Source organism: Chiloscyllium punctatum, chromosome 23, assembly GCF_047496795.1.
Source record: "Chiloscyllium punctatum isolate Juve2018m chromosome 23, sChiPun1.3, whole genome shotgun sequence".
In the NCBI taxonomy this organism is placed as follows: domain Eukaryota; kingdom Metazoa; phylum Chordata; class Chondrichthyes; order Orectolobiformes; family Hemiscylliidae; genus Chiloscyllium; species Chiloscyllium punctatum.
The window spans coordinates 47,146,167-47,218,255 of record NC_092761.1 but is presented as its reverse complement, the minus strand read 5'-3'; positions in this window follow the sequence as shown (position 1 = coordinate 47,218,255).

Sequence of the window (72,089 nt, the reverse complement as noted above, 5' to 3'; positions counted from 1 at the left end):
CACAGCAGAAACTGGCAGGTACAGGTCAATAATTAAACTCATTCACACAGCATACACTGGCAGGTATGGCTCAATAATTAAATTCCTTCACACAGCAGACATTGGCAGGTACAGATCAAAAACTAAACTCATTCACTCAGCAGACGCTGGCAGGTACAGATCAACAATAAAACTCATTCACACAGCAGAAACTGGCAGGTACAGGTCAATAATTAAACTCAGTCACACAGCAGACACTGGCAGGTACAGATCAATAATTAAACTCATTCACACAGCTGACACTGGCAGGTATAGGTCAATAATTAAACTCATTCACACAGCAGAAACTGGCAGGTACAGATCAATAATTAAACTCATTCACACAGCAGAAACTGCCAGGTACGGATCAATAATTAAACTCATTCACAGCAGAAACTGGCAGGTACAGGTCAATAATTAAACTCATTCACACAGTTGACAGTGGCAGGTACAGATCAATAATTAAACTCATTCACACAGCAGAAACTGCCAGGTACGGATCAATAACTAAACTCATTCACACAGCAGACACTGGCAGTTACAGATCAATAATTAAAGTCATTCACACAGCAGACACTGGCAGGAAGAGGTCAATAATTAAACTCATTCACACGGCAGACACTGGCAGGTACAATCAATAATTAAACTCATTCACACAGCAGAAACTGCCGGTACGGATCAAGAATTAAACTCATTCACAGCAGAAACTGGCAGGTACAGGTCAATAATTAAACACATTCACACAGCAGACACTGGCAGGTATGGATCAATAATTAAACCCATTCACACAGCAGACACTGCCAGTTACGGATCAATAATTAAACTCATTCACACAGGAGAAACTGGCAGGTACAGGTCAATAATTAAACTCATTCACACAGCAGACACTGGCAGGTATGGCTCAATAATTAAACTCATTCACACAGCAGAAACTGGCAGGTACTGATCAAAAATTAAACTCATTCACACAGCTGACACTGGCAGGTATAGGTCAATAATTAAACTCATTCACACAGCAGAAACTGGCAGGTACTGATCAACAATTAAACTCATTCACACAGCAGAAACTAGCACGTACAGGTCAAAAATTAAACTCATTCACACAGCAGAAACTGCCAGGTACGGATCAAGAATTAAACTCATTCACATAGCAGACACTGGCAGGTACAGTTCAATAATTAAACTCATTCAAACAGCAGACACTGGCAGGTACAGACCAATAATTAAACTCATTCACACAGGAGAAACTGGCAGATACAGATCAATAATTAAACTCATTCAGACAGCAGAAACTGGCAGGTATGGATCAATAATTAAACTCATTCACACAGCAGAAACTGGCAGGTACAGGTCAATAATTAAACTCATTCACACAGCAGACGCTGGCAGGTACAGATCAACAAGTAAACTCATTCACACAGCAGGATCTGGCAGGTACAGATCAATAATTAAACTCATTCACACAGCTGACACTGGCAGGTATAGGTCAATAATTAAACTCATTCACACAGCAGAAACTGGCAGGTACAGATCAATAATTAAACTCATTCACACAGCAGAAACTGCCAGGTACGGATCAATAATTAAACTCATTCACAGCAGAAACTGGCAGGTACAGGTCAATAATTAAACTCATTCACACAGCAGAAACGGGCAGGTATGGATCAATAATTAAACACATTCACACAGCAGAAACTGGCAGGTACAGGTCAATAATTAAACTCATTCGCACAGCAGAAACTGGCAGGTACGTATCAATAATTAAACTCATTCACACTGCAGACACTGGCAGGTACAGATCAATAATTAAACTCATTCACACAGCAGAAACTGCTGGTACTGATCAAGAATTAAACTCATTCACAGCAGAAACTGGCAGGTACAGGTCAATAATTAAACTCATTCACACAGCAGGCACTGGCAGGTACAGATCAATAATTAAACTCATTCACACAGCAGACACTGGCAGGTAGAGGTCAATAATTAAACTCATTCACACAGCAGAAACTGGCAGGTATGGATCAAGAATTAAACACATTCACACAGCAGAAACTGGCAGGTACGGATCAATAACTAAACTCATTCACACAGCAGAAACTGGCAGGTACAGGTCTAAAATTTAACTCATTCACACAGAAGAAACTGGCAGGTACGGATCAATAATTAAACTCATTCACACGGCAGAAACTGGCAGGTATGGATAAATAATTAAACTCATTCACACAGCAGGCACCGGCAGGTACAGGTCAATAATTAAACTCATTCACACAGCAGACATTGGCAGGTACAGGTCAATAATTAAACTCATTCACACAGCAGAAACTGGCAGGTATGGATCAATAATTAAACTCATTCACACAGCAGAAACTGGCAGGTACAGATCAATAATTAAACTCATTCACACAGCAGAAACTGGCAGGTACTGATCAACAATTAAACTCATTCACACAGCAGAAACTGGCACGTACAGGTCAAAAATTAAACTCATTCACACAGCAGAAACTGCCAGGTACTGATCAAGAATTAAACTCATTCACATAGCAGACACTGGCAGGTACAGTTCAATAATTAAACTCATTCAAACAGCAGACACTGGCAGGTACAGACCAATAATTAAACTCATTCACACAGGAGAAACTGGCAGATACAGATCAATAATTAAACTCATTCAGACAGCAGAAACTGGCAGGTATGGATCAATAATTAAACTCATTCACACAGCAGAAACTGGCAGGTACAGATCGATAATTAAATTCATTCACACAGCTGAAACTGGCAGGTTACAGGTCAATAATTAAACTCATTCACACAGCAGACGCTGGCAGGTACAGATCAACAATTAAACTCATTCACACAGCAGAAACTGGCAGGTACAGATCAATAATTAAACTCATTCACAAAGCAGAAACTGGCAGGTACAGATCAATAATTAAACTCATTCACACAGCAGAGACAGGCAGGTAGAGGTCAATAACTAAAATCATTCACAGGAGAAACTGGTAGGTGTGGATCAATAATAAAACTCATTCACACAGCAGAAACTGGCAGGTACAGGTCAATAATTAAACTCATTCACACAGCAGACACTGGCAGGTACAGATCAATAATTAAACTCATTCACACAGCTGACACTGGCAGGTATAGGTCAATAATTAAACTCATTCACACAGCAGAAACTGGCAGGTACAGATCAATAATTAAACTCATTCACACAGCAGAAACTGCCAGGTACGGATCAATAATTAAACTCATTCACAGCAGAAACTGGCAGGTACAGGTCAATAATTAAACTCATTCACACAGCAGACACTGGCAGGTACAGATCAATAATTAAACTCATTCACACAGCAGAAACTGCCAGGTACGGATCAATAATTAAACTCATTCACACGGCAGACACTGGCAGGTACAGATCAATAATTAAACTCATTCACACAGCAGAAACTGCCAGGTACGGATCAATAATTAAACTCATTCACACAGCAGAAACTGGCAGGGACAGATCAATAACTAAACTCATTCACACAGCAGACACTGGCAGTTACAGATCAATAATTAAACTCATTCACACAGCAGACACTGGCAGGTACAGATCAATAATTAAACTCATTCACACAGCAGAAACTGCCAGGTACGGATCAATAATTAAACTCATTCACAGCAGAAACTGGCAGGTACAGGTCAATAATTAAACTCATTCACACAGCAGACACTGGCAGGTACAGATCAATAATTAAACTCATTCACACAGCAGAAACTGCCGGTACGGATCAAGAATTAAACTCATTCACAGCAGAAACTGGCAGGTACAGGTCTATAATTAAACTCATTCACACAGCAGACACTGGCAGGTATGGATCAATAATTAAACCCATTCACACAGCAGACACTGGCAGGTACGGATCAATAATTAAACTCATTCACACTGCAGAAACTGGCAGGTACAGGTCAATAATTAAACTCATTCACACAGCAGACACTGGCAGGTATGGCTCAATAATTAAACTCATTCACACAGCAGAGACTGGCAGGTGCAGATCAATAAATAAACTCATTCACACAGCAGAAACTGGCACGTACAGGTCAATAATTAAACACATTCACACAGCAGACACTGGCAGGTACGGATCAATAATTAAACTCATTCACACAGCAGAAACTGGCAGGTAAAGGTCAATAATTAAACTCATTCATACAGAAGTCACTGGCAGGTACAGATCAATAATTAAATTCCTTCACACAGCAGACATTGGCAGGTACAGGTCAATAATTAAACTCATTCACACAGCAGAAACTGGCAGGTACAGGTCAATAATTAAACTCATTCACACAGCAGAAACTGGCAGGTACGGATCAATAATTAAACTCATTCACAGCAGAAACTGGCATGTACAGGTCAATAATTAAACTCAATCACACAGCAGACACTGGCATGTATGGCACAATAATTAAATTCATTCACACAGAAGACATTGGCAGGTACAGGTCAATAATTAAACTCATTCACACTACAGAAACTGGCAGGTATGGATCAATAATTAAACTCATTCACACAGCAGACACTGGCAGGTACGGATCAATAATTAAACTCATTCACACTGCAGAAACTGGCAGGTACAGGTCAATAATTAAACTCATTCACACAGCAGACACTGGCAGGTATGGATCAATAATTAAACACATTCACACAGCAGAAACTGGCAGGTACAGGTCAATAATTAAACTCATTCGCACAGCAGAAACTGGCAGGTACGTATCAATAATTAAACTCATTCACACTGCAGACACTGGCAGGTACAGATCAATAATTAAACTCATTCACACAGCAGAAACTGCTGGTACTGATCAAGAATTAAACTCATTCACAGCAGAAACTGGCAGGTACAGGTCAATAATTAAACTCATTCACACAGCAGGCACTGGCAGGTACAGATCAATAATTAAACTCATTCACACAGCAGACACTGGCAGGTAGAGGTCAATAATTAAACTCATTCACACAGCAGAAACTGGCAGGTATGGATCAAGAATTAAACACATTCACACAGCAGAAACTGGCAGGTACGGATCAATAACTAAACTCATTCACACAGCAGAAACTGGCAGGTACAGGTCTAAAATTTAACTCATTCACACAGAAGAAACTGGCAGGTACGGATCAATAATTAAACTCATTCACACGGCAGAAACTGGCAGGTATGGATAAATAATTAAACTCATTCACACAGCAGGCACCGGCAGGTACAGGTCAATAATTAAACTCATTCACACAGCAGACATTGGCAGGTACAGGTCAATAATTAAACTCATTCACACAGCAGAAACTGGCAGGTATGGATCAATAATTAAACTCATTCACACAGCAGAAACTGGCAGGTACAGATCAATAATTAAACTCATTCACACAGCAGAAACTGGCAGGTACTGATCAACAATTAAACTCATTCACACAGCAGAAACTGGCACGTACAGGTCAAAAATTAAACTCATTCACACAGCAGAAACTGCCAGGTACTGATCAAGAATTAAACTCATTCACATAGCAGACACTGGCAGGTACAGTTCAATAATTAAACTCATTCAAACAGCAGACACTGGCAGGTACAGACCAATAATTAAACTCATTCACACAGGAGAAACTGGCAGATACAGATCAATAATTAAACTCATTCAGACAGCAGAAACTGGCAGGTATGGATCAATAATTAAACTCATTCACACAGCAGAAACTGGCAGGTACAGATCGATAATTAAATTCATTCACACAGCTGAAACTGGCAGGTTACAGGTCAATAATTAAACTCATTCACACAGCAGACGCTGGCAGGTACAGATCAACAATTAAACTCATTCACACAGCAGAAACTGGCAGGTACAGATCAATAATTAAACTCATTCACAAAGCAGAAACTGGCAGGTACAGATCAATAATTAAACTCATTCACACAGCAGAGACAGGCAGGTAGAGGTCAATAACTAAAATCATTCACAGGAGAAACTGGTAGGTGTGGATCAATAATAAAACTCATTCACACAGCAGAAACTGGCAGGTACAGGTCAATAATTAAACTCATTCACACAGCAGACACTGGCAGGTACAGATCAATAATTAAACTCATTCACACAGCTGACACTGGCAGGTATAGGTCAATAATTAAACTCATTCACACAGCAGAAACTGGCAGGTACAGATCAATAATTAAACTCATTCACACAGCAGAAACTGCCAGGTACGGATCAATAATTAAACTCATTCACAGCAGAAACTGGCAGGTACAGGTCAATAATTAAACTCATTCACACAGCAGACACTGGCAGGTACAGATCAATAATTAAACTCATTCACACAGCAGAAACTGCCAGGTACGGATCAATAATTAAACTCATTCACACGGCAGACACTGGCAGGTACAGATCAATAATTAAACTCATTCACACAGCAGAAACTGCCAGGTACGGATCAATAATTAAACTCATTCACACAGCAGAAACTGGCAGGGACAGATCAATAACTAAACTCATTCACACAGCAGACACTGGCAGTTACAGATCAATAATTAAACTCATTCACACAGCAGACACTGGCAGGTACAGATCAATAATTAAACTCATTCACACAGCAGAAACTGCCAGGTACGGATCAATAATTAAACTCATTCACAGCAGAAACTGGCAGGTACAGGTCAATAATTAAACTCATTCACACAGCAGACACTGGCAGGTACAGATCAATAATTAAACTCATTCACACAGCAGAAACTGCCGGTACGGATCAAGAATTAAACTCATTCACAGCAGAAACTGGCAGGTACAGGTCTATAATTAAACTCATTCACACAGCAGACACTGGCAGGTATGGATCAATAATTAAACCCATTCACACAGCAGACACTGGCAGGTACGGATCAATAATTAAACTCATTCACACTGCAGAAACTGGCAGGTACAGGTCAATAATTAAACTCATTCACACAGCAGACACTGGCAGGTATGGCTCAATAATTAAACTCATTCACACAGCAGAGACTGGCAGGTGCAGATCAATAAATAAACTCATTCACACAGCAGAAACTGGCACGTACAGGTCAATAATTAAACACATTCACACAGCAGACACTGGCAGGTACGGATCAATAATTAAACTCATTCACACAGCAGAAACTGGCAGGTAAAGGTCAATAATTAAACTCATTCATACAGAAGTCACTGGCAGGTACAGATCAATAATTAAATTCCTTCACACAGCAGACATTGGCAGGTACAGGTCAATAATTAAACTCATTCACACAGCAGAAACTGGCAGGTACAGGTCAATAATTAAACTCATTCACACAGCAGAAACTGGCAGGTACGGATCAATAATTAAACTCATTCACAGCAGAAACTGGCATGTACAGGTCAATAATTAAACTCAATCACACAGCAGACACTGGCATGTATGGCACAATAATTAAATTCATTCACACAGAAGACATTGGCAGGTACAGGTCAATAATTAAACTCATTCACACTACAGAAACTGGCAGGTATGGATCAATAATTAAACTCATTCACACAGCAGACACTGGCAGGTACGGATCAATAATTAAACTGATTCACACAGCAGACACTGGCAGGTATGGATCAATAATTAAACTCATTCACACAGCAGAAACTGGCAGGTACAGAACAATAATTAAACTCATTTACACAGCAGACACTGGCAGGTACAGATCAATAATTAAACTCATTCACACAGCAGGCACTGGCAGGTACAGATCAATAATTAAACTAATTCACACAGCAGACACTGGCAGGTAGAGGTCAATAATTAAACTCATTCACACAGCAGAAATTGGCAGGTATGGATCAATAATTAAACTCATTCACACAGCAGACACTGGCAGGTACAGATCAATAATTAAACTCATTCACACAGCAGACACTGGCAGGTAGAGGTCAATAATTAAACTCATTCACACGGCAGACACTGACAGGTACAGATCAACAATTAAACTCATTCACACAGCAGAAACTGCTGGTACAGATCAAGAATTAAACTCATTCACAGCAGAAACTGGCAGGTACAGGTCAATAATTAAACTCATTCACACAGCAGACACTGGCAGGTACAGGTCAATCATTAAACTCATTCACACAGCAGGCACTGGCAGGTACAGATCAATAATTAAACTCATTCACACAGCAGACACTGGCAGGTAGAGGTCAATAATTAAACTCATTCGCACAGCAGAAACTGGCAGGTACGGATCAATAATTAAACTCATTCAAAGCAGAAACTGGCATGTACAGGTCAATAATTAAACTCAATCACACAGCAGACACTGGCATGTATGGCTCAATAATTAAATTCATTCACACAGCAGACATTGGCAGGTACAGGTCAATAATTAAACTCATTCACACTACAGAAACTGGCAGGTACAGGTCAATAATTAAACCCATTCACACAGCAGAAACTGGCAGGTACAGATCAATAATTAACCTCATTCACACAGCAGACACTGGCAGGTACGGATCAATAATTAAACTGATTCGCACAGCAGACACTGGCAGGTATGGATCAATAATTAAACTCATTCACACAGCAGAAACTGGCTGGTACGGATCAATAATTAAACTGATTCACACAGCAGACACTGGCAGGTATGGATCAATAATTAAACTCATTCACAAAGCAGAAACTGGCTGGTACAGATCAATAATTAAATTCCTTCACACAGCAGACATTGGCAGGTACAGATCAAAAACTAAACTCATTCACTCAGCAAACGCTGGCAGGTACAGATCAACAATAAAACTCATTCACACAGCAGAAACTGGCAGGTACAGATCAATAATTAAACTCATTCACACAGCAGACACTGGCAGGTACAGATCAATAATTAAACTCATTCACACAGCTGACACTGGCAGGTATAGGTCAATAATTAAACTCATTCACACAGCAGAAACTGGCAGGTACAGATCAATAATTAAACTCATTCACACAGCAGAAACTGCCAGGTACGGATCAATAATTAAACTCATTCACAGCAGAAACTGGCAGGTACAGGTCAATAATTAAACTCATTCACACAGCAGACACTGGCAGGAATGGCTCAATAATTAACCTCATTCACACAGTTGACACTGGCAGGTACAGATCAATAATTAAACTCATTCACACAGCAGAAACTGCCAGGTACGGATCAATAACTAAACTCATTCACACAGCAGACACTGGCAGTTACAGATCAATAATTAAAGTCATTCACACAGCAGACACTGGCAGGAAGAGGTCAATAATTAAACTCATTCACACGGCAGAAACTGGCAGGTACGTATCAATAATTAAACTCATTCACACAGGAGACACTGGCAGGTACAGATCAATAATTAAACTCATTCACACAGCAGAAACTGGCAGGTACAGATCAATAATTAAACTCATTCACACAGCAGAAACTGGCAGGTACAGGTCAATAATTAAACTCATTCACACAGCTGACACTGGCAGGTACAGGTCAATAATTAAACTCATTCACACAGCAGACACTGGCAGGTATGGCTTAATAATTAAACTCATTCACACAGTAGAGACTGGCAGGTACAGATCAATAATTAAACTCATTCACACAGCTGACACTGGCAGGTATAGGTCAATAATTAAACTCATTCACACAGCAGAAACTGGCAGGTACAGGTCAATAATTAAACTCATTCACACAGCAGACACTGGCAGGTATGGCTCAATAATTAAACTCATTCACACAGTAGAGACTGGCAGGTACAGATCAATAATTAAACTCATTCACACAGCTGACACTGGCAGGTATAGGTCAATAATTAAACTCATTCACACAGCAGAAACTGGCAGGTACTGATCAACAATTAAACTCATTCACACAGCAGAAACTGGCACGTACAGGTCAAAAATTAAACTCATTCACACAGCAGAAACTGCCAGGTACGGACCAAGAATTAAACTCATTCACATAGCAGACACTGGCAGGTACAGTTCAATAATTAAACTCATTCAAACAGCAGACACTGGCAGGTATGGATCAATAATTAAACTCATTCACACAGCAGAAACTGGCAGGGACAGATCAATAATTAAACTCATTCACACAGCAGACACTGGCAGTTACAGATCAATAATTAAACTCATTCACACAGCAGAAACTGCCAGGTACGGATCAATAATTAAACTCATTCACAGCAGAAACTGGCAGGTACAGGTCAATAATTAAACTCATTCACACAGCAGACACTGGCAGTTACAGATCAATAATTAAACTCATTCACACAGCAGAAACTGGCAGGTACGGATCAAGAATTAAACTCATTCACAGCAGAAACTGGCAGGTACAGGTCAATAATTAAACTCATTCACACAGCAGACACTGGCAGGTACAGATCAATAATTAAACTCATTCACACAGCAGAAACTGCCGGTACGGATCAAGAATTAAACTCATTCACAGCAGAAACTGGCAGGTACAGGTCAATAATTAAACTCATTCACACAGCAGACACTGGCAGGTATGGATCAATAATTAAACCCATTCACACAGCAGACACTGGCAGGTACGGATCAATAATTAAACTCATTCACACTGCAGAAACTGGCAGGTACAGGTCAATAATTAAACTCATTCACACAGCAGACACTGGCAGGTATGGCTCAATAATTAAACTCATTCACACAGCAGAGACTGGCAGGTGCAGATCAATAAATAAACTCATTCACACAGCAGAAACTGGCACGTACAGGTCAATAATTAAACACATTCACACAGCAGACACTGGCAGGTACGGATCAATAATTAAACTCATTCACACAGCAGAAACTGGCAGGTACAGGTCAATAATTAAACTCATTCATACAGAAGACACTGGCAGATACAGATCAATAATTAAATTCCTTCACACAGCAGACATTGGCAGGTACAGGTCAATAATTAAACTCATTCACACAGCAGAAACTGGCAGGTACAGGTCAATAATTAAACTCATTCACACAGCAGAAACTGGCAGGTACGGATCAATAATTAAACTGATTTACACAGCAGACACTGGCAGGTACAGATCAATAATTAAACTCATTCACACAGCAGGCACTGGCAGGTACAGATCAATAATTAAACTAATTCACACAGCAGACACTGGCAGGTAGAGGTCAATAATTAAACTCATTCACACAGCAGACACTGGCAGGTAGAGGTCAATAATTAAACTCATTCACACGGCAGACACTGACAGGTACAGATCAACAATTAAACTCATTCACACAGCAGAAACTGCTGGTACAGATCAAGAATTAAACTCATTCACAGCAGAAACTGGCAGGTACAGGTCAATAATTAAACTCATTCACACAGCAGACACTGGCAGGTACAGGTCAATCATTAAACTCATTCACACAGCAGGCACTGGCAGGTACAGATCAATAATTAAACTCATTCACACAGCAGACACTGGCAGGTAGAGGTCAATAATTAAACTCATTCGCACAGCAGAAACTGGCAGGTACGGATCAATAATTAAACTCATTCACAGCAGAAACTGGCATGTACAGGTCAATAATTAAACTCAATCACACAGCAGACACTGGCATGTATGGCTCAATAATTAAATTCATTCACACAGCAGACATTGGCAGGTACAGGTCAATAATTAAACTCATTCACACTACAGAAACTGGCAGGTACAGGTCAATAATTAAACTTATTCACACAGCAGACACTGGCAGGTACGGATCAATAATTAAACTGATTCACACAGCAGACACTGGCAGGTATGGATCAATAATTAAACTCATTCACACAGCAGAAACTGGCTGGTACGGATCAATAATTAAACTGATTCACACAGCAGACACTGGCAGGTATGGATCAATAATTAAACTCATTCACACAGCAGAAACTGGCTGGTACAGATCAATAATTAAATTCCTTCACACAGCAGACATTGGCAGGTACAGATCAAAAACTAAACTCATTCACTCAGCAGACGCTGGCAGGTACAGATCAACAATAAAACTCATTCACACAGCAGAAACTGGCAGGTACAGATCAATAATTAAACTCATTCACACAGCAGACACTGGCAGGTACAGATCAATAATTAAACTCATTCACACAGCTGACACTGGCAGGTATAGGTCAATAATTAAACTCATTCACACAGCAGAAACTGGCAGGTACAGATCAATAATTAAACTCATTCACACAGCAGAAACTGCCAGGTACGGATCAATAATTAAACTCATTCACAGCAGAAACTGGCAGGTACAGGTCAATAATTAAACTCATTCACACAGCAGACACTGGCAGGAATGGCTCAATAATTAACCTCATTCACACAGTTGACACTGGCAGGTACAGATCAATAATTAAACTCATTCACACAGCAGAAACTGCCAGGTACGGATCAATAACTAAACTCATTCACACAGCAGACACTGGCAGTTACAGATCAATAATTAAAGTCATTCACACAGCAGACACTGGCAGGAAGAGGTCAATAATTAAACTCATTCACACGGCAGAAACTGGCAGGTACAGGTCAATAATTAAACTCATTCGCACAGCAGAAACTGGCAGGTACGTATCAATAATTAAACTCATTCACACAGGAGACACTGGCAGGTACAGATCAATAATTAAACTCATTCACACAGCAGAAACTGGCAGGTACAGATCAATAATTAAACTCATTCACACAGCAGAAACTGGCAGGTACAGGTCAATAATTAAACTCATTCACACAGCAGACACTGGCAGGTATGGATCAATAATTAAACCCATTCACACAGCAGACACTGGCAGGTACGGATCAATAATTAAACTCATTCACACAGCAGAAACTGGCAGGTACAGGTCAATAATTAAACTCATTCACACAGCAGACACTGGCAGGTATGGCTCAATAATTAAACTCATTCACACAGTAGAGACTGGCAGGTACAGATCAATAATTAAACTCATTCACACAGCAGAAACTGGCACGTACAGGTCAATAATTAAACTCATTCACACAGCAGAAACTGGCACGTACAGGTCAAAAATTAAACTCATTCACACAGCAGAAACTGCCAGGTACGGATCAAGAATTAAACTCATTCACATAGCAGACACTGGCAGGTACAGTTCAATAATTAAACTCATTCAAACAGCAGACACTGGCAGGTACAGACCAATAATTAAACTCATTCACATAGCAGACACTGGCAGGTACAGTTCAATAATTAAACTCATTCAAACAGCAGACACTGGCAGGTACAGACCAATAATTAAACTCATTCACACAGGAGAAACTGGCAGATACAGATCAATAATTAAACTAATTCAGACAGCAGAAACTGGCAGGTATGGATCAATAATTAAACTCATTCACACAGCAGAAACTGGCAGGTACAGGTCAATAATTAAACTCATTCACACAGCTGACACTGGCAGGTATAGGTCAATAATTAAACTCATTCACACAGCAGAAACTGGCAGGTACAGATCAATAATTAAACTCATTCACACAGCAGAAACTGCCAGGTACGGATCAATAATTAAACTCATTCACAGCAGAAACTGGCAGGTACAGGTCAATAATTAAACTCATTCACACAGCAGACACTGGCAGGTATGGCTCAATAATTAAACTCATTCACACAGCAGAAACTGCCAGGTACGGATCAATAATTAAACTCATTCACAGCAGAAACTGGCAGGTACAGGTCAATAATTAAACTCATTCACACAGCAGAAACGGGCAGGTATGGATCAATAATTAAACACATTCACACAGCAGACACTGGCAGGTACAGGTCAATAATTAAACTCATTCACACAGCAGAAACTGGCAGGTACAGGTCAAGAATTAAACTCATTCGCACAGCAGAAACTGGCAGGTACGTATCAATAATTAAACTCATTCACACTGCAGACACTGGCAGGTACAGATCAATAATTAAACTCATTCACACAGCAGAAACTGCTGGTACTGATCAAGAATTAAACTCATTCACAGCAGAAACTGGCAGGTACAGGTCAATAATTAAACTCATTCACACAGCAGACACTGGCAGGTACAGGTCAATAATTAATCTCATTCACACAGCAGGCACTGGCAGGTACAGATCAATAATTAAACTCATTCACACAGCAGACACTGGCAGGTAGAGGTCAATAATTAAACTCATTCACACAGCAGAAACTGGCAGGTATGGATCAAGAATTAAACACATTCACACAGCAGAAACTGGCAGGTACGGATCAATTACTAAACTCATTCACACAGCAGAAACTGGCAGGTACAGGTCTAAAATTTAACTCATTCACACAGAAGAAACTGGCAGGTACGGATCAAAAATTAAACTCATTCACACGGCAGAAACTGGCAGGTATGGATAAATAATTAAACTCATTCACACAGCAGGCACCGGCAGTTACAGGTCAATAATTAAACTCAATCACACAGCAGAAACTGGCAGGTACAGATCAATAATTAAACTCATTCACACCGCAGAAACTGGCAGGTATGGATCAATAATTAAACTCATTCACACAGCAGAAACTGGCAGGTACAGATCAATAATTAAACTCATTCACACAGCAGAAACTGGCAGGTACTGATCAACAATTAAACTCATTCACACAGCAGAAACTGGCACGTACAGGTCAAAAATTAAACTCATTCACACAGCAGAAACTGCCAGGTACTGATCAAGAATTAAACTCATTCACATAGCAGACACTGGCAGGTACAGTTCAATAATTAAACTCATTCAAACAGCAGACACTGGCAGGTACAGACCAATAATTAAACTCATTCACACAGGAGAAACTGGCAGATACAGATCAATAATTAAACTCATTCACACAGCAGAAACTGGCAGGTATGGATCAATAATTAAACTCATTCACACAGCAGAAACTGGCAGGTACAGATCGATAATTAAATTCATTCACACAGCAGAAACTGGCAGGTTACAGGTCAATAATTAAACTCATTCACACAGCAGACGCTGGCAGGTACAGATCAACAATTAAACTCATTCACACAGCAGAAACTGGCAGGTACAGATCAATAATTAAACTCATTCACAAAGCAGAAACGGGCAGGTACAGATCAATAATTAAACTCATTCACACAGCAGAGACAGGCAGGTAGAGGTCAATAACTAAATTCATTCACAGGAGAAACTGGTAGGTGTGGATCAATAATAAAACTCATTCACACAGCAGAAACTGGCAGGTACAGGTCAATAATTAAACTCATTCACACTGCATACACTGGCAGGTATGGCTCAATAATTAAATTCCTTCACACAGCAGACATTGGCAGGTACAGATCAAAAACTAAACTCATTCACTCAGCAGATGCTGGCAGGTACAGATCAACAATAAAACTCATTCACACAGCAGACACTGGCAGGTACAGATCAATAATTAAACTCATTCACACAGCTGACACTGGCAGGTATAGGTCAATAATTAAACTCATTCACACAGCAGAAACTGGCAGGTACAGATCAATAATTAAACTCATTCACACAGCAGAAACTGCCAGGTACGGATCAATAATTAAACTCATTCACAGCAGAAACTGGCAGGTACAGGTCAATAATTAAACTCATTCACACAGCAGACACTGGCAGGTATGGCTCAATAATTAAACTCATTCACACAGTTGACACTGGCAGGTACAGATCAATAATGAAACTCATTCACACAGCAGAAACTGCCAGGTACGGATCAATAACTAAACTCATTCACACAGCAGACACTGGCAGTTACAGATCAATAATTAAAGTCATTCACACAGCAGACACTGGCAGGAAGAGGTCAATAATTAAACTCATTCACACGGCAGACACTGGCAGGTACAGATCAATAATTAAACTCATTCACACAGCAGAAACTGCCGGTACGGATCAAGAATTAAACTCATTCACAGCAGAAACTGGCAGGTACAGGTCAATAATTAAACTCATTCACACAGCTGACACTGGCAGGTATAGGTCAATAATTAAACTCATTCACACAGCAGAAACTAGCAGGTACTGATCAACAATTAAACTCATTCACACAGCAGAAACTGGCACGTACAGGTCAAAAATTAAACTCATTCACACAGCAGAAACTGCCAGGTACGGATCAAGAATTAAACTCATTCACATAGCAGACACTGGCAGGTACAGTTCAATAATTAAACTCATTCAAATAGCAGACACTGGCAGGTACAGACCAATAATTAAACTCATTCACACAGGAGAAACTGGCAGATACAGATCAATAATTAAACTCATTCAGACAGCAGAAACTGGCAGGTATGGATCAATAATTAAACTCATTCACACAGCAGAAACTGGCAGGTACAGATCAATAATTAAACTCATTCACACAGCAGAAACTGGCAGGTACAGGTCAATAATTAAACTCATTCACACAGCAGACGCTGGCAGGTACAGATCAATAATTAAACTCATTCACACAGCAGAAACTGGCAGGTACAGGTCAATAATTAAACTCATTCACACAGCAGACGCTGGCAGGTACAGGTCAATAATTAAACTCATTCACACAGGAGAAACTGGCAGATACAGATCAATAATTAAACTCATTCAGACAGCAGAAACTGGCAGGTATGGATCAATAATTAAACTCATTCACACAGCAGAAACTGGCAGGTACAGATCAATAATTAAACTCATTCACACAGCTGACACTGGCAGGTATAGGTCAATAATTAAACTCATTCACACAGCAGAAACTGGCAGGTACAGATCAATAATTAAACTCATTCACACAGCAGAAACTGCCAGGTACGGATCAATAATTAAACTCATTCACAGCAGAAACTGGCAGGTACAGGTCAATAATTAAACTCATTCACACAGCAGACACTGGCAGGTATGGCTCAATAATTAAACTCATTCACACAGCAGAAACTGCCAGGTACGGATCAATAATTAAACTCATTCACAGCAGAAACTGGCAGGTACAGGTCAATAATTAAACTCATTCACACATCAGAAACGGGCAGGTATGGATCAATAATTAAACACATTCACACAGCAGAGACTGGCAGGTACGGATCAATAATTAAACTCATTCACACAGCAGAAACTGGCAGGTACAGGTCAATAATTAAACTCATTCGCACAGCAGAAACTGGCAGGTACAGATCAATAATTAAACTCATTCACACAGCAGAAACTGGCAGGTACAGGTCAATAATTAAACTCATTCACACAGCAGACGCTGGCAGGTACAGATCAACAATTAAACTCATTCACACAGCAGAAACTGGCAGGTACAGATCAATAATTAAACTCATTCACACAGCTGACACTGGCAGTAAAGATCAATAATTAAACTCATTCACACAGCAGAAACTGCCAGGTACGGATCAATAATTAAACTCATTCACAGCAGAAACTGGCAGGTACAGGTCAATAATTAAACTCATTCACACAGCAGACACTGGCAGGTATGGCTCAATAATTAAACTCATTCACACAGCAGAAACTGCCAGGTATGGATCAATAATTAAACTCATTCACAGCAGAAACTGGCAGGTACAGGTCAATAATTAAACTCATTCACACAGCAGTAACGGGCAGGTATGGATCAATAATTAAACACATTCACACAGCAGACACTGGCAGGTACAGGTCAATAATTAAACTCATTCACACAGCAGAAACTGGCAGGTACAGGTCAATAATTAAACTCATTCGCACAGCAGAAACTGGCAGGTACGGATCAATAATTAAACTCATTCACACTGCAGACACTGGCAGGTACAGATCAATAATTAAACTCATTCACACAGCAGAAACTGCTGGTACTGATCAAGAATTAAACTCATTCACAGCAGAAACTGGCAGGTACAGGTCAATAATTAAACTCATTCACACAGCAGACACTGGCAGGTACAGGTCAATAATTAAACTCATTCACACAGCAGGCACTGGCAGGTACAGATCAATAATTAAACTCATTCACACAGCAGACACTGGCAGGTAGAGGTCAATAATTAAACTCATTCACACAGCAGAAACTGGCAGGTATGGATCAAGAATTAAACACATTCACACAGCAGAAACTGGCAGGTACGGATCAATAACTAAACTCATTCACACAGCAGAAACTGGCAGGTACAGGTCTAAAATTTAACTCATTCACACAGAAGAAACTGGCAGGTACGGATCAATAATTAAACTCATTCACACGGCAGAAACTGGCAGGTATGGATAAATAATTAAACTCATTCACACAGCAGGCACCGGCAGGTACAGGTCAATAATTAAACTCAATCACACAGCAGAAACTGGCAGGTACAGATCAATAATTAAACTCATTCACACAGCAGAAACTGGCAGGTATGGATCAATAATTAAACTCATTCACACAGCAGAAACTGGCAGGTACAGATCAATAATTAAACTCATTCACACAGGAGAATCTGGCAGGTACAGACCAATAATTAAACTCATTCAAACGGCAGAAACTGGCAGGTACAGGTCAATAATTAAACTCATTCACACAGCAGAAACTGCCAGGTACGGATCAAGAATTAAACTCATTCACACAGCAGAAACTGGCAGGTATGGATAAATAATTAAACTCATTCACACAGCTGACACTGGCAGGTATAGGTCAATAATTAAACTCATTCACACAGCAGAAACTGGCAGGTACAGATCAATAATTAAACTCATTCACACAGCAGAAACTGCCAGGTACGGATCAATAATTAAACTCATTCACAGCAGAAACTGGCAGGTACAGGTCAATAATTAAACTCATTCACACAGCAGACACTGGCAGGTATGGCTCAATAATTAAACTCATTCACACAGCAGAAACTGCCAGGTACGGATCAATAATTAAACTCATTCACAGCAGAAACTGGCAGGTACAGGTCAATAATTAAACTCATTCACACATCAGAAACGGGCAGGTATGGATCAATAATTAAACACATTCACACAGCAGAGACTGGCAGGTACGGATCAATAATTAAACTCATTCACACAGCAGAAACTGGCAGGTACAGGTCAATAATTAAACTCATTCGCACAGCAGAAACTGGCAGGTACAGATCAATAATTAAACTCATTCACACAGCAGAAACTGGCAGGTACAGGTCAATAATTAAACTCATTCACACAGCAGACGCTGGCAGGTACAGATCAACAATTAAACTCATTCACACAGCAGAAACTGGCAGGTACAGATCAATAATTAAACTCATTCACACAGCTGACACTGGCAGTAAAGATCAATAATTAAACTCATTCACACAGCAGAAACTGCCAGGTACGGATCAATAATTAAACTCATTCACAGCAGAAACTGGCAGGTACAGGTCAATAATTAAACTCATTCACACAGCAGACACTGGCAGGTATGGCTCAATAATTAAACTCATTCACACAGCAGAAACTGCCAGGTATGGATCAATAATTAAACTCATTCACAGCAGAAACTGGCAGGTACAGGTCAATAATTAAACTCATTCACACAGCAGTAACGGGCAGGTATGGATCAATAATTAAACACATTCACACAGCAGACACTGGCAGGTACAGGTCAATAATTAAACTCATTCACACAGCAGAAACTGGCAGGTACAGGTCAATAATTAAACTCATTCGCACAGCAGAAACTGGCAGGTACGGATCAATAATTAAACTCATTCACACTGCAGACACTGGCAGGTACAGATCAATAATTAAACTCATTCACACAGCAGAAACTGCTGGTACTGATCAAGAATTAAACTCATTCACAGCAGAAACTGGCAGGTACAGGTCAATAATTAAACTCATTCACACAGCAGACACTGGCAGGTACAGGTCAATAATTAAACTCATTCACACAGCAGGCACTGGCAGGTACAGATCAATAATTAAACTCATTCACACAGCAGACACTGGCAGGTAGAGGTCAATAATTAAACTCATTCACACAGCAGAAACTGGCAGGTATGGATCAAGAATTAAACACATTCACACAGCAGAAACTGGCAGGTACGGATCAATAACTAAACTCATTCACACAGCAGAAACTGGCAGGTACAGGTCTAAAATTTAACTCATTCACACAGAAGAAACTGGCAGGTACGGATCAATAATTAAACTCATTCACACGGCAGAAACTGGCAGGTATGGATAAATAATTAAACTCATTCACACAGCAGGCACTGGCAGGTACAGGTCAATAATTAAACTCAATCACACAGCAGAAACTGGCAGGTACAGATCAATAATTAAACTCATTCACACAGCAGAAACTGGCAGGTATGGATCAATAATTAAACTCATTCACACAGCAGAAACTGGCAGGTACAGATCAATAATTAAACTCATTCACACAGGAGAATCTGGCAGGTACAGACCAATAATTAAACTCATTCAAACGGCAGAAACTGGCAGGTACAGGTCAATAATTAAACTCATTCACACAGCAGAAACTGCCAGGTACGGATCAAGAATTAAACTCATTCACACAGCAGACACTGGCAGGTACAGATCAATAATTAAACTCATTCACACAGCAGAAACTGGCAGGTACAGATCAATAATTAAACTCATTCACACAGCAGAAACTGGCAGGTACTGATCAACAATTAAACTCATTCACACAGCAGAAACTAGCACGTACAGGTCAAAAATTAAACTCATTCACACAGCAGAAACTGCCAGGTACTGATCAAGAATTAAACTCATTCACATAGCAGACACTGGCAGGTACAGTTCAATAATTAAACTCATTCAAACAGCAGACACTGGCAGGTACAGACCAATAATTAAACTCATTCACACAGGAGAAACTGGCAGATACAGATCAATAATTAAACTCATTCAGACAGCAGAAACTGGCAGGTATGGATCAATAATTAAACTCATTCACACAGCAGAAACTGGCAGGTACAGATCGATAATTAAATTCATTCACACAGCAGAAACTGGCAGGTTACAGGTCAATAATTAAACTCATTCACACAGCAGACGCTGGCAGGTACAGATCAACAATTAAACTCATTCACACAGCAGAAACTGGCAGTTACAGATCAATAATTAAACTCATTCACAAAGCAGAAACTGGCAGGTACAGATCAATAATTAAACTCATTCACACAGCATACACTGGCAGGTATGGCTCAATAATTAAATTCCTTCACACAGCAGACATTGGCAGGTACAGATCAAAAACTAAACTCATTCACTCAGCAGACGCTGGCAGGTACAGATCAACAATAAAACTCATTCACACAGCAGAAACTGGCAGGTACAGATCAATAATTAAACTCATTCACACAGCAGACACTGGCAGGTATAGGTCAATAATTAAACTCATTCACACAGCAGAAACTGGCAGGTACAGATCAATAATTAAACTCATTCACACAGCAGAAACTGCCAGGTATGGCTCAATAATTAAATTCCTTCACACAGCAGACATTGGCAGGTACAGATCAAAAACTAAACTCATTCACTCAGCAGACGCTGGCAGGTACAGGTCAATAATTAAACTCATTCACACAGGAGAAACTGGCAGATACAGATCAATAATTAAACTCATTCAGACAGCAGAAACTGGCAGGTATGGATCAATAATTAAACTCATTCACACAGCAGAAACTGGCAGGTACAGATCAATAATTAAACTCATTCACACAGCTGACACTGGCAGGTATAGGTCAATAATTAAACTCATTCACACAGCAGAAACTGGCAGGTACAGATCAATAATTAAACTCATTCACACAGCAGAAACTGCCAGGTACGGATCAATAATTAAACTCATTCACAGCAGAAACTGGCAGGTACAGGTCAATAATTAAACTCATTCACACAGCAGACACTGGCAGGTATGGCTCAATAATTAAACTCATTCACACAGCAGAAACTGCCAGGTACGGATCAATAATTAAACTCATTCACAGCAGAAACTGGCAGGTACAGGTCAATAATTAAACTCATTCACACAGCAGAAACGGGCAGGTATGGATCAATAATTAAACACATTCACACAGCAGAGACTGGCAGGTACGGATCAATAATTAAACTCATTCACACAGCAGAAACTGGCAGGTACAGGTCAATAATTAAACTCATTCGCACAGCCGAAACTGGCAGGTACAGATCAATAATTAAACTCATTCACACAGCAGAAACTGGCAGGTACAGGTCAATAATTAAACTCATTCACACAGCAGACGCTGGCAGGTACAGATCAACAATTAAACTCATTCACACAGCAGAAACTGGCAGGTACAGATCAATAATTAAACTCATTCACACAGCTGACACTGGCAGTAAAGATCAATAATTAAACTCATTCACACAGCAGAAACTGCCAGGTACGGATCAATAATTAAACTCATTCACAGCAGAAACTGGCAGGTACAGGTCAATAATTAAACTCATTCACACAGCAGACACTGGCAGGTATGGCTCAATAATTAAACTCATTCACACAGCAGAAACTGCCAGGTATGGATCAATAATTAAACTCATTCACAGCAGAAACTGGCAGGTACAGGTCAATAATTAAACTCATTCACACAGCAGTAACGGGCAGGTATGGATCAATAATTAAACACATTCACACAGCAGACACTGGCAGGTACAGGTCAATAATTAAACTCATTCACACAGCAGAAACTGGCAGGTACAGGTCAATAATTAAACTCATTCGCACAGCAGAAACTGGCAGGTACGGATCAATAATTAAACTCATTCACACTGCAGACACTGGCAGGTACAGATCAATAATTAAACTCATTCACACAGCAGAAACTGCTGGTACTGATCAAGAATTAAACTCATTCACAGCAGAAACTGGCAGGTACAGGTCAATAATTAAACTCATTCACACAGCAGACACTGGCAGGTACAGGTCAATAATTAAACTCATTCACACAGCAGGCACTGGCAGGTACAGATCAATAATTAAACTCATTCACACAGCAGACACTGGCAGGTAGAGGTCAATAATTAAACTCATTCACACAGCAGAAACTGGCAGGTATGGATCAAGAATTAAACACATTCACACAGCAGAAACTGGCAGGTACGGATCAATAACTAAACTCATTCACACAGCAGAAACTGGCAGGTACAGGTCTAAAATTTAACTCATTCACACAGAAGAAACTGGCAGGTACGGATCAATAATTAAACTCATTCACACGGCAGAAACTGGCAGGTATGGATAAATAATTAAACTCATTCACACAGCAGGCACCGGCAGGTACAGGTCAATAATTAAACTCAATCACACAGCAGAAACTGGCAGGTACAGATCAATAATTAAACTCATTCACACAGCAGAAACTGGCAGGTATGGATCAATAATTAAACTCATTCACACAGCAGAAACTGGCAGGTACAGATCAATAATTAAACTCATTCACACAGGAGAATCTGGCAGGTACAGACCAATAATTAAACTCATTCAAACGGCAGAAACTGGCAGGTACAGGTCAATAATTAAACTCATTCACACAGCAGAAACTGCCAGGTACGGATCAAGAATTAAACTCATTCACACAGCAGAAACTGGCAGGTACAGATCAATAATTAAACTCATTCACACAGCAGAAACTGGCAGGTACGGATCAATAATTAAACTCATTCACACAGCAGAAACTGGCAGGTACAGATCAATAATTAAACTCATTCACACAGCAGAAACTGGCAGGTACTGATCAACAATTAAACTCATTCACACAGCAGAAACTGGCACGTACAGGTCAAAAATTAAACTCATTCACACAGCAGAAACTGCCAGGTACTGATCAAGAATTAAACTCATTCACATAGCAGACACTGGCAGGTACAGTTCAATAATTAAACTCATTCAAACAGCAGACACTGGCAGGTACAGACCAATAATTAAACTCATTCACACAGGAGAAACTGGCAGATACAGATCAATAATTAAACTCATTCAGACAGCAGAAACTGGCAGGTATGGATCAATAATTAAACTCATTCACACAGCAGAAACTGGCAGGTACAGATCGATAATTAAATTCATTCACACAGCAGAAACTGGCAGGTTACAGGTCAATAATTAAACTCATTCACACAGCAGACGCTGGCAGGTACAGATCAACAATTAAACTCATTCACACAGCAGAAACTGGCAGTTACAGATCAATAATTAAACTCATTCACAAAGCAGAAACTGGCAGGTACAGATCAATAATTAAACTCATTCACACAGCATACACTGGCAGGTATGGCTCAATAATTAAATTCCTTCACACAGCAGACATTGGCAGGTACAGATCAAAAACTAAACTCATTCACTCAGCAGACGCTGGCAGGTACAGATCAACAATAAAACTCATTCACACAGCAGAAACTGGCAGGTACAGATCAATAATTAAACTCATTCACACAGCAGACACTGGCAGGTATAGGTCAATAATTAAACTCATTCACACAGCAGAAACTGGCAGGTACAGATCAATAATTAAACTCATTCACACAGCAGAAACTGCCAGGTATGGCTCAATAATTAAATTCCTTCACACAGCAGACATTGGCAGGTACAGATCAAAAACTAAACTCATTCACTCAGCAGACGCTGGCAGGTACAGATCAACAATAAAACTCATTCACACAGCAGAAACTGGCAGGTACAGATCAATAATTAAACTCATTCACACAGCAGACACTGGCAGGTACGGATCAATAATTAAACTCATTCGCACAGCAGAAACTGGCAGGTACGGATCAATAATTAAACTCATTCACAGCAGAAACTGGCAGGTACAGGTCAATAATTAAACTCATTCACACAGCAGAAACGGGCAGGTATGGATCAATAATTAAACACATTCACACAGCAGAGACTGGCAGGTACGGATCAATAATTAAACTCATTCACACAGCAGAAACTGGCAGGTACAGGTCAATAATTAAACTCATTCGCACAGCCGAAACTGGCAGGTACAGATCAATAATTAAACTCATTCACACAGCAGAAACTGGCAGGTACAGGTCAATAATTAAACTCATTCACACAGCAGACGCTGGCAGGTACAGATCAACAATTAAACTCATTCACACAGCAGAAACTGGCAGGTACAGATCAATAATTAAACTCATTCACACAGCTGACACTGGCAGTAAAGATCAATAATTAAACTCATTCACACAGCAGAAACTGCCAGGTACGGATCAATAATTAAACTCATTCACAGCAGAAACTGGCAGGTACAGGTCAATAATTAAACTCATTCACACAGCAGACACTGGCAGGTATGGCTCAATAATTAAACTCATTCACACAGCAGAAACTGCCAGGTATGGATCAATAATTAAACTCATTCACAGCAGAAACTGGCAGGTACAGGTCAATAATTAAACTCATTCACACAGCAGTAACGGGCAGGTATGGATCAATAATTAAACACATTCACACAGCAGACACTGGCAGGTACAGGTCAATAATTAAACTCATTCACACAGCAGAAACTGGCAGGTACAGGTCAATAATTAAACTCATTCGCACAGCAGAAACTGGCAGGTACGGATCAATAATTAAACTCATTCACACTGCAGACACTGGCAGGTACAGATCAATAATTAAACTCATTCACACAGCAGAAACTGCTGGTACTGATCAAGAATTAAACTCATTCACAGCAGAAACTGGCAGGTACAGGTCAATAATTAAACTCATTCACACAGCAGACACTGGCAGGTACAGGTCAATAATTAAACTCATTCACACAGCAGGCACTGGCAGGTACAGATCAATAATTAAACTCATTCACACAGCAGACACTGGCAGGTAGAGGTCAATAATTAAACTCATTCACACAGCAGAAACTGGCAGGTATGGATCAAGAATTAAACACATTCACACAGCAGAAACTGGCAGGTACGGATCAATAACTAAACTCATTCACACAGCAGAAACTGGCAGGTACAGGTCTAAAATTTAACTCATTCACACAGAAGAAACTGGCAGGTACGGATCAATAATTAAACTCATTCACACGGCAGAAACTGGCAGGTATGGATAAATAATTAAACTCATTCACACAGCAGGCACCGGCAGGTACAGGTCAATAATTAAACTCAATCACACAGCAGAAACTGGCAGGTACAGATCAATAATTAAACTCATTCACACAGCAGAAACTGGCAGGTATGGATCAATAATTAAACTCATTCACACAGCAGAAACTGGCAGGTACAGATCAATAATTAAACTCATTCACACAGGAGAATCTGGCAGGTACAGACCAATAATTAAACTCATTCAAACGGCAGAAACTGGCAGGTACAGGTCAATAATTAAACTCATTCACACAGCAGAAACTGCCAGGTACGGATCAAGAATTAAACTCATTCACACAGCAGAAACTGGCAGGTACAGATCAATAATTAAACTCATTCACACAGCAGAAACTGGCAGGTACGGATCAATAATTAAACTCATTCACACAGCAGAAACTGGCAGGTACAGATCAATAATTAAACTCATTCACACAGCAGAAACTGGCAGGTACTGATCAACAATTAAACTCATTCACACAGCAGAAACTGGCACGTACAGGTCAAAAATTAAACTCATTCACACAGCAGAAACTGCCAGGTACTGATCAAGAATTAAACTCATTCACATAGCAGACACTGGCAGGTACAGTTCAATAATTAAACTCATTCAAACAGCAGACACTGGCAGGTACAGACCAATAATTAAACTCATTCACACAGGAGAAACTGGCAGATACAGATCAATAATTAAACTCATTCAGACAGCAGAAACTGGCAGGTATGGATCAATAATTAAACTCATTCACACAGCAGAAACTGGCAGGTACAGATCGATAATTAAATTCATTCACACAGCAGAAACTGGCAGGTTACAGGTCAATAATTAAACTCATTCACACAGCAGACGCTGGCAGGTACAGATCAACAATTAAACTCATTCACACAGCAGAAACTGGCAGTTACAGATCAATAATTAAACTCATTCACAAAGCAGAAACTGGCAGGTACAGATCAATAATTAAACTCATTCACACAGCATACACTGGCAGGTATGGCTCAATAATTAAATTCCTTCACACAGCAGACATTGGCAGGTACAGATCAAAAACTAAACTCATTCACTCAGCAGACGCTGGCAGGTACAGATCAACAATAAAACTCATTCACACAGCAGAAACTGGCAGGTACAGATCAATAATTAAACTCATTCACACAGCAGACACTGGCAGGTATAGGTCAATAATTAAACTCATTCACACAGCAGAAACTGGCAGGTACAGATCAATAATTAAACTCATTCACACAGCAGAAACTGCCAGGTATGGCTCAATAATTAAATTCCTTCACACAGCAGACATTGGCAGGTACAGATCAAAAACTAAACTCATTCACTCAGCAGACGCTGGCAGGTACAGATCAACAATAAAACTCATTCACACAGCAGAAACTGGCAGGTACAGATCAATAATTAAACTCATTCACACAGCAGACACTGGCAGGTATAGGTCAATAATTAAACTCATTCACACAGCAGAAACTGGCAGGTACAGATCAATAATTAAACTCATTCACACAGCAGAAACTGCCAGGTACGGATCAATAATTAAACTCATTCACAGCAGAAACTGGCAGGTACAGGTCAATAATTAAACTCATTCACACAGCAGACACTGGCAGGTATGGCTCAATAATTAAACTCATTCACACAGTTGACACTGGCAGGTACAGATCAATAATTAAACTCATTCACACAGCAGAAACTGCCAGGTACGGAACAATAACTAAACTCATTCACACAGCAGACACTGGCAGTTACAGATCAATAATTAAACTCATTCACACGGCAGACACTGGCAGGTACAGATCAATAATTAAACTCATTCACACAGCAGAAACTGCCAGGTACGGATCAATAATTAAACTCATTCACAGCAGAAACTGGCAGGTACAGGTCAATAATTAAACTCATTCACACAGCAGACACTGGCAGGTATGGATCAATAATTAAACCCATTCACACAGCAGACACTGGCAGGTACGGATCAATAATTAAACTCATTCACACAGCAGAAACTGGCAGGTACAGGTCAATAATTAAACTCATTCACACAGCAGACACTGGCAGGTATGGCTCAATAATTAAACTCATTCACACAGTAGAGACTGGCAGGTACAGATCAATAATTAAACTCATTCACACAGCTGACACTGGCAGGTATAGGTCAATAATTAAACTCATTCACACAGCAGAAACTGGCAGGTACAGGTCAATAATTAAACTCATTCACACAGCAGACACTGGCAGGTATGGCTCAATAATTAAACTCATTCACACAGTAGAGACTGGCAGGTACAGATCAATAATTAAACTCATTCACACAGCTGACACTGGCAGGTATAGGTCAATAATTAAACTCATTCACACAGCAGAAACTGGCAGGTACTGATCAACAATTAAACTCATTCACACAGCAGAAACTGTCAAGTACAGGTCAAAAATTAAACTCATTCACACAGCAGAAACTGCCAGGTACGGATCAAGAATTAAACTCATTCACATAGCAGACACTGGCAGGTACAGTTCAATAATTAAACTCATTCAAACAGCAGACACTGGCAGGTACAGACCAATAATTAAACTCATTCACACAGGAGAAACTGGCAGATACAGATCAATAATTAAACTCATTCAGACAGCAGAAACTGGCAGGTATGGATCAATAATTAAACTCATTCACACAGCAGAAACTGGCAGGTACAGATCAATAATTAAACTCATTCACACAGCAGACACTGGCAGTTACAGATCAATAATTAAACTCATTCACACAGCAGAAACTGCCAGGTACGGATCAATAATTAAACTCATTCACAGCAGAAACTGGCAGGTACAGGTCAATAATTAAACTCATTCACACAGCAGACACTGGCAGTTACAGATCAATAATTAAACTCATTCACACAGCAGACACTGGCAGTTACAGATCAATAATTAAACTCATTCACACAGCAGAAACTGGCAGGTATAGGTCAATAATTAAACTCATTCACACGGCAGACACTGGCAGGTACAGATCAATAATTAAACTCATTCACACAGCAGAAACTGCCGGTACGGATCAAGAATTAAACTCATTCACAGCAGAAATTGGCAGGTACAGGTCAATAATTAAACTCATTCACACAGCAGACACTGGCAGGTATGGATCAATAATTAAACCCATTCACACAGCAGACACTGGCAGGTACGGATCAATAATTAAACTCATTCACACTGCAGAAACTGGCAGGTACAGGTCAATAATTAAACTCATTCACACAGCAGAGACTGGCAGGTGCAGATCAATAAATAAACTCATTCACACAGCAGACACTGGCAGGTACGGATCAATAATTAAACTCATTCACACAGCAGAAACTGGCAGGTACAGGTCAATAATTAAACTCATTCACACAGAAGACACTGGCAGGTACAGATCAATAATTAAATTCCTTCACACAGCAGACATTGGCAGGTACAGGTCAATAATTAAACTCATTCACACAGCAGAAACTGGCAGGTACAGGTCAATAATTAAACTCATTCGCACAGCAGAAACTGGCAGGTACGGATCAATAATTAAACTCATTCACAGCAGAAACTGGCATGTACAGGTCAATAATTAAACTCAATCACACAGCAGACACTGGCATGTATGGCACAATAATTAAATTCATTCACACAGCAGACATTGGCAGGTACAGGTCAATAATTAAACTCATTCACACTACAGAAACTGGCAGGTATGGATCAATAATTAAACTCATTCACACAGCAGACACTGGCAGGTACGGATCAATAATTAAACTGATTCACACAGCAGACACTGGCAGGTATGGATCAATAATTAAACTCATTCACACGGCAGACACTGACAGGTACAGATCAATAATTAAACTCATTCACACAGCAGAAACTGCTGGTACAGATCAAGAATTAAACTCATTCACAGCAGAAACTGGCAGGTACAGGTCAATAATTAAACTCATTCACACAGCAGACACTGGCAGGTACAGGTCAATCATTAAACTCATTCACACAGCAGGCACTGGCAGGTACAGATCAATAATTAAACTCATTCACACAGCAGACACTGGCAGGTAGAGGTCAATAATTAAACTCATTCGCACAGCAGAAACTGGCAGGTACGGATCAATAATTAAACTCATTCACAGCAGAAACTGGCATGTACAGGTCAATAATTAAACTCAATCACACAGCAGACACTGGCATGTATGGCACAATAATTAAATTCATTCACACAGCAGACATTGGCAGGTACAGGTCAATAATTAAACTCATTCACACTACAGAAACTGGCAGGTATGGATCAATAATTAAACTCATTCACACAGCAGACACTGGCAGGTACGGATCAATAATTAAACTGATTCACACAGCAGACACTGGCAGGTATGGATCAATAATTAAACTCATTCACACAGCAGAAACTGGCTGGTACAGATCAATAATTAAACTCATTCACACAGCAGACACTGGCAGGTATGGATGAATAATTAAACTCATTCACACAGCAGAAACTGGCAGGTACAGAACAATAATTAAACTCATTTACACAGCAGACACTGGCAGGTACAGATCAATAATTAAACTCATTCACACAGCAGGCACTGGCAGGTACAGATCAATAATTAAACTAATTCACACAGCAGACACTGGCAGGTAGAGGTCAATAATTAAACTCATTCACAGCAGAAATTGGCAGGTATGGATCAATAATTAAACTCATTCACACAGCAGACACTGGCAGGTACAGATCAATAATTAAACTCATTCACACAGCAGACACTGGCAGGTAGAGGTCAATAATTAAACTCATTCACACGGCAGACACTGACAGGTACAGATCAATAATTAAACTCATTCACACAGCAGAAACTGCTGGTACAGATCAAGAATTAAACTCATTCACAGCAGAAACTGGTAGGTACAGGTCAATAATTAAACTCATTCACACAGCAGACACTGGCAGGTACAGGTCAATCATTAAACTCATTCACACAGCAGGCACTGGCAGGTACAGATCAATAATTAAACTCATTCACACAGCAGACACTGGCAGGTAGAGGTCAATAATTAAACTCATTCGCACAGCAGAAACTGGCAGGTACGGATCAATAATTAAACTCATTCACAGCAGAAACTGGCATGTACAGGTCAATAATTAAACTCAATCACACAGCAGACACTGGCATGTATGGCTCAATAATTAAATTCATTCACACAGCAGACATTGGCAGGTACAGGTCAATAATTAAACTCATTCACACTACAGAAACTGGCAGGTATGGATCAATAATTAAACTCATTCACATAGCAGACACTGGCAGGTACGGATCAATAATTAAACTGATTCAGACAGCAGACACTGGCAGGTATGGATCAATAATTAAACTCATTCACACAGCAGAAACTGGCTGGTACAGATCAATAATTAAACTCATTCACACAGCAGACACTGGCAGGTATGGATGAATAATTAAACTCATTCACACAGCAGAAACTGGCAGGTACAGTACAATAATTAAACTCATTTACACAGCAGACACTGGCAGGTACAGATCAATAATTAAACTCATTCACACAGCAGGCACTGGCAGGTACAGATCAATAATTAAACTAATTCACACAGCAGACACTGGCAGGTAGAGGTCAATAATTAAACTCATTCACACAGCAGAAATTGGCAGGTATGGATCAATAATTAAACTCATTCACACAGCAGACACTGGCAGGTACAGATCAATAATTAAACTCATTCACACAGCAGACACTGGCAGGTACAGATCAATAATTAAACTCATTCACACGGCAGACACTGACAGGTACAGATCAATAATTAAACTCATTCACACAGCAGAAACTGCTGGTACGGATCAAGAATTAAACTCATTCACAGCAGAAACTGGCAGGTACAGGTCAATAATTAAACTCATTCACACAGCAGACACTGGCAGGTACAGGTCAATCATTAAACTCATTCACACAGCAGGCACTGGCAGGTACAGATCAATAATTAAACTCATTCACACAGCAGACACTGGCAGGTAGAGGTCAATAATTAAACTCATTCACACAGCAGAAACTGGCAGGTATGGATCAATAATTAAACACATTCACACAGCAGAAACTGGCAGATACGGATCAATAACTAAACTCATTCACACAGCAGAAACTGGCAGGTACAGGTCAATAATTAAACTCATTCACACAGAAGAAACTGGCAGGTATGGATCAATAATTAAACACATTCACACAGCAGAAACTGGCAGGTACGGATCAATAACTAAACTCATTCACACAGCAGAAACTGGCAGGTACAGGTCAATAATTAAACTCATTCACACAGCAGAAACTAACAGGTACGGATCAATAATTAAACTCATTCACAGCAGAATCTCGCAGGTACAGGTCAATAATTAAACTCATTCACACAGCAGACACTGGCAGGTATGGCTCAATAATTAAACTCATTCACACAGCAGACACTGGCAGGTATGGATCAATAATTAAACACATTCACACAGCAGACACTGGCAGGTACGGATCAATAATTAAACTCATTCACACAGCAGAAACTGGCAGGTACAGGTCAATAATTAAACTCATTCGCACAGCAGAAACTGGCAGGTACAGATCAATAATTAAACTCATTCACACAGCAGAAACGGGCAGGTACAGATCAATAATTAAACTCATTCACACAGCAGACACTGGCAGGTACGGATCAATAATTAAACACTTTCACACAGCTGACACTGGCAGGTATAGGTCAATAATTAAACTCATTCACACAGCAGAAACTGGCAGGTACTGATCAACAATTAAACTCATTCACACAGCAGAAACTGGCAGGTACGGATCAATAACTAAACTCATACACACAGCAGAAACTGGCAGGTACAGGTCAATAATTAAACTCATTCACACAGCAGACACTGGCAGGTATGGCTCAATAATTAAACTCATTCACACAGCAGAAACTGCCAGGTACGGATCAATAATTAAACTCATTCACAGCAGAAACTGGCAGGTACAGGTCAATAATTAAACTCATTCACACAGCAGACACTGGCAGGTTTGGATCAATAATTAAACCCATTCACACAGCAGACACTGGCAGGTACGGATCAATAATTAAACTCATTCACACAGCAGAAACTGGCAGGTACAAGTCAATAATTAAACTCATTCACACAGGAGAAACTGGCAGATACAGATCAATAATTAAACTCATTCAGACAGCAGAAACTGGCTGGTATGGATCAATAATCAAACTCATTCACACAGCAGAAACTGGCAGGTACAGATCAATAATTAAACTCATTCACACAGCAGAAACTGGCAGGTACAGGTCAATAATTAAACTCATTCACACAGCAGACGCTGGCAGGTACAGATCAATAATTAAACTCATTCACACAGCAGACACTGGCAGGTACGGATCAATAATTAAATTCATTCACACAGCTGACACTGGCAGGTATAGGTCAATAATTAAACTCATTCACACAGCAGAAACTGGCAGGTTCAGATCCATAATTAAACTCATTCACACAGCAGAAACTGCCAGGTACGGATCAATAATTAAACTCATTCACACAGCAGAAACTGGCAGGTACAGATCAATAATTAAACTCATTCACACAGCAGAAATGGGCAGGTATGGATCAATAATTAAACACATTCACACAGCAGACACTGGCAGGTACAGGTCAATAATTAAACTCATTCACAAAGCAGAAACTGTCAGGTACAGGTCAATAATTAAACTCATTCACACAGCAGACACTGGCAGGTGCAGATCAATAGATAAACTCATTCACACAGCAGAAACTGGCACGTACAGGTCAAAAATTAAACTCATTCACACAGCAGACACTGGCAGTTACAGATCAATAATTAAACTCATTCACACAGCAGACACTGGCAGGTACTGATCAACAATTAAACTCATTCACACACCAGAAACTGGCAGGTACGGATCAATAACTAAACTCATTCACACAGCAGAAACTGGCAGGTAAAGGTCAATAATTAAACTCATTCACACAGCAGACACTGGCAGGTATGGCTCAATAATTAAACTCATTCACACAGCAGAAACTGCCAGGTACGGATCAATAATTAAACTCATTCACAGCAGAAACTGGCAGGTACAGGTCAATAATTAAACTCATTCACACAGCAGACACTGGCAGGTTTGGATCAATAATTAAACCCATTCACACAGCAGACACTGGCAGGTACGGATCAATAATTAAACTCATTCACACAGCAGAAACTGGCAGGTACAAGTCAATAATTAAACTCATTCACACAGGAGAAACTGGCAGATACAGATCAATAATTAAACTCATTCAGACAGCAGAAACTGGCAGGTATGGATCAATAATCAAACTCATTCACACAGCAGAAACTGGCAGGTACAGATCAATAATTAAACTCATTCACACAGCAGAAACTGGCAGGTACAGGTCAATAATTAAACTCATTCACACAGCAGACGCTGGCAGGTACAGATCAATAATTAAACTCATTCACACAGCAGACACTGGCAGGTACGGATCAATAATTAAATTCATTCACACAGCTGACACTGGCAGGTATAGGTCAATAATTAAACTCATTCACACAGCAGAAACTGGCAGGTTCAGATCCATAATTAAACTCATTCACACAGCAGAAACTGCCAGGTACGGATCAATAATTTAACTCATTCACAGCAGAAACTGGCAGGTACAGGTCAATAATTAAACTCATTCACACAGCAGACACTGGCAGGTATGGCTCAATAATTAAACTCATTCACACAGCAGAAACTGCCAGGTACGGATCAATAATTAAACTCATTCACAGCAGAAACTGGCAGGTACAGGTCAATAATTAAACTCATTCACACAGCAGAAACGGGCAGGTATGGATCAATAATTAAACACATTCACACAGCAGACACTGGCAGGTACGGATCAATAATTAAACTCATTCACACAGCAGAAACTGGCAGGTACGGATCAATAATTAAACTCATTCACACAGCAGAAACTGGCAGGTACAGGTCAATAATTAAACTCATTCGCACAGCCGAAACTGGCAGGTACAGATCAATAATTAAACTCATTCACACAGCAGAAACTGGCAGGTACAGGTCAATAATTAAACTCATTCACACAGCAGACGCTGGCAGGTACAGATCAACAATTAAACTCATTCACACAGCAGAAACTGGCAGGTACAGATCAATAATTAAACTCATTCACACAGCTGACACTGGCAGTAAAGATCAATAATTAAACTCATTCACACAGCAGAAACTGCCAGGTACGGATCAATAATTAAACTCATTCACAGCAGAAACTGGCAGGTACAGGTCAATAATTAAACTCATTCACACAGCAGACACTGGCAGGTATGGCTCAATAATTAAACTCATTCACACAGCAGAAACTGCCAGGTATGGATCAATAATTAAACTCATTCACAGCAGAAACTGGCAGGTACAGGTCAATAATTAAACTCATTCACACAGCAGTAACGGGCAGGTATGGATCAATAATTAAACACATTCACACAGCAGACACTGGCAGGTACAGGTCAATAATTAAACTCATTCACACAGCAGAAACTGGCAGGTACAGGTCAATAATTAAACTCATTCGCACAGCAGAAACTGGCAGGTACGGATCAATAATTAAACTCATTCACACTGCAGACACTGGCAGGTACAGATCAATAATTAAACTCATTCACACAGCAGAAACTGCTGGTACTGATCAAGAATTAAACTCATTCACAGCAGAAACTGGCAGGTACAGGTCAATAATTAAACTCATTCACACAGCAGACACTGGCAGGTACAGGTCAATAATTAAACTCATTCACACAGCAGGCACTGGCAGGTACAGATCAATAATTAAACTCATTCACACAGCAGACACTGGCAGGTAGAGGTCAATAATTAAACTCATTCACACAGCAGAAACTGGCAGGTATGGATCAAGAATTAAACACATTCACACAGCAGAAACTGGCAGGTACGGATCAATAACTAAACTCATTCACACAGCAGAAACTGGCAGGTACAGGTCTAAAATTTAACTCATTCACACAGAAGAAACTGGCAGGTACGGATCAATAATTAAACTCATTCACACGGCAGAAACTGGCAGGTATGGATAAATAATTAAACTCATTCACACAGCAGGCACCGGCAGGTACAGGTCAATAATTAAACTCAATCACACAGCAGAAACTGGCAGGTACAGATCAATAATTAAACTCATTCACACAGCAGAAACTGGCAGGTATGGATCAATAATTAAACTCATTCACACAGCAGAAACTGGCAGGTACAGATCAATAATTAAACTCATTCACACAGGAGAATCTGGCAGGTACAGACCAATAATTAAACTCATTCAAACGGCAGAAACTGGCAGGTACAGGTCAATAATTAAACTCATTCACACAGCAGAAACTGCCAGGTACGGATCAAGAATTAAACTCATTCACACAGCAGAAACTGGCAGGTACAGATCAATAATTAAACTCATTCACACAGCAGAAACTGGCAGGTACGGATCAATAATTAAACTCATTCACACAGCAGAAACTGGCAGGTACAGATCAATAATTAAACTCATTCACACAGCAGAAACTGGCAGGTACTGATCAACAATTAAACTCATTCACACAGCAGAAACTGGCACGTACAGGTCAAAAATTAAACTCATTCACACAGCAGAAACTGCCAGGTACTGATCAAGAATTAAACTCATTCACATAGCAGACACTGGCAGGTACAGTTCAATAATTAAACTCATTCAAACAGCAGACACTGGCAGGTACAGACCAATAATTAAACTCATTCACACAGGAGAAACTGGCAGATACAGATCAATAATTAAACTCATTCAGACAGCAGAAACTGGCAGGTATGGATCAATAATTAAACTCATTCACACAGCAGAAACTGGCAGGTACAGATCGATAATTAAATTCATTCACACAGCAGAAACTGGCAGGTTACAGGTCAATAATTAAACTCATTCACACAGCAGACGCTGGCAGGTACAGATCAACAATTAAACTCATTCACACAGCAGAAACTGGCAGTTACAGATCAATAATTAAACTCATTCACAAAGCAGAAACTGGCAGGTACAGATCAATAATTAAACTCATTCACACAGCATACACTGGCAGGTATGGCTCAATAATTAAATTCCTTCACACAGCAGACATTGGCAGGTACAGATCAAAAACTAAACTCATTCACTCAGCAGACGCTGGCAGGTACAGATCAACAATAAAACTCATTCACACAGCAGAAACTGGCAGGTACAGATCAATAATTAAACTCATTCACACAGCAGACACTGGCAGGTATAGGTCAATAATTAAACTCATTCACACAGCAGAAACTGGCAGGTACAGATCAATAATTAAACTCATTCACACAGCAGAAACTGCCAGGTATGGCTCAATAATTAAATTCCTTCACACAGCAGACATTGGCAGGTACAGATCAAAAACTAAACTCATTCACTCAGCAGACGCTGGCAGGTACAGATCAACAATAAAACTCATTCACACAGCAGAAACTGGCAGGTACAGATCAATAATTAAACTCATTCACACAGCAGACACTGGCAGGTACGGATCAATAATTAAACTCATTCGCACAGCAGAAACTGGCAGGTACGGATCAATAATTAAACTCATTCACAGCAGAAACTGGCAGGTACAGGTCAATAATTAAACTCATTCACACAGCAGAAACGGGCAGGTATGGATCAATAATTAAACACATTCACACAGCAGAGACTGGCAGGTACGGATCAATAATTAAACTCATTCACACAGCAGAAACTGGCAGGTACAGGTCAATAATTAAACTCATTCGCACAGCCGAAACTGGCAGGTACAGATCAATAATTAAACTCATTCACACAGCAGAAACTGGCAGGTACAGGTCAATAATTAAACTCATTCACACAGCAGACGCTGGCAGGTACAGATCAACAATTAAACTCATTCACACAGCAGAAACTGGCAGGTACAGATCAATAATTAAACTCATTCACACAGCTGACACTGGCAGTAAAGATCAATAATTAAACTCATTCACACAGCAGAAACTGCCAGGTACGGATCAATAATTAAACTCATTCACAGCAGAAACTGGCAGGTACAGGTCAATAATTAAACTCATTCACACAGCAGACACTGGCAGGTATGGCTCAATAATTAAACTCATTCACACAGCAGAAACTGCCAGGTATGGATCAATAATTAAACTCATTCACAGCAGAAACTGGCAGGTACAGGTCAATAATTAAACTCATTCACACAGCAGTAACGGGCAGGTATGGATCAATAATTAAACACATTCACACAGCAGACACTGGCAGGTACAGGTCAATAATTAAACTCATTCACACAGCAGAAACTGGCAGGTACAGGTCAATAATTAAACTCATTCGCACAGCAGAAACTGGCAGGTACGGATCAATAATTAAACTCATTCACACTGCAGACACTGGCAGGTACAGATCAATAATTAAACTCATTCACACAGCAGAAACTGCTGGTACTGATCAAGAATTAAACTCATTCACAGCAGAAACTGGCAGGTACAGGTCAATAATTAAACTCATTCACACAGCAGACACTGGCAGGTACAGGTCAATAATTAAACTCATTCACACAGCAGGCACTGGCAGGTACAGATCAATAATTAAACTCATTCACACAGCAGACACTGGCAGGTAGAGGTCAATAATTAAACTCATTCACACAGCAGAAACTGGCAGGTATGGATCAAGAATTAAACACATTCACACAGCAGAAACTGGCAGGTACGGATCAATAACTAAACTCATTCACACAGCAGAAACTGGCAGGTACAGGTCTAAAATTTAACTCATTCACACAGAAGAAACTGGCAGGTACGGATCAATAATTAAACTCATTCACACGGCAGAAACTGGCAGGTATGGATAAATAATTAAACTCATTCACACAGCAGGCACCGGCAGGTACAGGTCAATAATTAAACTCAATCACACAGCAGAAACTGGCAGGTACAGATCAATAATTAAACTCATTCACACAGCAGAAACTGGCAGGTATGGATCAATAATTAAACTCATTCACACAGCAGAAACTGGCAGGTACAGATCAATAATTAAACTCATTCACACAGGAGAATCTGGCAGGTACAGACCAATAATTAAACTCATTCAAACGGCAGAAACTGGCAGGTACAGGTCAATAATTAAACTCATTCACACAGCAGAAACTGCCAGGTACGGATCAAGAATTAAACTCATTCACACAGCAGAAACTGGCAGGTACAGATCAATAATTAAACTCATTCACACAGCAGAAACTGGCAGGTACGGATCAATAATTAAACTCATTCACACAGCAGAAACTGGCAGGTACAGATCAATAATTAAACTCATTCACACAGCAGAAACTGGCAGGTACTGATCAACAATTAAACTCATTCACACAGCAGAAACTGGCACGTACAGGTCAAAAATTAAACTCATTCACACAGCAGAAACTGCCAGGTACTGATCAAGAATTAAACTCATTCACATAGCAGACACTGGCAGGTACAGTTCAATAATTAAACTCATTCAAACAGCAGACACTGGCAGGTACAGACCAATAATTAAACTCATTCACACAGGAGAAACTGGCAGATACAGATCAATAATTAAACTCATTCAGACAGCAGAAACTGGCAGGTATGGATCAATAATTAAACTCATTCACACAGCAGAAACTGGCAGGTACAGATCGATAATTAAATTCATTCACACAGCAGAAACTGGCAGGTTACAGGTCAATAATTAAACTCATTCACACAGCAGACGCTGGCAGGTACAGATCAACAATTAAACTCATTCACACAGCAGAAACTGGCAGTTACAGATCAATAATTAAACTCATTCACAAAGCAGAAACTGGCAGGTACAGATCAATAATTAAACTCATTCACACAGCATACACTGGCAGGTATGGCTCAATAATTAAATTCCTTCACACAGCAGACATTGGCAGGTACAGATCAAAAACTAAACTCATTCACTCAGCAGACGCTGGCAGGTACAGATCAACAATAAAACTCATTCACACAGCAGAAACTGGCAGGTACAGATCAATAATTAAACTCATTCACACAGCAGACACTGGCAGGTATAGGTCAATAATTAAACTCATTCACACAGCAGAAACTGGCAGGTACAGATCAATAATTAAACTCATTCACACAGCAGAAACTGCCAGGTATGGCTCAATAATTAAATTCCTTCACACAGCAGACATTGGCAGGTACAGATCAAAAACTAAACTCATTCACTCAGCAGACGCTGGCAGGTACAGATCAACAATAAAACTCATTCACACAGCAGAAACTGGCAGGTACAGATCAATAATTAAACTCATTCACACAGCAGACACTGGCAGGTATAGGTCAATAATTAAACTCATTCACACAGCAGAAACTGGCAGGTACAGATCAATAATTAAACTCATTCACACAGCAGAAACTGCCAGGTACGGATCAATAATTAAACTCATTCACAGCAGAAACTGGCAGGTACAGGTCAATAATTAAACTCATTCACACAGCAGACACTGGCAGGTATGGCTCAATAATTAAACTCATTCACACAGTTGACACTGGCAGGTACAGATCAATAATTAAACTCATTCACACAGCAGAAACTGCCAGGTACGGAACAATAACTAAACTCATTCACACAGCAGACACTGGCAGTTACAGATCAATAATTAAACTCATTCACACGGCAGACACTGGCAGGTACAGATCAATAATTAAACTCATTCACACAGCAGAAACTGCCAGGTACGGATCAATAATTAAACTCATTCACAGCAGAAACTGGCAGGTACAGGTCAATAATTAAACTCATTCACACAGCAGACACTGGCAGGTATGGATCAATAATTAAACCCATTCACACAGCAGACACTGGCAGGTACGGATCAATAATTAAACTCATTCACACAGCAGAAACTGGCAGGTACAGGTCAATAATTAAACTCATTCACACAGCAGACACTGGCAGGTATGGCTCAATAATTAAACTCATTCACACAGTAGAGACTGGCAGGTACAGATCAATAATTAAACTCATTCACACAGCTGACACTGGCAGGTATAGGTCAATAATTAAACTCATTCACACAGCAGAAACTGGCAGGTACAGGTCAATAATTAAACTCATTCACACAGCAGACACTGGCAGGTATGGCTCAATAATTAAACTCATTCACACAGTAGAGACTGGCAGGTACAGATCAATAATTAAACTCATTCACACAGCTGACACTGGCAGGTATAGGTCAATAATTAAACTCATTCACACAGCAGAAACTGGCAGGTACTGATCAACAATTAAACTCATTCACACAGCAGAAACTGTCAAGTACAGGTCAAAAATTAAACTCATTCACACAGCAGAAACTGCCAGGTACGGATCAAGAATTAAACTCATTCACATAGCAGACACTGGCAGGTACAGTTCAATAATTAAACTCATTCAAACAGCAGACACTGGCAGGTACAGACCAATAATTAAACTCATTCACACAGGAGAAACTGGCAGATACAGATCAATAATTAAACTCATTCAGACAGCAGAAACTGGCAGGTATGGATCAATAATTAAACTCATTCACACAGCAGAAACTGGCAGGTACAGATCAATAATTAAACTCATTCACACAGCAGACACTGGCAGTTACAGATCAATAATTAAACTCATTCACACAGCAGAAACTGCCAGGTACGGATCAATAATTAAACTCATTCACAGCAGAAACTGGCAGGTACAGGTCAATAATTAAACTCATTCACACAGCAGACACTGGCAGTTACAGATCAATAATTAAACTCATTCACACAGCAGACACTGGCAGTTACAGATCAATAATTAAACTCATTCACACAGCAGAAACTGGCAGGTATAGGTCAATAATTAAACTCATTCACACGGCAGACACTGGCAGGTACAGATCAATAATTAAACTCATTCACACAGCAGAAACTGCCGGTACGGATCAAGAATTAAACTCATTCACAGCAGAAATTGGCAGGTACAGGTCAATAATTAAACTCATTCACACAGCAGACACTGGCAGGTATGGATCAATAATTAAACCCATTCACACAGCAGACACTGGCAGGTACGGATCAATAATTAAACTCATTCACACTGCAGAAACTGGCAGGTACAGGTCAATAATTAAACTCATTCACACAGCAGAGACTGGCAGGTGCAGATCAATAAATAAACTCATTCACACAGCAGACACTGGCAGGTACGGATCAATAATTAAACTCATTCACACAGCAGAAACTGGCAGGTACAGGTCAATAATTAAACTCATTCACACAGAAGACACTGGCAGGTACAGATCAATAATTAAATTCCTTCACACAGCAGACATTGGCAGGTACAGGTCAATAATTAAACTCATTCACACAGCAGAAACTGGCAGGTACAGGTCAATAATTAAACTCATTCGCACAGCAGAAACTGGCAGGTACGGATCAATAATTAAACTCATTCACAGCAGAAACTGGCATGTACAGGTCAATAATTAAACTCAATCACACAGCAGACACTGGCATGTATGGCACAATAATTAAATTCATTCACACAGCAGACATTGGCAGGTACAGGTCAATAATTAAACTCATTCACACTACAGAAACTGGCAGGTATGGATCAATAATTAAACTCATTCACACAGCAGACACTGGCAGGTACGGATCAATAATTAAACTGATTCACACAGCAGACACTGGCAGGTATGGATCAATAATTAAACTCATTCACACGGCAGACACTGACAGGTACAGATCAATAATTAAACTCATTCACACAGCAGAAACTGCTGGTACAGATCAAGAATTAAACTCATTCACAGCAGAAACTGGCAGGTACAGGTCAATAATTAAACTCATTCACACAGCAGACACTGGCAGGTACAGGTCAATCATTAAACTCATTCACACAGCAGGCACTGGCAGGTACAGATCAATAATTAAACTCATTCACACAGCAGACACTGGCAGGTAGAGGTCAATAATTAAACTCATTCGCACAGCAGAAACTGGCAGGTACGGATCAATAATTAAACTCATTCACAGCAGAAACTGGCATGTACAGGTCAATAATTAAACTCAATCACACAGCAGACACTGGCATGTATGGCACAATAATTAAATTCATTCACACAGCAGACATTGGCAGGTACAGGTCAATAATTAAACTCATTCACACTACAGAAACTGGCAGGTATGGATCAATAATTAAACTCATTCACACAGCAGACACTGGCAGGTACGGATCAATAATTAAACTGATTCACACAGCAGACACTGGCAGGTATGGATCAATAATTAAACTCATTCACACAGCAGAAACTGGCTGGTACAGATCAATAATTAAACTCATTCACACAGCAGACACTGGCAGGTATGGATGAATAATTAAACTCATTCACACAGCAGAAACTGGCAGGTACAGAACAATAATTAAACTCATTTACACAGCAGACACTGGCAGGTACAGATCAATAATTAAACTCATTCACACAGCAGGCACTGGCAGGTACAGATCAATAATTAAACTAATTCACACAGCAGACACTGGCAGGTAGAGGTCAATAATTAAACTCATTCACAGCAGAAATTGGCAGGTATGGATCAATAATTAAACTCATTCACACAGCAGACACTGGCAGGTACAGATCAATAATTAAACTCATTCACACAGCAGACACTGGCAGGTAGAGGTCAATAATTAAACTCATTCACACGGCAGACACTGACAGGTACAGATCAATAATTAAACTCATTCACACAGCAGAAACTGCTGGTACAGATCAAGAATTAAACTCATTCACAGCAGAAACTGGTAGGTACAGGTCAATAATTAAACTCATTCACACAGCAGACACTGGCAGGTACAGGTCAATCATTAAACTCATTCACACAGCAGGCACTGGCAGGTACAGATCAATAATTAAACTCATTCACACAGCAGACACTGGCAGGTAGAGGTCAATAATTAAACTCATTCGCACAGCAGAAACTGGCAGGTACGGATCAATAATTAAACTCATTCACAGCAGAAACTGGCATGTACAGGTCAATAATTAAACTCAATCACACAGCAGACACTGGCATGTATGGCTCAATAATTAAATTCATTCACACAGCAGACATTGGCAGGTACAGGTCAATAATTAAACTCATTCACACTACAGAAACTGGCAGGTATGGATCAATAATTAAACTCATTCACATAGCAGACACTGGCAGGTACGGATCAATAATTAAACTGATTCAGACAGCAGACACTGGCAGGTATGGATCAATAATTAAACTCATTCACACAGCAGAAACTGGCTGGTACAGATCAATAATTAAACTCATTCACACAGCAGACACTGGCAGGTATGGATGAATAATTAAACTCATTCACACAGCAGAAACTGGCAGGTACAGTACAATAATTAAACTCATTTACACAGCAGACACTGGCAGGTACAGATCAATAATTAAACTCATTCACACAGCAGGCACTGGCAGGTACAGATCAATAATTAAACTAATTCACACAGCAGACACTGGCAGGTAGAGGTCAATAATTAAACTCATTCACACAGCAGAAATTGGCAGGTATGGATCAATAATTAAACTCATTCACACAGCAGACACTGGCAGGTACAGATCAATAATTAAACTCATTCACACAGCAGACACTGGCAGGTACAGATCAATAATTAAACTCATTCACACGGCAGACACTGACAGGTACAGATCAATAATTAAACTCATTCACACAGCAGAAACTGCTGGTACGGATCAAGAATTAAACTCATTCACAGCAGAAACTGGCAGGTACAGGTCAATAATTAAACTCATTCACACAGCAGACACTGGCAGGTACAGGTCAATCATTAAACTCATTCACACAGCAGGCACTGGCAGGTACAGATCAATAATTAAACTCATTCACACAGCAGACACTGGCAGGTAGAGGTCAATAATTAAACTCATTCACACAGCAGAAACTGGCAGGTATGGATCAATAATTAAACACATTCACACAGCAGAAACTGGCAGATACGGATCAATAACTAAACTCATTCACACAGCAGAAACTGGCAGGTACAGGTCAATAATTAAACTCATTCACACAGAAGAAACTGGCAGGTATGGATCAATAATTAAACACATTCACACAGCAGAAACTGGCAGGTACGGATCAATAACTAAACTCATTCACACAGCAGAAACTGGCAGGTACAGGTCAATAATTAAACTCATTCACACAGCAGAAACTAACAGGTACGGATCAATAATTAAACTCATTCACAGCAGAATCTCGCAGGTACAGGTCAATAATTAAACTCATTCACACAGCAGACACTGGCAGGTATGGCTCAATAATTAAACTCATTCACACAGCAGACACTGGCAGGTATGGATCAATAATTAAACACATTCACACAGCAGACACTGGCAGGTACGGATCAATAATTAAACTCATTCACACAGCAGAAACTGGCAGGTACAGGTCAATAATTAAACTCATTCGCACAGCAGAAACTGGCAGGTACAGATCAATAATTAAACTCATTCACACAGCAGAAACGGGCAGGTACAGATCAATAATTAAACTCATTCACACAGCAGACACTGGCAGGTACGGATCAATAATTAAACACTTTCACACAGCTGACACTGGCAGGTATAGGTCAATAATTAAACTCATTCACACAGCAGAAACTGGCAGGTACTGATCAACAATTAAACTCATTCACACAGCAGAAACTGGCAGGTACGGATCAATAACTAAACTCATACACACAGCAGAAACTGGCAGGTACAGGTCAATAATTAAACTCATTCACACAGCAGACACTGGCAGGTATGGCTCAATAATTAAACTCATTCACACAGCAGAAACTGCCAGGTACGGATCAATAATTAAACTCATTCACAGCAGAAACTGGCAGGTACAGGTCAATAATTAAACTCATTCACACAGCAGACACTGGCAGGTTTGGATCAATAATTAAACCCATTCACACAGCAGACACTGGCAGGTACGGATCAATAATTAAACTCATTCACACAGCAGAAACTGGCAGGTACAAGTCAATAATTAAACTCATTCACACAGGAGAAACTGGCAGATACAGATCAATAATTAAACTCATTCAGACAGCAGAAACTGGCTGGTATGGATCAATAATCAAACTCATTCACACAGCAGAAACTGGCAGGTACAGATCAATAATTAAACTCATTCACACAGCAGAAACTGGCAGGTACAGGTCAATAATTAAACTCATTCACACAGCAGACGCTGGCAGGTACAGATCAATAATTAAACTCATTCACACAGCAGACACTGGCAGGTACGGATCAATAATTAAATTCATTCACACAGCTGACACTGGCAGGTATAGGTCAATAATTAAACTCATTCACACAGCAGAAACTGGCAGGTTCAGATCCATAATTAAACTCATTCACACAGCAGAAACTGCCAGGTACGGATCAATAATTAAACTCATTCACACAGCAGAAACTGGCAGGTACAGATCAATAATTAAACTCATTCACACAGCAGAAATGGGCAGGTATGGATCAATAATTAAACACATTCACACAGCAGACACTGGCAGGTACAGGTCAATAATTAAACTCATTCACAAAGCAGAAACTGTCAGGTACAGGTCAATAATTAAACTCATTCACACAGCAGACACTGGCAGGTGCAGATCAATAGATAAACTCATTCACACAGCAGAAACTGGCACGTACAGGTCAAAAATTAAACTCATTCACACAGCAGACACTGGCAGTTACAGATCAATAATTAAACTCATTCACACAGCAGACACTGGCAGGTACTGATCAACAATTAAACTCATTCACACACCAGAAACTGGCAGGTACGGATCAATAACTAAACTCATTCACACAGCAGAAACTGGCAGGTAAAGGTCAATAATTAAACTCATTCACACAGCAGACACTGGCAGGTATGGCTCAATAATTAAACTCATTCACACAGCAGAAACTGCCAGGTACGGATCAATAATTAAACTCATTCACAGCAGAAACTGGCAGGTACAGGTCAATAATTAAACTCATTCACACAGCAGACACTGGCAGGTTTGGATCAATAATTAAACCCATTCACACAGCAGACACTGGCAGGTACGGATCAATAATTAAACTCATTCACACAGCAGAAACTGGCAGGTACAAGTCAATAATTAAACTCATTCACACAGGAGAAACTGGCAGATACAGATCAATAATTAAACTCATTCAGACAGCAGAAACTGGCAGGTATGGATCAATAATCAAACTCATTCACACAGCAGAAACTGGCAGGTACAGATCAATAATTAAACTCATTCACACAGCAGAAACTGGCAGGTACAGGTCAATAATTAAACTCATTCACACAGCAGACGCTGGCAGGTACAGATCAATAATTAAACTCATTCACACAGCAGACACTGGCAGGTACGGATCAATAATTAAATTCATTCACACAGCTGACACTGGCAGGTATAGGTCAATAATTAAACTCATTCACACAGCAGAAACTGGCAGGTTCAGATCCATAATTAAACTCATTCACACAGCAGAAACTGCCAGGTACGGATCAATAATTTAACTCATTCACAGCAGAAACTGGCAGGTACAGGTCAATAATTAAACTCATTCACACAGCAGACACTGGCAGGTATGGCTCAATAATTAAACTCATTCACACAGCAGAAACTGCCAGGTACGGATCAATAATTAAACTCATTCACAGCAGAAACTGGCAGGTACAGGTCAATAATTAAACTCATTCACACAGCAGAAACGGGCAGGTATGGATCAATAATTAAACACATTCACACAGCAGACACTGGCAGGTACGGATCAATAATTAAACTCATTCACACAGCAGAAACTGGCAGGTACAGGTCAATAATTAAACTCATTCGCACAGCAGAAACTGGCAGGTACAGATCAATAATTAAACTCATTCACACAGCAGAAACGGGCAGGTATGGATCAATAATTAAACACTTTCACACAGCAGAGACTGGCAGGTACGGATCAATAATTTAACTCATTCACACAGCAGACACTGGCAGGTATGGATCAATAATTAAACCCATTCACACAGCAGACACTGGCAGGTACGGATCAATAATTAAACTCATTCGCACAGCAGAAACTGGCAGGTACGGATCAATAATTAAACTCATTCACACAGCAGAAACTGGCAGGTACAGATCAATAATTAAACTCATTCACACAGCAGAAATGGGCAGGTATGGATCAATAATTAAACACATTCACACAGCAGACACTGGCAGGTACAGGTCAATAATTAAACTCATTCACAAAGCAGAAACTGTCAGGTACAGGTCAATAATTAAACTCATTCACACAGCAGACACTGGCAGGTGCAGATCAATAGATAAACTCATTCACACAGCAGAAACTGGCACGTACAGGTCAAAAATTAAACTCATTCACACAGCAGACACTGGCAGTTACAGATCAATAATTAAACTCATTCACACAGCAGACACTGACAGGTAAGGCTCAATAATTAAATTCCTTCACACAGCAGACATTGGCAGGTACAGGTCAATAATTAAACTCATTCACACAGCAGAAACTTGCAGGTACAGGTCAATAATTAAACTCAACTGCACTGAAGAAACTGGCAGGTACGGATCAATAATTAAACTCATTCACAGCAGAAACTGGCAGGTACAGGTCAATAATTAAACTCAATCACACAGCTGACACTGGCATGTATGGCTCAATAATTAAATTCATTCACACAGCAGACACTGGCAGGTAGGGATCAATAATTAAACTCATTCACACAGCAGAAACTGGCAGGTATGGATGAATAATTAAACTCATTCACACAGCAGAAACTGGCAGGTACAGAACAATAATTAAACTCATTTACACAGCAGACACTGGCAGGTACAGGTCAATAATTAAACTCATTCACACAGCAGAAACTGGCAGGTATGGATGAAAAATTAAACTCATTCACACAGCAGAAACTGGCAGGTACAGAACAATAATTAAACTCATTTACACAGCAGACACTGGCAGGTACAGGTCAATAATTAAACTCATTCACACAGCAGACACTGGCAGTTACAGGTCAATAAATAAACTCATTCACACGGCAGACACTGGCAGGTACAGATCAATAATTAAACTCATTCACACAGCACAAACTGCCAGGTACGGATCAAGAATTAAACTCATTCACAGCAGAAACTGTCAGGTACAGGTCAATAACTAAACTCATTCACACAGCAGACACTGGCAGGTATGGATCAATAATTAAACGCATTCACACAGCAGACACTGGCAGGTACGGATCAATAATTAAACTCATTCACACAGCAGAAACTGGCAGGTACAGGTCAATAATTAAACTCATTCACACAGTAGACACTGGCAGGTATGGCTCAATAATTAAATTCCTTCACACAGCAGAAACTGGCAGGTACAGGTCAATAATTAAACTCATTCGCACAGCAGAAACTGGCAGGTACGGATCAATAATTAAACTCATTCACAGCAGAAACTGGCATGTACAGGTCAATAATTAAACTCAATCACACAGCAGACACTGACAGGTACGGATCAAAAATTAAACTCATTCACACAGCAGACACTGGCAGGTATGGATCAAAAATTAAACTCATTCACACAGCAGAATCTGGCTGGTACAGATCAATAATTAAACTCATTCACACAGCAGACACTGGCAGGTATGGATGAATAATTAAACTCATTCACACAGCAGAATCTGGCAGGTACAGAACAATAATTAAACTCATTTACACAGCAGACACTGGCAGGTACAGGTCATAATTAAACTCATTCACACAGCAGGCACTGGCAGGTACAGATCAATAATTAAACTAATTCACACAGCAGACACTGGCAGGTATGGATCAATAATTAAACTCATTCACACAGCAGACACTGGCAGGTACAGATCAATGATTAAACTCATTCACACAGCAGACACTGGCAGGTCGAGGTCAATAATTAAACTCATTCACACAGCAGAAACTGGCAGGTATGGATCAATAATTAAACTCATTCACACAGCAGACACTGGCAGGTACAGATCAATGATTAAACTCATTCACACAGCAGACACTGGCAGGTAGAGGTCAATAATTAAACTCATTCACACGGCAGACACTGGCAGGTACAGATCAATAATTATACTCATTCACACAGCAGAAACTGCTGGTACTGATCAAGAATTAAACTCATTCACAGCAGAAACTGGCAGGTACAGGTCAATAATTAAACTCATTCACACAGCAGACACTGGCAGGTACGGATCAATAATTAAACTCATTCACACGGCAGAAACTGGCAGGTATGGATAAATAATTAAACTCATTCACACAGCAGGCACCGGCAGCTACAGGTCAATAATTAAACTCATTCACACAGCAGAAACTGCCAGGTACAGATCAATAATTAAACTGATTCACACAGCAGAAACTGGCAGGTATGGATCAATAATTAAACTCATTCACACAGCAGAAACTGGCAGGTACAGATCAATAATTAAACTCATTCACACAGGAGAATCTGGCAGGTACAGACCAATAATTAAACTCATTCAAACGGCAGAAACTGGCAGGTACAGGTCAATAATTAAACTCATTCACACAGCAGAAACTGCCAGGTACGGATCAAGAATTAAACTCATTCACACAGCAGACACTGGCAGGTACAGATCAATAATTAAACTCATTCACACAGCAGAAACTGGCAGGTACGGATCAATAATTAAACTCATTCACACAGCAGAAACTGGCAGGTACAGGTCAATAATTAAACTCATTCACACAGCAGAAACTGGCAGGTACTGATCAACAATTAAACTCATTCACACAGCAGAAACTGGCACGTACAGGTCAAAAATTAAACTCATTCACACAGCAGAAACTGCCAGGTACTGATCAAGAATTAAACTCATTCACATAGCAGACACTGGCAGGTACAGTTCAATAATTAAACTCATTCAAACAGCAGACACTGGCAGGTACAGACCAATAATTAAACTCATTCACACTGGAGAAACTGGCAGATACAGATCAATAATTAAACTCATTCAGACAGCAGAAACTGGCAGGTATGGATCAATAATTAAACTCATTCACACAGCAGAAACTGGCAGGTACAGATCGATAATTAAATTCATTCACACAGCAGAAACTGGCAGGTTACAGGTCAATAATTAAACTCATTCACACAGCAGACGCTGGCAGGTACAGATCAACAATTAAACTCATTCACACAGCAGAAACTGGCAGGTACAGATCAATAATTAAACTCATTCACAAAGCAGAAACTGGCAGGTACAGATCAATAATTAAACCCATTCACACAGCAGAGACAGGCAGGTAGAGGTCAATAACTAAAATCATTCACAGGAGAAACTAGTAGGTGTGGATCAATAATAAAACTCATTCACACAGCAGAAACTGGCAGGTACAGGTCAATAATTAAACTCATTCACACAGCATACACTGGCAGGTATGGCTCAATAATTAAATTCCTTCACACAGCAGACATTGGCAGGTTCAGATCAAAAACTAAACTCATTCACTCAGCAGACGCTGGCAGGTACAGATCAACAATAAAACTCATTCACACAGCAGAAACTGGCAGGTACAGATCAATAATTAAACTCATTCACACAGCAGACACTGGCAGGTACAGATCAATAATTAAACTCATTCACACAGCTGACACTGGCAGGTATAGGTCAATAATTAAACTCATTCACACAGCAGAAACTGGCAGGTACAGATCAATAATTAAACTCATTCACACAGCAGAAACTGCCAGGTACGGATCAATAATTAAACTCATTCACAGCAGAAACTGGCAGGTACAGGTCAATAATTAAACTCATTCACACAGCAGACACTGGCAGGTATGGCTCAATAATTAAACTCATTCACACAGTTGACACTGGCAGGAAGAGGTCAATAATTAAACTCATTCACACGGCAGACACTGGCAGGTATGGCTCAATAATTAAACTCATTCACACAGCAGACACTGGCAGGTACAGATCAATAATTAAACTCATTCACAGAGCAGAAACTGCCGGTACGGATCAAGAATTAAACTCATTCACAGCAGAAACTGGCAGGTACACGTCAATAATTAAACTCATTCACACAGCAGACACTGGCAGGTATGGATCAATAATTAAACCCATTCACACAGCAGACAATGGCAGGTACGGATCAATAATTAAACTCATTCACACAGCAGAAACTGGCAGGTACTGATCAACAATTAAACTCATTCACACAGCAGAAACTGGCACGTACAGGTCAAAAATTAAACTCATTCACACAGCAGAAACTGCCAGGTACGGATCAAGAATTAAACTCATTCACATAGCAGACACTGGCAGGTACAGTTCAATAATTAAACTCATTCAAACAGCAGACACTGGCAGGTACAGACCAATAATTAAACTCATTCACACAGGAGAAACTGGCAGATACAGATCAATAATTAAACTCATTCAGACAGCAGAAACTGGCAGGTATGGATCAATAATTAAACTCATTCACACAGCTGAAACTGGCAGGTACAGATCAATAATTAAACTCATTCACACAGCAGAAACTGGCAGGTACAGGTCAATAATTAAACTCATTCACACAGCAGACGCTGGCAGGTACAGATCAACAATTAAACTCATTCACACTACAGAAACTGGCAGGTATGGATCAATAATTAAACTCATTCACACAGCAGATACTGGCAGGTACGGATCAATAATTAAACTGATTCACACAGCAGACACTGGCAGGTATGGATCAATAATTAAACTCATTCACACAGCAGAAACTGGCTGGTACAGATCAATAATTAAACTCATTCACACAGCAGACACTGGCAGGTATGGATGAATAATTAAACTCATTCACACAGCAGAAACTGGCAGGTACAGAACAATAATTAAACTCATTTACACAGCAGACACTGGCAGGTAAGGATCAATAATTAAACTCATTCACACAGCAGACACTGGCAGGTACAGGTCAATAATTAAACTCATTCACACAGCAGACACTGGCAGGTATGGATCAATAATGAAACCCATTCACACAGCAGACACTGGCAGGTACGGATCAATAATTAAACTCATTCACACAGCAGAAACTGGCAGGTACAGGTCAATAATTAAACTCATTTACACAGCAGAAACTGCCAGGTACGGATCAATAATTAAACTCATTCACACAGCAGAAACTGGCAGGTACAGGTCAATAATTAAACTCATTTACACAGCAGACACTGGCAGGTACAGATCAATAATTAAACTCATTCACACAGCAGACACTGGCAGGTAGAGGTCAATAATTAAACTCATTCACACAGCAGACACTGGCAGGTACAGATCAATAATTAAACTCATTCACACAGCAGACACTGGCAGGTAGAGGTCAATAATTAAACTCATTCACACGGCAGACACTGACAGGTACAGATCAATAATTAAACTCATTCACAAAACAGAAACTGCTGGTACGGATCAAGAATTAAACTCATTCACAGCAGAAACTGGCAGGTACAGGTCAATAATTAAACTCATTCACACTGCAGACACTGGCAGGTACAGGTCAATCATTAAACTCATTCACACAGCAGGCACTGGCAGGTAGAGGTCAATAATTAAACTCATTCACACAGCAGAAACTGGCAGGTATGGATCAATAATTAAACACATTCACACAGCAGAAACTGGCAGGTACGGATCAATAACTAAACTCATTCACACAGCAGAAACTGGCAGGTACAGGTCAATAATTAAACTCATTCACACAGAAGAAACTGGCAGGTATGGATCAATAATTAAACACATTCACTCAGCAGAAACTGGCAGGTACGGATCAATAACTAAACTCATTCACACAGCAGAAACTGGCAGGTACAGGTCAATAATTAAACTCATTCACACAGCCGAAACTGCCAGGTACGGATCAATAATTAAACTCATTCACAGCAGAAACTGGCAGGTACAGGTCAATAATTAAACTCATTCACACAGCAGACACTGGCAGGTATGGCTCAATAATTAAACTCATTCACACAGCAGAAACTGCCAGGTACGGATCAATAATTAAACTCATTCACAGCAGAAACTGGCAGGTACAGGTCAATAATTAAACTCATTCACACAGCATAAACGGGCAGATGTGGATCAATAATTAAACACATTCACAGAGCAGACACTGGCAGGTACGGATCAATAATTAAACTCATTCACACAGCAGAAACTGGCAGGTACAGGTCAATAATTAAACTCATTCGCACAGCAGAAACTGGCAGGTACAGATCAATAATTAAACTCATTCACACAGCAGAAACGGGCAGGTATGGATCAATAATTAAACACTTTCACACAGCAGAAACTGGCAGGTACGGATCAATAATTAAACTCATTCACACAGCAGACACTGGCAGGTATGGATCAATAATTAAACTCATTCACACAGCAGAAACTGGCACGTACAGGTCAATAATTAAACTCATTCACACAGCAGAAACGGGCAGTTACAGATCAATAATTAAACTCATTCACACAGCAGACACTGGCAGGTATAGGTCAATAATTAAACTCATTCACACGGCAGACACTGGCAGGTACAGATCAATAATTAAACTCATTCACACAGCAGAAACTGGCAGGTACAGGTCAATAATTAAACTCATTCACACAGTAGACACTGGCAGGTATGGCTCAATAATTAAATTCCTTCACACAGCAGAAACTGGCAGGTACAGGTCAATAATTAAACTCATTCGCACAGCAGAAACTGGCAGGTACGGATCAATAATTAAACTCATTCACAGCAGAAACTGGCATGTACAGGTCAATAATTAAACTCAATCACACAGCAGACACTGGCATGTATGGCTCAATAATTAAATTCATTCACACAGCAGACATTGGCATGTACAGGTCAATAATTAAACTCATTCACACTGCAGAAACTGGCAGGTATGGATCAATAATTAAACTCATTCACACTGCAGACACTGACAGGTACGGATCAATAATTAAACTGATTCACACAGCAGACACTGGCAGGTATGGATCAAAAATTAAACTCATTCACACAGCAGAATCTGGCTGGTACAGATCAATAATTAAACTCATTCACACAGCAGACACTGGCAGGTATGGATGAATAATTAAACTCATTCACACAGCAGAATCTGGCAGGTACAGAACAATAATTAAACTCATTTACACAGCAGACACTGGCAGGTACAGGTCATAATTAAACTCATTCACACAGCAGGCACTGGCAGGTACAGATCAATAATTAAACTAATTCACACAGCAGACACTGGCAGGTATGGATCAATAATTAAACTCATTCACACAGCAGACACTGGCAGGTACAGATCAATGATTAAACTCATTCACACAGCAGACACTGGCAGGTCGAGGTCAATAATTAAACTCATTCACACAGCAGAAACTGGCAGGTATGGATCAATAATTAAACTCATTCACACAGCAGACACTGGCAGGTACAGATCAATGATTAAACTCATTCACACAGCAGACACTGGCAGGTAGAGGTCAATAATTAAACTCATTCACACGGCAGACACTGGCAGGTACAGATCAATAATTATACTCATTCACACAGCAGAAACTGCTGGTACTGATCAAGAATTAAACTCATTCACAGCAGAAACTGGCAGGTACAGGTCAATAATTAAACTCATTCACACAGCAGACACTGGCAGGTACGGATCAATAATTAAACTCATTCACACGGCAGAAACTGGCAGGTATGGATAAATAATTAAACTCATTCACACAGCAGGCACCGGCAGGTACAGGTCAATAATTAAACTCATTCACACAGCAGAAACTGGCAGGTACAGATCAATAATTAAACTGATTCACACAGCAGAAACTGGCAGGTATGGATCAATAATTAAACTCATTCACACAGCAGAAACTGGCAGGTACAGATCAATAATTAAACTCATTCACACAGGAGAATCTGGCAGGTACAGACCAATAATTAAACTCATTCAAACGGCAGAAACTGGCAGGTACAGGTCAATAATTAAACTCATTCACACAGCAGAAACTGCCAGGTACGGATCAAGAATTAAACTCATTCACACAGCAGACACTGGCAGGTACAGATCAATAATTAAACTCATTCACACAGCAGAAACTGGCAGGTACGGATCAATAATTAAACTCATTCACACAGCAGAAACTGGCAGGTACAGGTCAATAATTAAACTCATTCACACAGCAGAAACTGGCAGGTACTGATCAACAATTAAACTCATTCACACAGCAGAAACTGGCACGTACAGGTCAAAAATTAAACTCATTCACACAGCAGAAACTGCCAGGTACTGATCAAGAATTAAACTCATTCACATAGCAGACACTGGCAGGTACAGTTCAATAATTAAACTCATTCAAACAGCAGACACTGGCAGGTACAGACCAATAATTAAACTCATTCACACAGGAGAAACTGGCAGATACAGATCAATAATTAAACTCATTCAGACAGCAGAAACTGGCAGGTATGGATCAATAATTAAACTCATTCACACAGCAGAAACTGGCAGGTACAGATCGATAATTAAATTCATTCACACAGCAGAAACTGGCAGGTTACAGGTCAATAATTAAACTCATTCACACAGCAGACGCTGGCAGGTACAGATCAACAATTAAACTCATTCACACAGCAGAAACTGGCAGGTACAGATCAATAATTAAACTCATTCACAAAGCAGAAACTGGCAGGTACAGATCAATAATTAAACCCATTCACACAGCAGAGACAGGCAGGTAGAGGTCAATAACTAAAATCATTCACAGGAGAAACTAGTAGGTGTGGATCAATAATAAAACTCATTCACACAGCAGAAACTGGCAGGTACAGGTCAATAATTAAACTCATTCACACAGCATACACTGGCAGGTATGGCTCAATAATTAAATTCCTTCACACAGCAGACATTGGCAGGTTCAGATCAAAAACTAAACTCATTCACTCAGCAGACGCTGGCAGGTACAGATCAACAATAAAACTCATTCACACAGCAGAAACTGGCAGGTACAGATCAATAATTAAACTCATTCACACAGCAGGCACTGGCAGGTACAGATCAATAATTAAACTCATTCACACAGCTGACACTGGCAGGTATAGGTCAATAATTAAACTCATTCACACAGCAGAAACTGGCAGGTACAGATCAATAATTAAACTCATTCACACAGCAGAAACTGCCAGGTACGGATCAATAATTAAACTCATTCACAGCAGAAACTGGCAGGTACAGGTCAATAATTAAACTCATTCACACAGCAGACACTGGCAGGTATGGCTCAATAATTAAACTCATTCACACAGTTGACACTGGCAGGAAGAGGTCAATAATTAAACTCATTCACACGGCAGACACTGGCAGGTACAGATCAATAATTAAACTCATTCACAGAGCAGAAACTGCCGGTACGGATCAAGAATTAAACTCATTCACAGCAGAAACTGGCAGGTACAGGTCAATAATTAAACTCATTCACACAGCAGACACTGGCAGGTATGGATCAATAATTAAACCCATTCACACAGCAGACACTGGCAGGTACGGATCAATAATTAAACTCATTCACACAGCAGAAACTGGCAGGTACTGATCAACAATTAAACTCATTCACACAGCAGAAACTGGCACGTACAGGTCAAAAATTAAACTCATTCACACAGCAGAAACTGCCAGGTACGGATCAAGAATTAAACTCATTCACATAGCAGACACTGGCAGGTACAGTTCAATAATTAAATTCATTCACACAGCAGAAACTGGCAGGTTACAGGTCAATAATTAAACTCATTCACACAGCAGACGCTGGCAGGTACAGATCAACAATTAAACTCATTCACACAGCAGAAACTGGCAGGTACAGATCAATAATTAAACTCATTCACAAAGCAGAAACTGGCAGGTACAGATCAATAATTAAACCCATTCACACAGCAGAGACAGGCAGGTAGAGGTCAATAACTAAAATCATTCACAGGAGAAACTAGTAGGTGTGGATCAATAATAAAACTCATTCACACAGCAGAAACTGGCAGGTACAGGTCAATAATTAAACTCATTCACACAGCATACACTGGCAGGTATGGCTCAATAATTAAATTCCTTCACACAGCAGACATTGGCAGGTTCAGATCAAAAACTAAACTCATTCACTCAGCAGACGCTGGCAGGTACAGATCAACAATAAAACTCATTCACACAGCAGAAACTGGCAGGTACAGATCAATAATTAAACTCATTCACACAGCAGGCACTGGCAGGTACAGATCAATAATTAAACTCATTCACACAGCTGACACTGGCAGGTATAGGTCAATAATTAAACTCATTCACACAGCAGAAACTGGCAGGTACAGATCAATAATTAAACTCATTCACACAGCAGAAACTGCCAGGTACGGATCAATAATTAAACTCATTCACAGCAGAAACTGGCAGGTACAGGTCAATAATTAAACTCATTCACACAGCAGACACTGGCAGGTATGGCTCAATAATTAAACTCATTCACACAGTTGACACTGGCAGGAAGAGGTCAATAATTAAACTCATTCACACGGCAGACACTGGCAGGTACAGATCAATAATTAAACTCATTCACAGAGCAGAAACTGCCGGTACGGATCAAGAATTAAACTCATTCACAGCAGAAACTGGCAGGTACAGGTCAATAATTAAACTCATTCACACAGCAGACACTGGCAGGTATGGATCAATAATTAAACCCATTCACACAGCAGACACTGGCAGGTACGGATCAATAATTAAACTCATTCACACAGCAGAAACTGGCAGGTACTGATCAACAATTAAACTCATTCACACAGCAGAAACTGGCACGTACAGGTCAAAAATTAAACTCATTCACACAGCAGAAACTGCCAGGTACGGATCAAGAATTAAACTCATTCACATAGCAGACACTGGCAGGTACAGTTCAATAATTAAACTCATTCAAACAGCAGACACTGGCAGGTACAGACCAATAATTAAACTCATTCACACAGGAGAAACTGGCAGATACAGATCAATAATTAAACTCATTCAGACAGCAGAAACTGGCAGGTATGGATCAATAATTAAACTCATTCACACAGCAGAAACTGGCAGGTACAGATCAATAATTAAACTCATTCACACAGCAGAAACTGGCAGGTACAGGTCAATAATTAAACTCATTCACACAGCAGACGCTGGCAGGTACAGATCAACAATTAAACTCATTCACACTACAGAAACTGGCAGGTATGGATCAATAATTAAACTCATTCACACAGCAGATACTGGCAGGTACGGATCAATAATTAAACTGATTCACACAGCAGACACTGGCAGGTATGGATCAATAATTAAACTCATTCACACAGCAGAAACTGGCTGGTACAGATCAATAATTAAACTCATTCACACAGCAGACACTGGCAGGTATGGATGAATAATTAAACTCATTCACACAGCAGAAACTGGCAGGTACAGAACAATAATTAAACTCATTTACACAGCAGACACTGGCAGGTACGGATCAATAATTAAACTCATTCACACAGCAGACACTGGCAGGTACAGGTCAATAATTAAACTCATTCACACAGCAGACACTGGCAGGTATGGATCAATAATGAAACCCATTCACACAGCAGACACTGGCAGGTACGGATCAATAATTAAACTCATTCACACAGCAGAAACTGGCAGGTACAGGTCAATAATTAAACTCATTTACACAGCAGACACTGGCAGGTACGGATCAATAATTAAACTCATTCACACAGCAGAAACTGGCAGGTACAGGTCAATAATTAAACTCATTTACACAGCAGACACTGGCAGGTACATATCAATAATTAAACTCATTCACACAGCAGGCACTGGCAGGTACAGATCAATAATTAAACTAATTCACACAGCAGACACTGGCAGGTACAGATCAATAATTAAACTCATTCACACAGCAGACACTGGCAGGTAGAGGTCAATAATTAAACTCATTCACACGGCAGACACTGACAGGTACAGATCAATAATTAAACTCATTCACATAGCAGAAACTGCTGGTACGGATCAAGAATTAAACTCATTCACAGCAGAAACTGGCAGGTACAGGTCAATAATTAAACTCATTCACACTGCAGACACTGGCAGGTACAGGTCAATCATTAAACTCATTCACACAGCAGGCACTGGCAGGTAGAGGTCAATAATTAAACTCATTCACACAGCAGAAACTGGCAGGTATGGATCAATAATTAAACACATTCACACAGCAGAAACTGGCAGGTACGGATCAATAACTAAACTCATTCACACAGCAGAAACTGGCAGGTACAGGTCAATAATTAAACTCATTCACACAGAAGAAACTGGCAGGTATGGATCAATAATTAAACACATTCACTCAGCAGAAACTGGCAGGTACGGATCAATAACTAAACTCATTCACACAGCAGAAACTGGCAGGTACAGGTCAATAATTAAACTCATTCACACAGCCGAAACTGCCAGGTACGGATCAATAATTAAACTCATTCACAGCAGAAACTGGCAGGTACAGGTCAATAATTAAACTCATTCACACAGCAGACACTGGCAGGTATGGCTCAATAATTAAACTCATTCACACAGCAGAAACTGCCAGGTACGGATCAATAATTAAACTCATTCACAGCAGAAACTGGCAGGTACAGGTCAATAATTAAACTCATTCACACAGCATAAACGGGCAGATATGGATCAATAATTAAACACATTCACAGAGCAGACACTGGCAGGTACGGATCAATAATTAAACTCATTCACACAGCAGAAACTGGCAGGTACAGGTCAATAATTAAACTCATTCGCACAGCAGAAACTGGCAGGTACAGATCAATAATTAAACTCATTCACACAGCAGAAACGGGCAGGTATGGATCAATAATTAAACACTTTCACACAGCAGAAACTGGCAGGTACGGATCAATAATTAAACTCATTCACACAGCAGACACTGGCAGGTATGGATCAATAATTAAACCCATTCACAAAGCAGACACTGGCAGGTACGGATCAATAATTAAACTCATTCACACAGCAGAAACTGGCACGTACAGGTCAATAATTAAACTCATTCACACAGCAGAAACGGGCAGTTACAGATCAATAATTAAACTCATTCACACAGCAGACACTGGCAGGTATAGGTCAATAATTAAACTCATTCACACGGCAGACACTGGCAGGTACAGATCAATAATTAAACTCATTCACACAGCAGAAACTGGCAGGTACAGGTCAATAATTAAACTCAATCACACAGCAGACGCTGGCAGGTACAGATCAATAATTAAACTCATTCACACAGCAGAAACTGGCAGGTACAGGTCAATAATTAAACTCATTCACACAGTAGACACTGGCAGGTATGGCTCAATAATTAAATTCCTTCACACAGCAGAAACTGGCAGGTACAGGTCAATAATTAAACTCATTCGCACAGCAGAAACTGGCAGGTACGGATCAATAATTAAACTCATTCACAGCAGAAACTGGCATGTACAGGTCAATAATTAAACTCAATCACACAGCAGACACTGGCATAGAACATAGAACATAGAACATAGAACAATACAGCGCAGTACAGGCCCTTCGGCCCTCGATGTTGCGCCGATCAAAGCCCACCTAACCTACACTAACCCACTATCCTCCATATACCTATCCAATGCCCGCTTAAATACCCATAAAGAGGGAGAGTCCACTACTGCTACTGGCAGGGCATTCCATGATCTTACGACTCGCTGAGTGAAGAACCTACCCCTAACATCAGTCCTATATCTACCCCCCCTTAATTTAAAGCTATGCCCCCTTGTAATAGCTGACTCCATACGCGGAAAAAGGTTCTCACTGTCAACCCTATCTAACCCCCTAATCATCTTGTACACCTCTATCAAATCACCCCTAAACCTTCTTTTCTCCAAAGAAAACAACCCCAAGTGCCTCAGCCTTTCCTCATAGGATCTTCCTACCATACCAGGCAACATCCTGGTAAACCTCCTCTGCACCCGTTCCAGTGCCTCCACATCCTTCCTATAGTATGGCGACCAAAACTGCACACAATATTCCAGAAGTGGCATGTATGGCTCAATAATTAAATTCATTCACACAGCAGACATTGGCATGTACAGGTCAATAATTAAACTCATTCACACTGCAGAAACTGGCAGGTATGGATCAATAATTAAACTCATTCACACTGCAGACACTGACAGGTACGGATCAATAATTAAACTGATTCACACAGCAGACACTGGCAGGTATGGATCAAAAATTAAACTCATTCACACAGCAGAATCTGGCTGGTACAGATCAATAATTAAACTCATTCACACAGCAGACACTGGCAGGTATGGATGAATAATTAAACTCATTCACACAGCAGAATCTGGCAGGTACAGAACAATAATTAAACTCATTTACACAGCAGACACTGGCAGGTAGAGGTCAATAATTAAACTCATTCACACGGCAGACACTGGCAGGTACAGATCAATAATTATACTCATTCACACAGCAGAAACTGCTGGTACTGATCAAGAATTAAACTCATTCACAGCAGAAACTGGCAGGTACAGGTCAATAATTAAACTCATTCACACAGCAGACACTGGCAGGTACGGATCAATAATTAAACTCATTCACACGGCAGAAACTGGCAGGTATGGATAAATAATTAAACTCATTCACACAGCAGGCACCGGCAGGTACAGGTCAATAATTAAACTCATTCACACAGCAGAAACTGGCAGGTACAGATCAATAATTAAACTGATTCACACAGCAGAAACTGGCAGGTATGGATCAATAATTAAACTCATTCACACAGCAGAAACTGGCAGGTACAGATCAATAATTAAACTCATTCACACAGGAGAATCTGGCAGGTACAGACCAATAATTAAACTCATTCAAACGGCAGAAACTGGCAGGTACAGGTCAATAATTAAACTCATTCACACAGCAGAAACTGCCAGGTACGGATCAAGAATTAAACTCATTCACACAGCAGACACTGGCAGGTACAGATCAATAATTAAACTCATTCACACAGCAGAAACTGGCAGGTACGGATCAATAATTAAACTCATTCACACAGCAGAAACTGGCAGGTACAGGTCAATAATTAAACTCATTCACACAGCAGAAACTGGCAGGTACTGATCAACAATTAAACTCATTCACACAGCAGAAACTGGCACGTACAGGTCAAAAATTAAACTCATTCACACAGCAGAAACTGCCAGGTACTGATCAAGAATTAAACTCATTCACATAGCAGACACTGGCAGGTACAGTTCAATAATTAAACTCATTCAAACAGCAGACACTGGCAGGTACAGACCAATAATTAAACTCATTCACACAGGAGAAACTGGCAGATACAGATCAATAATTAAACTCATTCAGACAGCAGAAACTGGCAGGTATGCATCAATAATTAAACTCATTCACACAGCAGAAACTGGCAGGTACAGATCGATAATTAAATTCATTCACACAGCAGAAACTGGCAGGTTACAGGTCAATAATTAAACTCATTCACACAGCAGACGCTGGCAGGTACAGATCAACAATTAAACTCATTCACACAGCAGAAACTGGCAGGTACAGATCAATAATTAAACTCATTCACAAAGCAGAAACTGGCAGGTACAGATCAATAATTAAACCCATTCACACAGCAGAGACAGGCAGGTAGAGGTCAATAACTAAAATCATTCACAGGAGAAACTAGTAGGTGTGGATCAATAATAAAACTCATTCACACAGCAGAATCTGGCAGGTACAGGTCAATAATTAAACTCATTCACACAGCATACACTGGCAGGTATGGCTCAATAATTAAATTCCTTCACACAGCAGACATTGGCAGGTTCAGATCAAAAACTAAACTCATTCACTCAGCAGACGCTGGCAGGTACAGATCAACAATAAAACTCATTCACACAGCAGAAACTGGCAGGTACAGATCAATAATTAAACTCATTCACACAGCTGACACTGGCAGGTATAGGTCAATAATTAAACTCATTCACACAGCAGAAACTGGCAGGTACAGATCAATAATTAAACTCATTCACACAGCAGAAACTGCCAGGTACGGATCAATAATTAAACTCATTCACAGCAGAAACTGGCAGGTACAGGTCAATAATTAAACTCATTCACACAGCAGACACTGGCAGGTATGGCTCAATAATTAAACTCATTCACACAGTTGACACTGGCAGGAAGAGGTCAATAATTAAACTCATTCACACGGCAGACACTGGCAGGTACAGATCAATAATTAAACTCATTCACAGAGCAGAAACTGCCGGTACGGATCAAGAATTAAACTCATTCACAGCAGAAACTGGCAGGTACAGGTCAATAATTAAACTCATTCACACAGCAGACACTGGCAGGTATGGATCAATAATTAAACCCATTCACACAGCAGACACTGGCAGGTACGGATCAATAATTAAACTCATTCACACAGCAGAAACTGGCAGGTACTGATCAACAATTAAACTCATTCACACAGCAGAAACTGGCACGTACAGGTCAAAAATTAAACTCATTCACACAGCAGAAACTGCCAGGTACGGATCAAGAATTAAACTCATTCACATAGCAGACACTGGCAGGTACAGTTCAATAATTAAACTCATTCAAACAGCAGACACTGGCAGGTACAGACCAATAATTAAACTCATTCACACAGGAGAAACTGGCAGATACAGATCAATAATTAAACTCATTCAGACAGCAGAAACTGGCAGGTATGGATCAATAATTAAACTCATTCACACAGCAGAAACTGGCAGGTACAGATCAATAATTAAACTCATTCACACAGCAGAAACTGGCAGGTACAGGTCAATAATTAAACTCATTCACACAGCAGACGCTGGCAGGTACAGATCAACAATTAAACTCATTCACACTACAGAAACTGGCAGGTATGGATCAATAATTAAACTCATTCACACAGCAGATACTGGCAGGTACGGATCAATAATTAAACTGATTCACACAGCAGACACTGGCAGGTATGGATCAATAATTAAACTCATTCACACAGCAGAAACTGGCTGGTACAGATCAATAATTAAACTCATTCACACAGCAGACACTGGCAGGTATGGATGAATAATTAAACTCATTCACACAGCAGAAACTGGCAGGTACAGAACAATAATTAAACTCATTTACACAGCAGACACTGGCAGGTACGGATCAATAATTAAACTCATTCACACAGCAGACACTGGCAGGTACAGGTCAATAATTAAACTCATTCACACAGCAGACACTGGCAGGTATGGATCAATAATGAAACCCATTCACACAGCAGACACTGGCAGGTACGGATCAATAATTAAACTCATTCACACAGCAGAAACTGGCAGGTACAGGTCAATAATTAAACTCATTTACACAGCAGACACTGGCAGGTACGGATCAATAATTAAACTCATTCACACAGCAGAAACTGGCAGGTACAGGTCAATAATTAAACTCATTTACACAGCAGACACTGGCAGGTACATATCAATAATTAAACTCATTCACACAGCAGGCACTGGCAGGTACAGATCAATAATTAAACTAATTCACACAGCAGACACTGGCAGGTAGAGGTCAATAATTAAACTCATTCACACAGCAGACACTGGCAGGTACAGATCAATAATTAAACTCATTCACACAGCAGACACTGGCAGGTAGAGGTCAATAATTAAACTCATTCACACGGCAGACACTGACAGGTACAGATCAATAATTAAACTCATTCACATAGCAGAAACTGCTGGTACGGATCAAGAATTAAACTCATTCACAGCAGAAACTGGCAGGTACAGGTCAATAATTAAACTCATTCACACTGCAGACACTGGCAGGTACAGGTCAATCATTAAACTCATTCACACAGCAGGCACTGGCAGGTAGAGGTCAATAATTAAACTCATTCACACAGCAGAAACTGGCAGGTATGGATCAATAATTAAACACATTCACACAGCAGAAACTGGCAGGTACGGATCAATAACTAAACTCATTCACACAGCAGAAACTGGCAGGTACAGGTCAATAATTAAACTCATTCACACAGAAGAAACTGGCAGGTATGGATCAATAATTAAACACATTCACTCAGCAGAAACTGGCAGGTACGGATCAATAACTAAACTCATTCACACAGCAGAAACTGGCAGGTACAGGTCAATAATTAAACTCATTCACACAGCCGAAACTGCCAGGAACGGATCAATAATTAAACTCATTCACAGCAGAAACTGGCAGGTACAGGTCAATAATTAAACTCATTCACACAGCAGACACTGGCAGGTATGGCTCAATAATTAAACTCATTCACACAGCAGAAACTGCCAGGTACGGATCAATAATTAAACTCATTCACAGCAGAAACTGGCAGGTACAGGTCAATAATTAAACTCATTCACACAGCATAAACGGGCAGATATGGATCAATAATTAAACACATTCACAGAGCAGACACTGGCAGGTACAGGTCAATAATTAAACTCATTCACACAGCAGAAACTGGCAGGTACAGGTCAATAATTAAACTCATTCGCACAGCAGAAACTGGCAGGTACAGATCAATAATTAAACTCATTCACACAGCAGAAACGGGCAGGTATGGATCAATAATTAAACACTTTCACACAGCAGAAACTGGCAGGTACGGATCAATAATTAAACTCATTCACACAGCAGACACTGGCAGGTATGGATCAATAATTAAACCCATTCACAAAGCAGACACTGGCAGGTACGGATCAATAATTAAACTCATTCACACAGCAGAAACTGGCACGTACAGGTCAATAATTAAACTCATTCACACAGCAGAAACGGGCAGTTACAGATCAATAATTAAACTCATTCACACAGCAGACACTGGCAGGTATAGGTCAATAATTAAACTCATTCACACGGCAGACACTGGCAGGTACAGATCAATAATTAAACTCATTCACACAGCAGAAACTGCCGGTACGGATCAAGAATTAAACTCATTCACACAGCACACACTGGCAGGTACAGGTCAATAATTAAACTCATTCACACATCAGACACTGGCAGGTATGGATCAATAATGAAACCCATTCACACAGCAGACACTGGCAGGTACGGATCAATAATTAAACTCATTCACACAGCAGAAACTGGCAGGTACAGGTCAATAATTAAACTCATTCACACAGCAGACACTGGCAGGTATGGCTCAATAATTAAACTCATTCACACAGCAGAGACTGGCAGGTGCAGATCAATAAATAAACTCATTCACACAGCAGAAACTGGCACGTACAGGTCAATAATTAAACTCATTCACACAGCAGACACTGGCAGGTACAGATCAATAATTAAACTCATTCACACAGCAGAAACTGGCAGGTACAGGTCAATAATTAAACTCATTCACACAGAAGACACTGGCAGGTACAGATCAATAATTAAATTCCTTCACACAGCAGACATTGGCAGGTACAGGTCAATAATTAAACTCATTCACACAGCAGAAACTGGCAGGTACGGATCAATCATTAAACTCATTCACAGCAGAAACTGGCATGTACAGGTCAATAATTACACTCAATCACACAGCAGACACTGGCATGTATGGCTCAATAATTAAATTCAATCACACAGCAGACATTGGCAGGTACAGGTCAATAATTAAACTCATTCACACTGCAGAAACTGGCAGGTATGAATCAATAATTAAACTCATTCACACAGCAGACACTGGCAGGTACGGATCAATAATTAAACTGATTCACACAGCAGACACTGGCAGGTACGGATCAATAATTAAACTCATTCACACAGCAGAAACTGGCTGGTACAGATCTATAATTAAACTCATTCACACAGCAGACACTGGCAGGTATGGATGAATAATTAAACTCATTCACACAGCAGAAACTGGCAGGTACAGAACAATAATTAAACTCATTTACACAGCAGACACTGGCAGGTACAGATCAATAATTAAACTAATTCACACAGCAGACACTGGCAGGTAGAGGTCAATAATTAAACTCATTCTCACAGCAGAAATTGGCAGGTATGGATCAATAATTAAACTCATTCACACAGCAGACACTGGCAGGTACAGATCAATAATTAAACTCATTCACACAGCAGACACTGGCAGGTAGAGGTCAATAATTAAACTCATTCACACGGCAGACACTGACAGGTACAGATCAATAATTAAACTCATTCACACAGCAGAAACTGCTGGTACGGATAAAGAATTAAACTCATTCACAGCAGAAACTGGCAGGTACAGGTCAATAATTAAACTCATTCACACAGCAGACACTGGCAGGTAGTGGTCAATCATTAAACTCATTCACACAGCAGGCACTGGCAGGTACAGATCAATAATTAAACTCATTCACACAGCAGACACTGGCAGGTACAGATCAATAATTAAACTCATTCACACAGCAGAAACTGCTGGTACGGATCAAGAATTAAACTCATTCACAGCAGAAACTGGCAGGTACAGGTCAATAATTAAACTCATTCACAGCAGACACTGGCAGGTACAGGTCAATAATTAAACTCATTCACACAGCAGACACTGGCAGGTACAGGTCAATCATTAAACTCATTCACACAGCAGGCACTGGCAGGTACAGATCAATAATTAAACTCATTCACACAGCAGACACTGGCAGGTAGAGGTCAATAATTAAACTCATTCACACAGCAGAAACTGGCAGGTATGGATCAATAATTAAACACATTCACACAGCAGAAACTGGCAGGTACGGATCAATAACTAAACTCATTCACACAGCAGAAACTGGCAGGTACAGGTCAATAATTAAACTCATTCACACAGAAGAAACTGGCAGGTACGGATCAATAATTAAACTCATTCACACAGAAGAAACTGGCAGGTAGAGGTCAATAATTAAACTCATTCACACAGCAGAAACTGGCAGGTATGGATCAATAATTAAACACATTCACACAGCAGAAACTGGCAGGTATGGATAAATAATTAAACTCATTCACACAGCAGGCACTGGCAGGTACAGGTCAATAATTAAACTCATTCACACAGCAGAAACTGGCAGGTACAGATCAATAATTAAACTCATTCACACAGCAGAAACTGGCAGGTACAGATCAATAATTAAACTCATTCACACAGGAGAATCTGGCAGGTACAGACCAATAATTAAACTCATTCAATCGGCAGAAACTGGCAGGTACAGGTCAATAATTAAACTCATTCACACAGCAGAAACTGCCAGGTACGGATCAAGAATTAAACTCATTCACATAGCAGACACTGGCAGGTACAGATCAATAATTAAACTCATTCACACAGCAGAAACTGGCAGGTACGGATCAATAATTAAACTCATTCACACAGCAGAAACTGGCAGGTACAGGTCAATAATTAAACTCATTCACACAGCAGAAACTGGCAGGTACTGATCAACAATTAAACTCATTCACACAGCAGAAACTGGCACGTACAGGTCAAAAATTAAACTCATTCACACAGCAGAAACTGCCAGGTACTGATCAAGAATTAAACTCATTCACATAGCAGACACTGGCAGGTACAGTTCAATAATTAAACTCATTCAAACAGCAGACACTGGCAGGTACAGACCAATAATTAAACTCATTCACACAGGAGAAACTGGCAGGTACAGGTCAATAATTAAACTCATTCACACAGCAGAAACTGGCAGATATGGATCAATAATTAAACTCATTCACACAGCAGAAACTGGCAGGTACAGGTCAAAAATTAAACTCATTCACACAGCAGAAAGTGCCAGGTACAGATCATTAATTAAACTCATTCACACAGCTGACACTGGCAGGTACAGTTCAATAATTAAACTCATTCAAACAGCAGACACTGGCAGGTACAGACCAATAATTAAACTCATTCACACAGGAGAAACTGGCAGATACAGATCAATAATTAAACTGATTCAGACAGCAGAAACTGGCAGGTACAGGTCAATAATTAAACTCATTCACACAGCAGACGCTGGCAGGTACAGATCAACAATTAAACTCATTCACACAGCAGAAACTGGCAGGTACAGATCATTAATTAAACTCATTCACACAGCTGACACTGGCAGGTATAGGTCAATAATTAAACTCATTCACACAGCAGAAACTGGCAGGTACAGATCAATAATTAAACTCATTCACACAGCAGAAACTGGCAGGTACAGGTCAATAATTAAACTCATTCACACAGCAGACGCTGGCAGGTACAGATCAATAATTAAACTCATTCACACAGCAGACACTGGCAGGTATAGGTCAATAATTAAACTCATTCACACGGCAGACACTGGCAGGTACAGATCAATAATTAAACTCATTCACACAGCAGAAACTGCCGGTACGGATCAAGAATTAAACTCATTCACAGCAGAAACTGGCAGGTACAGGTCAAAAATTAAACTCATTCACACAGCAGACACTGGCAGGTATGGAGTTTGCACGTTCTCCCCGTGTCTGTGTGGGTTTCCTCCGGGTGCTCCGGTTTCCTCCCACAGTCCAAAGATGTGCAGATCAGGTGAATTGGCCATGCTAAATTGCCCGTAGTGTTAGGTAAGGGGTAGATATAGATGTAGTGGTAGGGGTATGGGTGGGTTACGCTTCGGCGGGGCGGTGTGGACTTGTTGGGCCGAAGGGCCTGTTTCCACACTGTAAGTAATCTAATCTCATCTAATCTAATCTAAGCAGAAACTGGCAGGTACAGGTCAATAATTAAACTCATTCATACAGAAGAAACTGGCAGGTACGGATCAATAATTAAACTCATTCACACAGCAGAAACTGGCAGGTATGGATAAATAATTAAACTCATTCACACAGCAGGCACTGGCAGGTACAGATCAATAATTAAACTCATTCACACAGCAGAAACTGGCAGGTACAGATCAATAATTAAACTCATTCACACAGCAGAAACTGGCAGGTACAGTTTAATAATTAAACTCATTCAGACAGCAGAAACTGGCAGGTATGGATCAATAATTAAACTCATTCACACAGCAGAAACTGGCAGGTACAGATCAATAATTAAACTCATTCACACAGGAGAAACTGACAGGTACAGACCAATAATTAAACTCATTCACACAGCAGAAACTGGCACGTACAGGTCAAAAATTAAACTCATTCACATAGCAGACACTGGCAGGTACAGTTCAATAATTAAACTCATTCAAACAGCAGACACTGGCAGGTACAGACCAATAATTAAACTCATTCACACAGGAGAAACTGGCAGATACAGATCAATAATTAAACTCATTCAGACAGCAGAAACTGGCAGGTATGGATCAATAATTAAACTCATTCACACAGCAGAAACTGGCAGGTACAGATCAATAATTAAACTCATTCACACAGCAGACACTGGCAGGTACAGGTCAATAATTAAACTCATTCACACAGCAGACGCTGGCAGGTACAGATCAATAATTAAACTCATTCACACTGCAGAGACAGGCAGGTAGAGGTCAATAACTAAAATCATTCACAGGAGAATCTGGCAGGTATGGATCAATAATAAAACACATTCACACAGCAGAAACTGGCAGGTACAGGTCAATAATTAAACTCATTCACACTGCAGAAACTGGCAG